The 72089-nt window shown below is 36.5% G+C and overlaps 2 protein-coding genes, 1 non-coding gene and 1 pseudogene across 3 annotated transcripts; 3 read left to right on the forward strand and 1 right to left on the reverse strand.

Moving 5' to 3' along the window:
- Positions 1 to 17920: 17920 nt before the first annotated feature.
- On the reverse strand, positions 17921 to 20739 carry LOC111883496 (protein SAWADEE HOMEODOMAIN HOMOLOG 1-like; annotated as a pseudogene).
- Positions 20740 to 34583: 13844 nt separating this feature from the next.
- LOC111883499 (BTB/POZ and MATH domain-containing protein 4) lies at positions 34584 to 36896 on the forward strand. Its single transcript, XM_023879812.3, has 4 exons — positions 34584 to 35167; positions 35271 to 35613; positions 35725 to 35998; positions 36425 to 36896. The coding sequence occupies exons 1-4, from the start codon at positions 34773 to 34775 to the stop codon at positions 36631 to 36633; spliced, it is 1221 nt and encodes a 406-aa protein (XP_023735580.1). The 5' UTR covers positions 34584 to 34772; the 3' UTR covers positions 36634 to 36896.
- A 980-nt stretch (positions 36897 to 37876) lies between these two features.
- Positions 37877 to 38326, forward strand: LOC128132925 (uncharacterized). The gene has a single exon (XM_052769932.1). The coding sequence runs from the start codon at positions 37877 to 37879 to the stop codon at positions 38324 to 38326; it is 450 nt and encodes a 149-aa protein (XP_052625892.1).
- A 12253-nt stretch (positions 38327 to 50579) lies between these two features.
- Positions 50580 to 50686, forward strand: LOC128133153 (small nucleolar RNA R71). The gene has a single exon (XR_008231331.1). It is a non-coding gene; the product is annotated as a small nucleolar RNA R71 (small nucleolar RNA).
- Positions 50687 to 72089: the final 21403 nt, after the last annotated feature.

Consider the following 72089-nt stretch of genomic DNA (forward strand, 5'->3'; position numbering starts at 1 on the left):
CCAAATCAAAACATTCTTAACAAATTATTAAACCAAAAATACAATTACAAATTCAAATTCTGACAATGTTTATACAATTAATTAATAAACCAAAAGTGCAATTATAGCACCCTAATATTTAAATTATTTAATAGATACGTATTCTTAAAGAATATATTATATTGTATGTTTCATTTGTCAGAAAGTTAGTATTCAGTCATTATATGTTTGTGCATCGTTCCATAAATCTTCAATAGATAAATCTTTTAGATACATCTCTAAGGATTTGTATCATTCCATGTAACTTCATCTTACCTTCTAGTTTTGGTTCCATATGTTTGCAAGTTTGCATCATTCCATTCACATTCATTTTAATTTGTATATAATAAATTGTAATTGTAAACCATTCTATTAGAGCTTTTGAATTCTGTTATAAAATCGAGAAAGAAAGCATAAAGTTATTTTGTAAGTTTTGAAGTAAATCTATTTACTTAACCAACATAAAATTAATATACTATAATATTCAATAAAACTTCCGACATATCCCCGATTTTCAACCAAAAACATCACCCTAATCCGTCAATCCATTAACAATAGCTAAATAATCATCGATTACTAACAATTATTGAATTAATCATGAAATCAATTAAATGAAGAATGAATCTGAGGGCTCGATGAAAAAAATACATTGTGAGAAGGATTTCGAATAAGTCAGATCCAGTCATAATACATGAATCAATTCAGATTTTGAAGGAAACAAATGAATCTCATCAAATAATCGATTATGAGATAATCAAGATTCTACAAGAACGATCGAAAGTATGGATGTAGCGAACAAAATATGTACAAAAGCAAATGACGCAAACGAAAACTTTATGATATGATATTAGATTATTAGGGCTCAAAAAAAAGATCATGAACAGATTGAGTAGAAAAATACATGCGCTTGTATATTTATAAGTTATCCAACCGCTTATCGGTGATTGAAGGTGTTGCCGATTGCTGGTGCAAACCTGATTATCAACGATTGATAGAGAGACGTATGCTATGTGCGAGAGACGAGAGTAAGACAAATTTTTGTGTGCGAGATAAGTACGAGAGCGAGACAGATTATGTTTGTGAATTGTGAATTGTGAATTACTCTAGATATAAACCTGAAGAATTAGGTTAAAAGTCAATACCATGATTATAGAGATTATTTTTGGAAGTTATTAATCAAATTACTAAATTACCCTTATTTATTTATTTAATTATTTAGTTATTTATTTAATTTTGATTGGTCCACATTTATGCATACAATAACACAATAATTACTTTAAACACCTGAACATATATATATATATATATATATATATATATATATATATATATATATATATATATATATATATATATATATATATATATTGTATTTGCAAAAAAATTAGATATATTTAATTATTAATGAAATCTGATTTCCTTCCGTATTTGTAATATTTTCGTATCATTGTATTCCTTCCATATTAATATGTGGCTAGCCTTTGTTTGAGGTGTCCTCATCAAAAAAGAAAAAACACATGTCGTTATTTTTAGATATTCACAAATAACGAACAAAGAACGCATCAATTTTGAATGAATGTTTTCATTCAATTTTATTTGGGTGTTAATGATATTATGAATTTATGTTAAAAACCTCTTTTTTATGTTAATTACTTTAATCACTTTATGATTTTATGTTGAAAAAACTTTATTTTTAAAAGTACATTGCTTATTTATTAAACGGGTTATATGGGTTGATTTTGACCCACTAACTTGTGAGCTCGCAAACTCATATACTTAAACGTGTTCCAACCCACCAGCCCATATATTATATATGGGTTGGGTCGAGTTTAAATTTTTTGACCCGACAATCTGTGACTCGTCAACCCGAACCCAACCCAATCGCCAGGCCTAACAACAATGATAAACGAAATATCAATCGGGTAGAATGGTCCAAGATCATGGCCGACAAAAACACAGGGGGTTGGTTGTTGGCACTTTACTAGCTCAAAACATATCACTCTTAACTAAATGGCAGTGGAGACTTAAAAACGAGCAGGGGTTGTTATGGGTGGAAGTTATTGATTGTATTCATAACCTAAAATCACATCCTTCCGACTATTTAGGTAGCAAAGGGGTATTTAGGTAGCAAAGGGGAATCAAAGGTTTAGGGTAAAATCAATAAGGCGATAAAAACCACAACATTAACCATAATAGTATTTTCTCTCTTACTCCGGGATTCAATATTAGAATACTTTTTTGGAAAGATACTTGGTGTGGCGACATCCCTTTACAATCAAGTTTTCCTTTACTATACCAAATGAAGTCGGCTAAAAGATGCTAGCTATTGGATCGTATAAATGCAAATTGCTTCTCATGGAATTGGCTACAGAGTTATACTCTGATGATGAACTCTTTATTGCAGAACTAAATGACTTTTGAATCACAGGATTTTACGTATTCCTCAAAAATCGGTTTCTATTTTAATATGAACCTGGAAAGAAAGTATATTGTGAAAGTTATGAGACGAATGGTGGATTCTGCATGTTCCTATCACATTGAATCCCCGATATATGTTGGTCGTGTCTCATACTCCTCAAAGTAAGGTGTTTCGTTTGTAGGGCTAATCTAGGGAGAATTCCTGTTTCAGACATACTTAATCACATGGATATTTGGTAATTCATCCGAATTGTCACTTATGTGGTTCACAAGATACTCACTTCAATAGTCTTCGAGAATGCATCAACTTCGCTGTAGCCTGGGGAGGCTGTCCCAAATCACAACAAACACTCAATATGATTTTTTACTCAACTCTTTGGGACATTTGGTTAGTTTGCAATGAGAAACTTTTCAATGAATCATATGTTTCCCACATAAAAACAAGGAACTCTATTATCTTACAGGAATTTGAATGGTGCAAATTCAGGGGCAATCGTGGGAAAAATTAGGCAGAATGGAGTTGTCACCCTCTTGGATAACTATTCCAGATTGTTTCTTTTTTCTTTTTCTTTCTAGATCTTCTCATATGTTGTATTTATGCCTATGTATTATCTTGTTTTGTACCTTCCCATAGTTTCTTGCTATTGGTTCTAGTTATATATATATATATATATATATATATATATATATATATATATATATATATATATATATGTATATATATAAGAGTTCAATCGAGAACATTTCTTATTGCGAGAATATTTGAGAACAAATATCCTTCCTTAATTTACAAGGTGGCATTTTTGTAAATAAATCAAAAACTATCAAATAATATTCATATATATCAAAAAATAATTAAAAACAATTAAAAAATACATTGACCTACACCACTCACCACTCAACCAACACCACCCACGACCATTATCTACCAGCCAACAACCACCCATCACCACCACCTACAACCTTCCAACCATCACTACCAACAACCACCACCCCACCTGCCACCACCACCTCACCCATCACCCATCAAAACTGCCACCACCCACGACCATCACTACCACCCCCACCACACATCACCACCAGCCACCACCATTACAAATACTCGTCACTACTATTAACCATCATCCACCAACACCACTACCCACCCACCACTATCTATCACCACCACCTGCCTCCACCACCCATCACCACCACTCACCGTCACCACCATCACATATCACCCATTAAAATCTCTACCACCATCACCCGCCACCACCACCTGTCACCACCATTCACCACCACCATGCACCACCCATCATTACCACCTACATTCACCACTCATTACCACTACCATCCCACCTACCATCACCACCTATCACCACCACCACCCATCACCACCACTACCCCACCCACCCACCACCACTACCCGCCTCCACCACCCATCACCACCACCTCACCCATCATCCACCACTACCACCACCCACCACCCGTCTCCACTACCTATCATCACCATCCACCACCACGACCTTACCTATCACCACCACCATCTGCTACAACCACTCGTCACCACCATTCCCACCACCCCCAATATTATCACCACCTACCACCATTACCACTAAAACCTCTAACAACCACCTACCACTACCACCACCACCCGACCAACATCATCACCACCTACCACAATCACCATTAAAACTCCCAACCACCACCACCACTACCAAGCATCACCATACGCTGCCACCACCCATCACCACCACATGCCATCACCTACCCATAAACACCACAACCACCCACCACCCCATCTGTCAACCCTCACTCTTCACCACCACCACCACCTACCACCTATAACCACATATAAACACCACAAACCAATTGTCTCCCACGACCCATATCATCCACCACCCATCACTACCACCACCAGCGCCACCACCCACTACTACCACCAACCACCACCCATTAATCACTACCCCACCACCATCAATCACCACCACCACCCATCACCACCATCCATCTCCACCACCCATCACCACAACCCTCCACCATAACCCCCACCATCAACCACCACCGACCAACATCATCACCACTTACCAACATCACCCAAAAAAACATGACTACCACCCACTAACCACTAACACCACCTATCAACACCACTTTACCCACCACCCACCGCTATCACCACCATCACCACCACCCAAAACTACCACAAACCAACCATCACCCAAGACCCTCATCCACCATCACCACCACCACCCTCATCCACCACTATTATCCATCACCACCACCCACCCTACCTCCACCATCACTACTACCTACCACCCATCTCCACTACCACCAACAACTACCTACAACCACCAACACCATATGCGATTAAATACATACAATCATTTAAATCATGTGTGATTATATGTATTTAATCACATAAATCACATGTGATTAAATTCATATAATCATATGTGATTATTTTTTATCTAATCACATATGATTTTTATAAACAATATTTGTTTTCATGTTTTCCTTTCAATAATTTTTCTCATTTATTTAATCATATTTGATTATATTTATTTAATAAGATATGATTAATGCGGGCAAAGATTAGCTTTCGTATTTTTGATTCAATGGTTGTTCACTTGTATATAATCACATATGATTTTATGTATCTAATCACATATGATTTATATGGACAAGATTCTTTATTGTCCATATAAATCATATATGATTAGATACATATGAATTGTATGGATAAGATTTGTTTCACGTCCTTTGATATAATAGTTGTTCTCGTGTATATAATCACATATGATTATGTGTATCTAATCATATATAATTTATACAGATAATATATTTTTTTTCAAATAAAATCATATGTGATTAAATACATATAATAAAAATTAATTAAATTTATTTAATCACATATGATTAAAGTATATAAAGAACAACTATTGAATCGAGAATACGAAAATGAATATTATCCTCATAAATCATATGTGATTGGATACATATAGTTACATATTTTATTTCTTAACTAGTCTCGTGTATTTAATCACATGTGATTATATATATTTAATCACGTATGATTTATGCGGGAAATATTCGTTTTCACGTTTTTTATTCAATAGATGCTCTTGCATATTTAATAACATGTGATTATTTGTATTCAATCGCATATAGTTTTTATGGACAATATTCATTTTCACGTTGTCGATTCAATAAGTTTTTTTTCATGTATTTAATCAAATGTAATTATATTAATTTAAATACAGACGATTAACGTCAACAAAGAATAATTATTGAATCGATAACTTAAAAACAAACTTTTCCACATAAATTATATGTGATTAAATACATATAATCGCATGTGATTGAATACAAGAGAAAAACTATTGAATCGAGAATGTAAAATTAAATCTTGTCTATATAAATCATATGTGATTAGATACATCTAATCACATGTGATTATATGTATTTAATCACATATAGTTAATGTGGGCAAACATTTGTTTTCACGTTCTTGATTCAACAGTTGTTCTTGTGTATATAATCAAATGTGATTATATAAATATATATATATATATATATATATATATATATATATATATATATATATAATCACATATTATTTGTATGAATAATATTTGATTTTTCCATATAAATCATATATGATTAGGTACATATAATCACATATGATTAAATATATATGAGAACAAATATCGAATCGAGAAAATCGAAAATGAATTTATCAACAAAAATTATATGTGATTAGATACATAGAATCACATGTGATTTTATGTATTTACTCACATTTGATTAATGTTATTATATGTATTTAGTCACATATAATTAATGTGGATAACAAACAACCATTAAATCAAACACAATAAAAGAATTTTATGCACATAAACAAAAATATTTTACACGTAAATCATATGTGATTAGATACATCTAATCACATGTGGTTATATGTATTTAATCACATATGATTTATATGTACTAGATTTGATTTTTTCATATAAATCACATGTGGTTATATGTATCTCATCATATATGATTTATAGATAAAAGATTCGTTTTCATGTTTTCCATTCAATAATTTTTCTTATCTATTTATTTATATATGATTAAATGTATTTAATCACATATAATTTATGTGCAAAATATTCATTTTCTCCTTGTTGATTCAGTAGTTGTTCTCATGTACTTAATCACATGTGATTATATGTATTTAATCACCTGTGATTTATGTCGACAAATTTCATTGTTGAGTTTTCATTTCAATAGTTATTCTCATGTATTTAATCATATGTAGTTATATGTATTTGTCATTAAATACAAGATTAATTGGTAAATGTATTTGTCAATTTTTATTTGTAAATTATGATTAATTGGTTAATGTATTTTGTGTATTTAATGACATATGATTTATGTGGACAACATTTGTTTTCACTTTTTTAAATTAACTAATTTTCTCATGTTTTTAGCTACGTATGATTTAGGTCGACAATATTCATTTTCTCATTCTCGATTCAATAGTTATTGTCGTGCACTGAATCGTGTGTGATTATGTTTATCTTATGACATATGATTTATATGGACAATATTTGTTTTCTTGTATTTAATCACATATGATTATATTAATCATGTATGATTATAGAAGTATAAAAAAAACTATTTTAAAATTACGACATATAATTTATATATTTAATCACATATCATATTCTAACAAAAAAATTCGATCTTGCAACATACAAGTTTTAATTTGTATTTTGATTGATACATTAAAATTACGACGCATAATTTGAGTAGTTTAGTTATTAAATTACTAAATGTTTTTATGATAAAAAAACATAGTTTATACCCTTTAGTAAACAAATTAAACTCCACATGGTGATATTTGCTCGATGCATTTATTTAGGCTAGGCGATAATTATGATTAATTGTAAATGTATTTGTCAATTTTTATTTGTCAAACTTTTAAAAAGGTAAATGTATAAAATAACATATGATCGGTCAAGAATTAGCCAATGTAAATGTATTTGTCATTATTAGTAGCGCAATGATAAAAAGACAGACGAAAACAGAGCCCATATGTAGAAGTTATGAATTTTACGCGGTCATTTAACAGTATAATCTCCTCCTACTGTTAAATTTAAGATCGGTCAAGAATTAGCCAATGTAGTCAAAAGGAAAGTTGTAGATCTTGTTTTTACCTACGCGTTGATATAAATAAAGTTGAAAACGGAGCTTGTATGCGAAAGGTACAGGGTTTAGAAGTTGGCAGGGTACAACTGCAAAAGGGGTGACGTGGCACAATCTTGGCCATTGCTTTCTCCCCAAGGCTTGCCACTAGATGGTGACATGTCGAACCAATTTCAGCCCTATTTCACCCTACAAATACAACCCCTTCCACCCTCATTTCTTCATACCTCCACCCTTCTCTACTCTCTCTCTCTCTCTCTCTCTCTCTCTCTCTCTCTCTCTCTCTCTCTCTCTCTCTTTCTAAACCTCCTAAAACTCCCCTAGCGCTAGAAGAAAGCCCAGGAACGCTCGACGGCTCCGAGAAGAAGAGCTTTCGGCTCGGAAGTTCTGCCCCTGCAGAGCCCGACTTCTAGCCAAACCCCCTCGTAGGTAAGATATGTCTACCCTATTTTAAATATAGCTTTTATTTAAATATAGTATTGTTATTAGGAACTTATAATAAATATTTGGGCTATTATTATGAGTTATATAAGTGTCGTTATAATATCTTTTTAACCACTCGCGGTACGGGGAATCTGGTTTGAAGGGTCGCTTGGGTTGTTGGATTTAAGAAGTGCTATATGCCAAAATGGTCCTGCCCTCCGGTGTTTCATGTCTGGCCCCTGTCTGTACATAGTGGGTGAAGAGTATTGTTTTAACGCTTATATAATAGTAATAATAGCAAGACTATTAATTAGTCTCGGTGAACGATAGACTAAACTCTAGTGGTAATGATACTAGGTTTTGTCGAAGGAAAATTGTTTTGAGTAATCGAAGAGCTTTCCGAGTATAGAGTCACCACTTTATCAAGTGAGTGCATAGTTACTTTCATCTTACACATAGATATGAAGTATTTTATATAAATTACATGCTATGTGTGCATATAACCTGTATACTTGCTATCTATGATGGATGAACGATTTTATACATGTTTTAAATGATTTAAACTCTATATGTATTTTATATCTACGAATATGTTGGGTAAAACATGGGTAGATGAATGATGAGAGATGAAAGATGATAGAAGTGAACATAGGCAGCTATAGACTTAGTGCCTAATAAATAACATCGACAGCTATGGACTTAGTGCCTATTAAATAAACGCTAGTAGCTATGGACTTAGTACCCGATAGATAAATGTTGGTAGCTATGGACTTAGTACCTACTAGATAAACACTGGTAGCTATGGATTTAGTACCCGATGAATGAACTATAGCAGCTATGCACTTAGTGCTTTACGAATGAGCATTGGCAGCTATGGACTTAGTGCTTGTCTTATAAACCCTAGAAGCAAGGGACTTCGGAATGAACGAATGCAAGATATATGAATCTTAGGGTAGACCCTTAAGAGTAAGACAATGGGGATGGGTAATTAGGTTGATTGTTTGATGTGTAAACATAATAATTATATTATTGTGGGTTGAAAACCCTATGTACTCACTAGGTTTCCCAACCTGAACCACTCAAGCTTATTTGTATCACAAGTGTCGATACGAAGCTACTTTACACTCAGAGATTTAAAAGAGATGTAGATCACTAGTGTATATGAATGTAAGTTCTGTTGATGCTTATGTTTCTGTATTGACGATGACATCCCAAGGTTTTAAAAGGAATAAAAATACATTTCTTTGGAAATGCTTTGATAACTTATTTATCATGTTTTTCTGGGAACAAATTCCGCAACATTTGTATTAAAAGAGGTACTCTGATTTTTCTAAAGCATAAACAAAAATCGATCTTTTCTAGCCGTGAAAATGGGGATGTCACAGTTGGTATAAGAGCATTAGTTTAAGTGAACTAGGAGTTTGTAGGATTTCTAGACTTAAACTTAGAATGCTAAGCGATGATTGTGAGATGTGAGCACTAGATTATTTAGGGAAGATGCCTAAATTGCTTTTATGTGCTAAATGACTTTCGATGCTTTATGATGCTATCGTTTGATCGGATCTGTGGTCTGTTGCCGACCGGATCTGGAAACTTTATGTGTTCAGATTTCTAAACGTTTAATTACGGTATTAAAACTGCATGTAACTTTTCGGAGTGATAGGGAGAATTACACATCGAATCTTTCCTATATTAATTCTCGTCATTACACACCGAACGTATGATTTGGTGTATAGATCGAAATGGCAAGAACCCGAAGCAGAGTCGGGAATGCGAACGGAAATAGGAATCACCCCCCAGTGATTGAGCAAATACCCGTTGTGGTAGCCGCTCCCGAGCCAATCACTATGGTCGGAGTACAAGCAATGATCCAAATAATGTTGGATCGTCAAATGGAGGATACCAGACGCTTATTTCAACATAATCGAGAGGAAACTACAATACCGATCGTACAACCTGAATTGGTTCCCGAGCAATCGGAGGAAGGAAACTGCACCCGCCCTATGAGTCAAGCTGGGACTCAAGGAGAACGAAGAAATGGCCCGAAGAGGGGAAACGACAAGGATGGGCAGACGTATAAGAACTTCTTGAGGGCAAAACCACCGACTCTCTTAGGAAGCCTGAAGCTTGTTGATATTATGGACTGGATCTCTAAAATGGAGATGGTGTTTGAAAGTTGAGACTGTAGCAACAAGCAGAAAATCGTCTTTGCGGTCAGACAACTGAAGATCAGAATCTTGAGCTGGTGGAAGTTATTGGCAGATATGATGCCCAAAGGAGAAGCAAGCAAGATGTCTTGGGAAGATTTCCTGGTGCAACTAAAAATGCAGTACTGCTCTGAGCAGGATCTAATAGAGATCAATAACGAGTGTCAGAACCTAAAGAAAGGAAAAATGAGCGTCACCGAGTACGCTGCAAGTTTTACAGAGAAGATGAAGCTTGTTCCTTACCTAGTTCCAACCGAAATCTCCAAGGTCAACAAGTTTGCCCATGGATTACCAACGGACTTTGGTCCAATGGTCAAGCAAGCAACCACTTTAAAAGCCGCCATTTGGGCAGCCAAGAATGTTGAGGCCCAAATAAGGGAAAAGGGTCTGGAGAAAGCTGAAATTGACAAAAAGATGAAGCTTGAAGAATCCTCAAGACCTGATAAGAAAGGAAAGTTCCCGAAGTCTAACCCGGATAACCAAAGTTATGGAGCCAAGTGGTGTGAAAAGTGTAAGAAGAAGCACTTTGGAAGATGCAATGAAGAAGTAACAAGTTACAAGTGTGGGAGGATCGGTCACTATTCCAAGGATTGTACACAAAATGATAAGGTATGCTACAAATGTGGAGGCAAGGGGCACATGTCTAGAGACTACCCAAAGAAAAATGAAGTAGCAAGGCCAGAGGCACCGCCAAATCCAAGGGCATTCCACATGATCCTCGACGAAGCAGATAACAACGCGAGGAATCAACGATGAGGACTTCATATCCGAAGATCGAGTTATGTAGTAGCCATGCAGATAGTATCATATGATATAGCCTATTAGAGGCATAGTCTAGGGTGAACTTGAACACCTATGTAATTGTTTCAAGGTATAATATAAAACCTTCATTTTGCTATCTGGTGTGTTAAGTTGTTATGTGATTTTCATGAATGGTGACTTGGAAAACTACGAGAAAATACTTGGGACGAGTATGAGTAGGTGTGAATGGTAGTAGAGGCCTATACTACCGGAAGCACAAGACTCACACTTGGATCAGGGAAAGTCATAAGGTTACAAAGAAGCTAGTAATTGATGCCGTTTTATTCAAGTATGTTGTCACCATCGTTTTGGTAATGACTAAGAAGATGATAATTATTTCGACTCTAGTGGTCATATCAAATCGAGTCCGACAAAGATGAGTATGTTATGTGGTTTAGAGAACCAAGTTCGATGTAGCATCTGACTTAAACCAGAAGAATGAAATCAAAGCGATCAATAGAAGTATCGCGTCCGTTGTTAAAGAAGTTGGTAGCTATAAATGATACATGTTAAAATGTGATTATATCACATTAGAACATGAAGGAAGTATATTCCATTCCACAATTTGACTCTAAGAGACCTGAGTCTAAGCATTGCAACATACGATGAGAGGTCATTAGAACGTGACGCATCGGTCAATTGTGGAAATCAAACAACTTATCTTAAGTTTGTTAAGAAGAAGAAGGAGTCTATGATAAAGATCGATATTGTGACATGAAGCTCATGATTTAAAATCTAACATGAGATAGATCGAGCACCGCCTGCAGTCAAGAAGTCCAAGAGTTAGATACTCATTCAAAGGAACATAAAAGTTACGATTAGTACCTAATATGAAGAGACAACGTATGGAGTCATTATACAACCCTGTTTCGTTGATGACCCCAGGACGTAATCATCCTAAGGGGGAGATAATTGTAACGTCCGCAGATTTGAGCTAGTCAATTTATAGACAATAAGTGTCGAAAATAAATTTTTGATAGAAGATTATTTAGAAGGAACAGTCTTAATAAAAGTTGTAGCATATGCTACAAGGATTCCGTACATATAAAGAACGCCGAAATCTGAGTTATAACGAAGAAGTTATGGCCCGTCGAAGTTTTGCGACGGAACCAGCACGTCACTGGGCGACCTAAATAGTGAATTTACGATAGAGTGCTTTTTATCCTTAGTGATCTAAAAATAAGTTGTAGTATACGTTAAACCGAGAGCGTGCATAAAAAGAACGCCTAAATCTAACTTCGTATGAGGAAGTTATGATTTTTCTAAAATTTTGGCCTAGCAGTGCACATCCCGGAATTCGAATTTTAGATCGAGCGGTTTTTTGCCAATGCGACCTAAATTTGAGTTAAGAATCTCATTATTAGTAGCGAAAATATAAAAGACGGACGAAAATGGAGCTCATATGTAGAAGTTATGAATTTTACGCGGTCATTTAACAGTATAATCTCCTCCTACTGTTAAATTTAAGATCGGCCAAGAATTAGCCGATGGAGTCAAAAGGAAAGTTGTAGATCTTGTTTTTACCTACGCGTGGATATAAAGAAAGATGAAAACGGAGCTTGTATGTGAAAGGTACGGGGTTTAGAAGTCGGCAGGGTGCTGCTGCAAAAGGGGTGACGTGGCACAATCTTGGCCATTGCTTTCTCCCCAAGGCTTGCCACTAGATGGTGACATGTGGCACCAATTTCAGCCATATTTCACCCTATAAATACAACCCCTTCCACCCTCATTTCTTCACACCTCCACCCTTCTCTCTCTACTCTCTCTCTCTAAACCTCCCAAAACTCCCCTAGAGCTAGAAGAAAGCCCCAGAGCGCTCGACGGCTCCGTGAAGAAGAGCTTTCGGCTTGGAAGTTCTGCCCCTGCAGAGCCCGACTTCTAGCCAAACCCCTTCGTAGGTAAGATACGCATACCCTATTTTAAATATAGCTTTTATTTAAATATAGTATTGTTATTAGGAACTTATAATAAATATTTGGGCTATTATTATGAGTTATATAAGTGTCGTTATAATATCTTTTTAACCACTCGCGGTACGGGGAATCTGGTTTGAAGGGTTGCTTGGGTTGTTGGATTTCAGAAGTGCTATATGTCAAAATGGTCCTGCCCTCCGGTGTTTTATGTCTGGCCCCTGTCTGTACATAGTGCGTGAAGAGTATTGTTTTAACGCTTATATAAGAGTAATAATAGCAAGACTATTAATTAGTTTCGGTGAACGATAGACTAAACTCTAGTGGTAATGATAGTACGTTTTATCGAAGGAAAATTGTTTTGAGTGAACAAAGAGCTATCCGAGTATATAGTCACCACCTTATCAAGTGAGTGCTTAGTTACTTTCATCTTACACATAGATATGAAGTGTTTTATATAAATTACGTGCTATGTGTGCATATAACATGTATACTTGCTATCTATGATGGATGAACGATTTTATACATGTTTTAAATGATTTAAACTGTATATGTATTTTATATCTACGAATATGTTGGGTAAAACATGGGTAGATGAATGATGAGAGATGAAAGATGATAGAAGTGAACATAGGCAGCTATAGACTTAGTACCTGATAGATAAATGTTGGTAGCTATGGACTTAGTACCTACTTGATAAACACTGGTAGCTATGGATTTAGTACCAGATGAATGAACTATTATGGACTTAGTGCTTTACGAATTAGCATTGGCAGCTATGGACTTAGTGTCTGTCTTATAAACCCTGGAAGCAAGGGACTTCAGAATGAACGAATGCAGGATAGATGACTCTTAGGGTAGACCCTTAAGAGTAAGATAATGGAGATGGGTAATTAGGTTGATTGTTTGATGTGTAAACATAATAATTATATTATTGTGGGTTGAAAACCCTATGTACTCACTAGGTTTCCCAACCTGAACCACTCAAGCTTATTTGTATCACAAGTGTCGATACGAAGCTACTTTACACTCAGAGATTTAAAAGAGATGTAGATCACTAGTGTAAATGAATGTAAGTTATGTTTATGCTTATGTTTCTGTATTGGCGATGACATCCCAAGGTTTTAAAAGGAATAAAAATACATTTCTTTGGAAATCCTTTGATAACTTATTTATCATGTTTTTCTGGGAAAAAATAATGCAACATTTTTATTAAAAAAGGTACTCTGATTTTTCTAAAGCATAAACAAAAATCGGTCTTTTCTAGCCGTGAAAATGGGGATGTCACATACCAAATAGGAAGATATTTTAATTTTACTTTAAAAATGACTTTTGAAATCTCAAGAACGGAAAGAGTACCTTTATTGGTAAAGATGACTCTGCCAATTTTGAGTTCCCAATACCATATCCCCCTTTTTGGCTTGATTAGAAGCCATATCCGTTTCTGATTTCTGCATTGATCCTCACTCACCTTCCTCCACGTTCATTTTATCTTTATTCCATTTCTCTATCTTGTTGGAAAAACAAAACATAATCCTTTGGCAAGAAATATGATTTCAAGATAGAGAAGCTAGGGTTTTGGGTGTAATTGGTGATGGAAAAGAAAGTAAGTGCGATTCATTGCCTCACTCAGAAATTGATGTTTGAGGGGTTTAGTTCAACAAGTGTGTTTATATGTATATGATACGTAAGTCAAGAGGTCATCTGATTATCGTTAGTGATTCTAATCACAAAATGCTTTTACTTCATCCTCTCTCAGGTGGATCCCTCCGATGAAGCTTTCTTCTCTGGCGAATCTGGAGATTCAAGTCTTCTACATCACGCTCTTCGATCTTGTATATATACCTTTGACATTCCTACAATTGACGAAAACCCTAGGTAGGTAGTTTCGTCTTTTCAATCTCGTCATCTATATATATCAATCTTGTCGATCGGGACACAAACCCTCCTAAGATCTATTATACGATCCAACAAGCCTCGAATTTCGACTGTATCAAACGGAGGATCATCAGTTATACCACCACTTACTTCTCGGCTCCTAGAATCGAAATGAGGCTATCAAATTTCCTCCATTATACGTACAACGCGACTGCCTATGGAGATTTCTTCGCATTCTTGATTTATTTTGTGGAGATCAGGAACAAGATCTGACGATATGGGAGTAGTTTAGAGGATAAAAAGATGTCAAGCAGATTTGCAATGAACCGAGTAATAGCGTTTTGGCTTTGGTCCGACGTTCGACGGCCAGTGGCGGCATGGCGGCCGGCGGGTGTCTGGTAGCTTTAGGTTAACAACTTAAGTGGAGTGTGATAACTACATAAATTAATTTAGTGAATGGGTGGAGTATTTTTTTTTCTAAATAATAATATTATAGAATATTAAATTTTTTTAATAAAGTTATAAATAGTAAATTTCTATTTTTAAACGATATATATATATATATATATATATATATATATATATATATATATATATATATATATATATATATATATATATATATATATATATATATATATATATATATATATATATATAGGGTTAAGTTCATATGAGACGTGTTAATTTTGTAAGATCATGAGACGCAATCCTAGGCACTCATTTTGTAGATAAAAAAACATTTTTAAAATGCAAAATAATTGAAAATTTTCAAAAACTTTTTTAAATATTATTTTCGTCATTTATATTTTCCACAAAAAATATAATAATAATAATAAACAAACTACTGTTTTTTTACATATTCTAGTAGAATATTAGAATATTTTATATATCTGACAATTTTAGTAGAATACTAGAATATTCTAACATTCTAAAAATCATATTAAAATACTTACAATGTAAACTTCTATTAGAATATTTCACGTATTAAAAAAAACGGTAATTTATATTTATTTTTTATTGTTTTATGTAAATAAAATGCCGAAAATAATAATTAATAAAAGAATTTTCGGAAATTTTCTTTTATTTTTCATTTTAAAATTATTTTTTGATTGTCTCTCACGGTGTCACAAAATTAGCATGGTCTTAATTGAACCTGAACATATATATATATATATATATATATATATATATATATATATATATATATATATATATATATATATATATATATATATATATATATATATATATATATATATATATATATATATATATATATATATGGGTGAGATGGGTTGGGAACTCATGGTTTTCTGAGAACCCGAGAATTAAAGGTGGAACATTAGATCAAAATAACTTATTAAGGATGTCATCGTCATCTTATCGATCTCATTTAATGTTTAAATTTTTTAATTATGTGAAATATTAATAAAATGTTTTAAAAATTAACATAATAAATTAAATTTCAGATTTTTTTAAAATAAATTTTGATTTTTTTTTTAAAATGAAGATTTTTACTTTTTTTCGGAAAACATGAATGTTTAAAAAAATTTGAAATTTTTTTTTAAAAAATATAATTTTTTAAAAAAAGTTGCATTTTTTTCCAAAAAAAAAAAACTGCAACTTTTTTCAGAAAAACTGCATTTTAGAAAAAATTGCATTTTTTAAAAAAGTAAATATTTAAAAATCAGTCAATTAAAAAAAAACTGGAATATTAAAAAAAAAAAAAAACTCTAATTTTTTAACCAAAAAAAAATCAACGTTTTAGGTGGATATATGCATATTTTTTCAAATGCACATATGCATATTTCTTATAGTATAATATTCGTAAGTAAATCATAACAAATCTCATTTTTATTAATCAATCTATAAACATAATAATACAAGAATTTTATTTGATACAAAATAAAATATAAAAAATAAAAAATGTTACAAAGATTCATAGTGTTGCCATTTCTTCATATCAAAATTTCCATATTTTCTTCAATTTCTCACTTTTTACCTCTTCAATATTTTCCACAAATTCTTCAAAATCTACAATAAAATTAAAAAAAAATTGATTAATGCAAGAACACTCACAAAAATGCACACACACACACACACACACACATATATATATATATATATATATATATATATATATATATATATATATATATATATATATATATCATGTAAGATTCACATGTGATTATATCATTTAAGATTCACATATGATTATATAATGTGATATTCACATGTGATTGTATATTTTAGGATTCAAATGTGAAATCGACAACAAAATTTTAAAAAAATAATTAACTAAGAACACACACACATACACACAAAATGCATGTGTGCATATAAACGTAATTCATATGTGATTCAATGGTTATTTACATGTGAATCATATGTAATTCATATGTTATTCACTTGTGATTTACATGTGAATCACATGTAATTGATATGTGATTCATTTTTGATTTACATGTGAATTACATGTGATTCATAGGTGATTTACATGTGAATCACATGTACTTCATATGTGATTCACTTATGATTTACATGTGAATTACATGTGATTCATATGTGAATTACATGTGAATCACAGTAATTCATATGTGATTCACTTGTGATTTACATGTGAATTACATGTTATTCACATGTGATTTATATGTGAATTACATGTGAATCACATGTAATTCATATATGATTCATTTGTGATTTACATGTGATTCATATGTGGATTACATGTGAATCACATGTAATTCACTTGTGATTTACATGTGAATTACATGTGATTCAAATGTGAATTACATGTGATTTACATGTGAATCACATGTAATTCACATGTGATTCTTTTATGATTTACATGTGATTCATATGTGAATTACATGTGATTTACATGTGAATCACATGTAATTAATATGTGATTAATTTGTGATTTACATGTGATTCATATGTGAATTATATAATTCATATGTGATTCAATTGTGAGTTACTTGTGATTAATATGTGAATTATATATGATTTACATGTGAATTATATATAATTTATATCTATCTTCATCAAATTGCCATGATAATATTGTGTACCAAGTAAGAAATAAAATTAATGTGCCTTAAAATGTCTTTGCTACAATAAGTGAAATTTATAGTATTTTCAAATAACATTTATTTTATTTACCTCGACATTATCGTAATCAAATTGAACCACAAAGGTACACGTGCAAGTATCTGTATCATGCAGCTGCCTTTCAACACAGGGGAGTTGTGCATCAGAATAAAGTGCATGATCTTTATTTGCCTGTAAATCAACACCAACAAATAATATTATCATATTTTATTGATATAAAACTTTGAAAATAAGTTAAATAAAAAGCGGGCTTAATGTATAAACTAGTTACAATCTCCCAATTCCCAAATCGCTCTATTTAAAAGAAAACATATCTTTACCTTAACACTAAGATTTTGTACTTGTATTTTGTAAATAATAAGCAACCATCTTGCACATTTCTACCAATAAGCAATAAAAGGAAAAGAGAAAGGTAAAAAAAGCATACCCTGTAGCACAGCAAAAGATCACCAACTTTGACTTTGTGACAATCTGAAGGCACCAAGGGTATTGACCTCTTACGAAGTCCTTTTCTTACATTCAACCATTCATCTTGATCATGACTAAAACCAGAAAATATCACACAAACTTCTTGCACATTTCAAACAAAAAAAAAAGACAAGAATGACCCTGATTCATCATTACATAATCGTATGGTCAATTTATGAGTGTGATAACAAAGGCTTATAAGCTCGCCATGGTAAAGAACTCTGAAATTAGTGAAAGCATCAACATCATACTTGAAAAGTTAGTTAGGAAATTATTACATGATTTACCTTATTACCTATAAAAAGGATATATCAGAATCATCAAATATATTTATAGTTACTCACCAAGCACAATTCTTTGTTGACAAGGCTTCAAAAATCAAATCTAAAAGTTCTGCCACTCTTTATGCTGTAGAAGAAACATAATAATGAAGCATAATTCTTTTCCATAAGCAAAAAGCATCATACATATTAATGAAATCTGTAACAATTAATTAATAGATATTTTCTTTTTTTTGTTTCATGCTCGATGAGAAAGAAATATAAAATGAGCCTTTGGGCGTTTTAGGTTTTTTAGATGCAACTTATGCTTTTGGCAAGGCCATAAGATTTTTTAGAGCATTTGGAGAAGAGTTTATGATTGCAGGCTGCTTTGTCACTTCATTTGAATCAACCATTGGATTTTTACTCTTAACAGCTGAAAATAATTGTCTATCAAGGAACCACGTGTGTACCTATGCAAGGAAAACAAAACATGGCCATTTATATGTGTGTGTGTAGAAATAAAAAGGATCAGATACAATAGGGAAGGGAAATTAGGTTGATTGTTTGATTATTTAACCTAATAATTATATTATTATGGGATGAAACCCCTATGTACTCACCAAGTTTCCCAACCTCACCCACTCAGTTTATTGTATCACAGGTGACTATATGAAAGATACATTCTGTTGAGAGATTCAAGGAGTATTAGGCCATTAGTTTAATTACTGTAAGACTTGTAATATTTCATTATGCTTATGTTTTTCTGTATTGACGATGACATCCCAATGTTTTAATATAAATAAAATACATTTCTTCATAAATGCTTTGATAATATCATTATCATGTTTTCTAGGAACAAATTCTACAATATTATTCTTCAAAAAAGGATACAACACAACTTAATTAGGGATGTCATAGATATGGCATGAGCACTAATGGGGAATTCATGATTCGAAAGGTAGCTTATGTTGAAGGTTTACAACACAACTTAATTAGTGTTTCTCAATTGGTTGTAGGTACATGTCTCAAAGTATCTTTTGATGAAGAAGGTTAAAAAATCATACAAAAGGAATCTAAAATAGTTTTTCTAAAGTCAAAAAGGAAAGGAGAAATGCATCCTCTCAATCTAAATCTGATTCAAGGGAAACCGTCTGTCTGCTTGCTTACAAAAGCTTCTTCTGATGACAGTTGGTTGTGGCATCAGAGGCTTTCTCACCTGAACTTCAAAGATAGTAACAAGATCATAATTGGTGATCGAGTTCGGGGACTTCCTTTTCTGAAATTTGAAAAGGAAAACTTATGTGTTGCACAGGCCCGGCCCTGAGATATTGGAGGCCCTGTGCAAAAATTAAATTAAGGCCCCATACCTTTTTTGTAAAATATTATTAAGGAAATTTTTTACCGCTAAAGACAAAAAGAGTCCGCTATTTTATCAAACATAATTTTTATTGTTTATAATATAAATGATATTTGTAACATGAAATTCTATTTAATTAACTTATTATTATTATTTTCTTCTAATTATTTTTAGTAATATAATATTAAAGAAAATTCTCAATCAGAGGCCCCTTACGATTGGAGGTCTGGTGCGATTGCACACTCGCACCACCCCCAGGGCCGCCACTGGTGTTGCATGTGAACTTAAAAAACAAGGCAGAACGAGTCATTCATCCATAATCAATTCCAAGATCATTGAACCACTGGAATTAATGCATATTGATCTTTATGGTCCATCAACTATTGAAAGCATTGGCGGTAACAAATACATTTTGGTTATTGTTGATATGTTTTCTCGATTTACTTGGGTATTCTTTATTAAGTAGAAATTCAAAGTGACTTAGAAGCTAATTGATTTCATCAAGCAAGTTGAGCTACAATTGCGAAAGCTAGTTCGAAAAACTCGAAGTGATAACGGTTTAGAATTCAAAAATCATGCATTTGAAGAATTCTTGACAAGCAAAGGAATTTCTCACAATTTCTTTTTGCCTTACACTCTATAGCAGAATGGTGTAGTTGAAAGACGAATTTGTTCTCTCTGTGAAGCTGCAAGGATAATACTCTCATTTGCGAATCTTCCTTTATATTTATGGGCTGATGCTATTGTCATTGCTTGTTTTACTCAGAATTGCTCATACATTAAAAAAATGTTTTTTGATTATTCCTGATGAAATTCTGAACAATCGAAAGCCTAACGTTAAATTCTTTCATGTGTTTGGATCCAGGTGCTTTTTATTCAATTCCAGATAACATCGAAACAAATTTGATGTGAAAGATGGTGAAGGAATATTTTTAGGATACTCATTAACATGAAAGGTGTATCGTGTTTTGAACAAAAGATCAAAGAAGATATAATAAAGCTATTATGTTACATTTGATCACAATTACATAAAGAAATATCAATAGGAAGATTATCATACTGAACAAATTTTTCCAACAACAAATTCTAAGATTATTCCTCTTATGAATCCATATGAGGATTTTCTAAATTTGTTTGATGAACTTGAAAGGGCAATTTCTAAGAAATCAAATGCTAAGGATAATCATGAGGATGAATTACTAAAGATTGTTGATGGATCTTTTGACGAAATAGTGACTCAAAATGAGCAACCTGTTCAGAATACAATTGAATTACTAACTCCATCGGAACCTCATGACGCTTTAATCCATGGGGAGAGTTCAGCTCCAAATATTGATTCAGATGCTCAACTCTAGGGGGAGAGTTCTAATCTGAATGATGGTACAAGTGTAAATTTTCAGGGGGAGAATAATGAAAATAATGATTCAGATGCTCAATCAGAATTTGAAGAAACCGTTCCTAAGATTGATCCGGTTTACGATCAAAATTTCCACCACCGACAAAATGGACTAAAGATCATCTGCAATCTCAAGTGACCGGAGATACTTTTTTAGGGGTTCTCACATGTGCTCAACAAAAAGAGAAGCAAACTGCTTTATTTTCTAAATTGGAATTTTTCATGTTTAATTCCTTTATTTCAAAAATATAACCAAAAACCATGAAGATTGGGTTCATGCAATGCAAGAAGAACTTAATGACTTTGATTGGAACAAAGTTTGGAGATTGATTCCTACTCCAGAAAATGCAGTTGTGGTTGGTCTGAAATGGGATTCAGAAACAAGATGGACAAAGAAGGGAATGTTATTCAAAATAAAGCACGCCTAGTTTTCAAAGGGTATTTTCAAGAATAAAGTATCAATTACGAAGAGAAGTTTTCTCATATAACTCGAATTGAATCAGTTCGCATATTTCTAGCTTATGTTGCTTATAAAAACTTTCAAATATATCAAATAGATGTGAAGTGTGCATTTATAAGTAGAGACTTAAAGAAACAGTCTATGTTAAACAACCATCAAGTTTTGTGAATGACAAATTTCCAAATCACTTCTGGACAATGTTGTATATGGTCTTAAACAAGCTCCACGGGCATGGTATGAAACTCTAACTCATTTTCTAAAATAGTCTAAATTCAAACAAGGTTTTGTTGATCCTACCTACCTTCTTTCGAAAGAAAGATGGTGACCATTTAATGATAGTTTAAATTTTTGTTGATGATATTATTTTCGGAACCACTAATCCCAGCTTAACTGCTAAATTCCAAATACTAATGGAGGCAAATTTTGAAATGAGTTTTATGGGTCCAATTAACTTTTTCCTTGGTTTAAATATAAGACAGAGTTCGGAGGGAATATTCATCAATCAAGAAGCCATCACAAAGACATTATTGGCCAAATTCGTAACGATGGATGATTCGAAGGTGAAAGTTCCAATGGCGTTCGGAATAAAACTCTCTCCTTCACTTGACAAAGCTTCAGCGGATATTACATTGTTTCGTCAGATGATCGGATCTTTATTGTATCTAACATCTAGTCGTCCAAACATAATGTTTGTTGTTTGTTACTGTACTTGGTTTCAAGCAAATCCTCGAGAACCTCATATGATGGTTGTCAAGAACAAATTTTGATTATGAAACAAGCAACTTCACTAGGCTTATGGTATCCATCAAATTCAAGATTCTTTGTGTAAACCTATTATGATGTTGACTTAGGTGGTTATGGCCTTGATCGAAAAAGTACATCGGGTGGATGTCAATTTCTGGATGGAAAGCTTGTTAGCTGGCAGTCCAAGAAGCCAACTTGTGTTTCGTTATCCATAGCTGGAGCAGAATATATTGCAGCGGCATCATGGACATCACAAGTGGTATGGATTCATAAATTAACTAAGAGAATACATAATCAATATGAAACGAATTCCTTTGTATTGTGATTCCAAAAGTTCAATTTGATTCTATCACAATCCAGTAAAACATTCGAAAACCAAACATATTGTGCTTCGATACCACTTTATCAAGGACCACATTAAAAATGGGAATATGGAAGTTCACTTTGTCCAATCCTAAGATCAGCTAGCGGATATCTTCACAAAAGCCTTACTAGAAGTATCATTCAATAAGACCCTACAAGGAATTAGAATGACTGAAGCTGACTCTGTTCTGAAATCAACACTGTAATCATCCATCTTACTATACACTTTTGAATGGTTCCGATCCTCGAAAGTTGTCGGATTCAACTGTTCACTTCTGACTTGTTCCGATCTTCGGAGTAGGTCTGAAGTAACTATTCATTCACATTTTAGAATCAATTATCTTTGTACATCTATTGTCATTAATTTCTAAAATCAAAAATCCAAAAATATTTTTTTAATTCTGTCTCAATTTTTTCAGAAAATCAAAATTCCAAAAATATTTTATTCATTTCTTCATTTCCTTTTCAGAAATTCAAAAATCTCATAAATATTTTCTTTATTTAAGTATTCTGAAAATCAAAAACAACAAAAATAATTTATTTTCAAGGAATTGATGGTAAATTCATTCGTGAATTTAGTCTACAACAAGGAATTGACAGTTGGCATCATAACTTCTTTCCACCATATCTTATCACGACTTCCATGTAGTCCCTTGACTATCGGAACAAAAACATTTTTGGTATAGGGCTACAAACATTTATGTTAATGATCATAAAATCATTGCTAACATGATTTTCGTGAAACTCCCAGCCATGCAACTCCCAATCTATTATTCTCCATCTATTTCATGTTCATAATCGCAACCCTTCAGATTCTCAGGTTTTACCACTGAGGTTTAGGTTACACAACATTTGTGTTTATGATCTTGAGATCTTTATTACCATGGTTTCGAGTGAAACCCAAAATACGATTCCCTTTTTTCTGAATTAACGGTGAATAATTTATTGTTCAAGATATTTTAACCACTGAACTGAAGGTGAACAATTTATCATTCTAGATATTTTTTACAACTGAATTGACAGATAAAACCGTTTTGGTTTGTACCTTTGAATGTTCAAAATCTAATTTTTTTCTTGAGTGGTCTTAATGAAATGTTCTTGCCCCAAGTCATTTCTTCCCATAAGATGCAGTTTATATGTATGTGTGTGTGTGTGTGTGTGTGTATATATATATATATATATATATATATATATATATATATATATATATATATATAGGTTCAAATGTTTCTTACAACTATTGTGTGCATGTATGCACCAATCACAAATTAACAAAATATTAAATAATTTTTTAAATCAATAAGGGTAATTTTGTAAATGGCTTATAAAATCAATTAATTGAATTTAATATACAATCCTATAATCTTGGTAACTTTGTTTGATTTTGAACCTATATTTATGTTAATATATTTATTAAACTCTTCATCTTTAATGTCCATTTAAATTTGTGAAATCAGTTTTAAAACCTACATACCATCGACGCCTTTCAGTATCTCGTCACTACATCTTCTTCCTCCTCCCCCTCAACTATCGGCTTGATCAACGATTGTCGAAATAGCTCCACAATTTGGGTGGACCCTCCGGTCCTAACTCTGTAAGCTCGGAATAATACACAACACAAATCGCAAAGATATAATGCAGGATATCACAATACTCAATATAAGCACATAAGACCCTCCGGTCACACAAATATTACCACTCTAGATAAGTATAGTGAGAAGACTCATCTCGTAAGTAAGCTAGGAAAACGTGTACCCATCGAACCATCTAATCCCTGCCTACATGTAACAAGCATCTCTAATTACTACTTAAAATCAAAACTCTAAATAAACTCATGTTGGCTCCTCTCTAAATCTTGGGAAGGGTAAAAGACCATTTTACCCCTCCATGGTCCTAATAATCCCCGCCTTAACCAAACCTTAAAGTCAACACTCGAGTTAACTGTCCATGTTGAACTGACTCGTCGAGTGCATCAATGTGACTCGTCGAGTCCCTATTATTCCTCAGAACATCGCGAAAACCCAACTTAACTCATTGAGTTCTCTCATCAACTCGCCGAGTTATCCTTGTCTAGACTCGTCGGGGGAACCCTAGCTGACTCGTCGAGTCATCTTATTGACTCGGCGAGTCCATTCATTATGTATTCTCATTCAAATGTTTTAAGGCAGATCCACCACTCCAAACTCTGGATCTAGTGCCCTAAGGCTCGAATGTCACGTAAAGCTTTGATCTTTACGTTCATGCATGGCATGTTTGCTCCATAATGCCAATACAAGCTCCAATAAGGGTTAGATCCGTAAGATCTTATCTCTAGCTCAATAAATTTTGGGTCTTTGGACTCACAAGACCTCCTACAATCTAGATATGAGGTTTCAACCTCAAATCATGCTCAAAGGACTCAAATGACACAAAAGGATGGGAGAAAACCCTAGAAACTCCCTAAACCAAGATCTCATAAGGAAATGATAAAGTTAGCATCTTTTTACCTCCAACTGAAGCAAAACCCTGATGAACCTCTAGATCCAAAGCCTCCTCTTGATCCAATCTTTGATGCTCCCCTCTTCTCCTTCAAAAGTGCACTGATAATCACAAGATTAGCTTCTCTGTCACTCTCTAGCTCAAGTGGACGATTACGGTTTCTCTAAAGGATGAGTTGCTGGTGAGGCGGAAATAAGCGCTTAAGGCCCCTTAAATAGGTCACAAACCCAGGGATTTAGGGTTTCCTCAAACAGCTCCAACTCGCCGATTTGGTCTCTCGACTTGTCGAGTTGGTCGCTTAACCCACGTGGCCAAAACCCATCTCCGCTCGCCGAGTTGGGCACCCAACTCGTGAGTTCCTCTGTCATCATGAATATAAATTGCTTAATTATGATGTATGAAATTTCAGGATGTTACAGAACTTTTCAAATTTTGCAACTTTGCAAATTTGTAACCATTGTTTCCTATAACTAGTATTGGTAACTGCCAACACTTCACATAATAATCATGCTCCCACTCATGATAATTATATTCTTACTAACGTAACACTTATGCTCTCACTAGCTTTTACATATACTCATAAATCAACTGAACTTCTAGATATCAACACTTATTGACTTTTTTTTACCAAAGTTCAGATTTCCGATGCGAGATGCTTTGACAAGCCTTTATCTAAGCTCATATACCTTTTATAAGAAAGCTCATATATGTGTCTAAACTATTCAAAACTTACAAAAATAATTTTCGAATGTTCAAACTATTTTCCATTTCTCATAATTCGAACTAGGAAGAGGGATGTCGTAATCATAATTGAATTTGAGAACGCAATTAACACAACTTCTATCTCCTTAAAATCTACATAATGAAAGTGTTTCCCCACAATCATTTTTATGAATTGGAGAGAAACCTTATGTCACTTAGATTTAATAGTGTATGTGTTCCTATCCATGTGAATTTTTCATTATCATAAGACAAGGTCTATGATAAATTTAAACTCATGTGGATAGAACCTGTTTAATTTTAATTTCCTGCCACTTGGCAGCACAAGGGCCTACCATGTCTTCCAAGTTGTTGAGTAGCTCACCCATACTGATCAATGAACTTTCATTGATCAGAGTTCTTTTCCTTATTCAAACAATTGAGAACTCATAGAACTCACATGCATAGTCAACTTTAACTGGAATTGGCACAAAAACAAGAATTTGTCAACATGATAGGTAACGAACCTCAAGTCGTGTGCTAGTGATAAATGATAGGTGTTTGCTTGATTAGTTCTTGAAACTTTTCAAGATCTTTAAGACTCCCACTGACCTCTTGACATATAAGATTCTATGTCAAGAAACTTTTCTTGACAAACAAATATCCAAGAGTGCGGATTCTTATCAAGAATAACACTTCATAAAATTGGTCTTAGTTGGTCTTTGTTTTATCCAAAACATCACAACTACAAATTTCAAATGTGAATGAGCAAGAACCATTTCTTACTCCAAATTTCATAATGTGTTCTAAACCTACTTCAGATATGTCACTCAAGGCACAATCTTGGAGTCTGACTCTAAGACTCGATTTTGGAACGAAGTATGACTCACCTTAATTGATTCAACCATTTCAACAATTCACGACTCTTCTTCTTAGCCTACAAATGCACTAAGATGTCATTAGAGGATCAATTGTGATATGGTTTCATAATCACTAAGATAATCATAAAACACGATACTCAAGTACTCTCCCTTCTTCTCAGATTGGAGAAACTTTTATCTTTCTGCCTAATTTGATTCTTCTTATTTGTTCTGCCATACATTGAAACTTTTTCAATGATTCAGAATTAAACTTAATCTTGTAAGCATAACCATATTTACTAAACTTTAGTAAATCATAATGAATAGTCTTATCGTTCATTGTGGTGGACCTGACCAGTGCACAACCAAGTGTAGCCGATCCCTTAGTCCTTCACTTGACTCACATATACATGTGAACAAGAAATTAGTCTAAATTTCCCAAAGATGAAGGTTCTCATTCATCACACAATACAAGTTGCATGATTCCAAGTTTCTATCCAATTGAAACTTGGCTGATGAGAATCTTTCTTTATTTGGTAAATTTTGACACTACCACAAACGAAAGTATCAAATCCATTTTCAACATTGCTAACACTTGAAACATACAAACATCAATTTTCACAAATGTCATTGCAATGAGATATAAGATAAGATAAAATCAAATTTTTATTTATTTATAAAATGCAGAAACACCTTTCCTTACAATGCAATTACATATGAAAACTATGTTGCTAAATACTTCTAAGCAATCTATCATAACTCCTAAGCAACAGCTCAAAAATCCGATCATTGAATCAGGTGATCAAAATCCATCTTTTCGTGATCAGATTCAGCTTACTCTTCCTTTAAGCTTCCTTTGATTCTACAAAACATCAAAATGTAATATCATCACATCATGTATTAAGAATCTACAAATAGGTACTTAATAGAGTTAGATAGTGAACTTACTTGAAGTAGAGTCAAACTTTTGAGTTTACCATCCTTGTGGTCCTTCAGGTAGATACGGCAACTTTTAACCAATACCCCTTTTCTTGGCAGTAGAAACATATGGACTCTTTGGGAATGGTACACGGGACAATCTCAGACTTTTTCTTTCCCTTTCCCTGGGAAAGAAAAACCTTTTTTGGACTTCTAATGTTTCCATTGTCAATGTCCATGGAAGTTTGGGGAGTAGATCTTCCAATCAAATTTGCTTTTCCATTGCGCCAAATCATTGTTGATTCAGCCGCAATTAGCAAATAGGTAAAATCGATAAGGGTCATGTTGCGGTCTGTCATATAGTAATCTCTAATGAACTCATTATATGACTCAGGAAGTGATTGAAGAACCTAGTCAACAACCAACGTCCTCGAGACAATGACACCCAATAATCTCAGCCTGTCAATATGTGACTTCATCTCCAAGACGTGAGTACACACAGACCTTCCATCTTGATGTTTTATTGCAAGTAGGGCTTGAGTGACGTTGAACTTTTCAAGTCTTTGAACTTATGGGTTAGGGAGAATTATTGGAGGAGGTGGAGGAAGTGAAGTATGATTTCTGGGAACATCATCTTCATGTGGAAAGCTTTTTCCATAAGATTTGGGAAGACCATAGTTTTCTGACCTAGACATCTATAATGGGAGAAATTCAAGTTAGTTGATTAAGTCCTTAATATAACACCCAAATGAAATATTAAGGCTAGGACCCAACACAATATTTTACAATTCGGAAGAGGGATGCCGTAATCCAATTGAAAAATATTTGAAGGTAGGTAAATGATGATTTACCAATTTCCACCATGAAAAACAAAAATGAATTTTAAGTTTTATATGAATTGAAATTCCTAGATCTTTTGAGATCTATTGAACTTTTCAATGACATGTTTAAATCTTGATTATGCCCTTCAAGTTTGTGACTGGGATGTCGAGGATCACAAACAAAGTATGAATAACCATGCAAATTAGCTTGGTACACTTAATGTTACAAATCACCTAATCAATGTGACGGTTAACCACACATGCTCCATTGATCTATAATTAACATCGAGCTACCCATTGTCATCCTTCATTAGTCCCAAATTAGTGTGTCGGTTAACCACACACGCTCCACTAACGACTAATAAGGTGCAATGTGCAATTTCATGGGTTAGCATCAAATTCACATTTTTCCTAAAGTAACTAAAATTAGGAATTTATAAAATGTTTAGTTACTTGGTATTTTTCATTATACTTTTAATGAGAATTAATGTCCTATCCTACCTGTTCGGCTAACGACCCTTCACCAGTCAAGGAAACGATGGGTGAGAGTGGACACCCATTAAACCACCATTTTATAGGCAGTAACCTTATACCCCCTTTATAGACCGACTTCATGAATGAAGCCTACTAACGGTAAGACTGACTTTTAACTTATACATATATAGTATATTAGACTTTTAATTTTATATAGTATAAGGGTGTATTTTAAACTTTTAAAATGCTAGGTGGTTTAATATTTTAATCAAACTAGACTTTTAATTTAATTAAGCTTAAATCATGTTATTATGGATTTATTAAACTTCTATTTTAATTAAACACTTTAATTAATTTAATAAAGTCCATAAGGTGTAATCGAACTATTCAAAGCATCTAGGTTATTAAAAAAATTCAAAATTAAAACTTTTTAATTAACTTTTAAGTTATGAACCTAAGAGTTGCATCTTTTGAAACCTTTCAATTACAAGAGTTAATGTTTTCATAATTTGAGACTTTTCAAATACCAAAACTTGAGTGTAAGTTTTGTAACTCTTGAAAACTTTTTGTTTTCCATAACTTATGAGTTAATGTGGTTTTTATGGAAAACTTTTCATGTTCCATAACTCGAGGACAAGTTATGGAAGACTTTAAAAACATTTAAGATCAAATTTTTAACAAACAAAATTATCATATAATTTTTTTATAATCTAGTTATACTCATAAGTCAAAACAATTCATATCAACAATTTACAAGAAATTAACTAATACAAATCTTGAATTTTTTTTGACAATTGTCTTTGAATTGGCTGAGGATCATCATTATAAAATCAGAAAATACAATTTTTTATGATTACAAAATAGTTTGCGGTAATGATCTTAGTCCAATTCTTGGCTAAAAACATGAAATTCTGCAACCAGAAGAACCTACTCGATGAGTGCATGAACCTGACTCATCAAGTTTCCCTTTTACTGAGTGGACTCGTCGAGTTAGTTCATAGACTCGGCGAGTCACCAGTCAAAGGCCAGAAAATCAATTTTTTTTCAACTTTGAAAATTAACAAGCATCAAATATAACAGAAAACAATCATTGGCTCTGATACCACTGTTGGGTTTTTGTATACTACAACATCCTATGGTGCACATACAACCCTAATGCTTTGGATCTATGTTTTCTCTAATTATACATGAATTCAAATATTCAAAGCACAAAGCTACAAATAGTATATGATTTGACACTTGAATCATAAAATATAGTAATAATAATTACCTTTTTGTTGTACATTGATGTATTTGGCCTTTAAGAACTTAGCACCTCAAGTGTGATGCCTCAAACGGTTCACAACACACCCTTAAACAATTGGATGACTTAAGAGAGATTTCTAGGCACACAAATCGGCTATGATTCTCCAAGAACGCATCATCTCACCGATTTTAGCCATGAGGTCTTGTATATATATGTAGGCATCCAAGATTCATGGGTTAAATCCTAATCCATACTCTTGGGTTAAGATCCATGTTTCATGTAGGCTAACTTTTCATGGAAACTTACATAAACTTAGCCCATCACGGATCAATAGCCCAAACCATATATATCATTGATTTACATAATCAGTCCCCGTAATTTAATTAGTCTCTTTTGATCACTAAATTAATTCCAAATTAATTCTTGATCAATACTAATTAAATAATATGATTTCATATTAATATATTAGAACTTATAATATATTAATAAATCATAATAACCTCTTACTCAAATATCCATCCACAAATTGTCCCCGTGATATGCAACCCAAATGAACCATGCTACTCTCGGGTCAAGTACATACCAATTATAGATATGAGCTTAGACACCTAATACAATAGTAAGACTGTCATGAATCCGTCTATAGATTGTCTAAGTGCTTAGACGTAGCACAAGTTTGATGCAGTGTTCATGAGTACTTCTGAAATAAGATTTGATTATTGGATCAAACCCACGCTCATTTGAATCACTTCATGGATTTTATCACGAGTGGTTGTGAGACGGTAATATCTTATATTTTTAAAACGGAGACATATAGTTGTTGTTTTACAAATCGATTGTGCATTGATAATACATAAACGCATCAGTAACTTGATGTTATAAAACGTATTGTTATGTGTGATTTGCTGAGTAAATAGTACAAGCATACGAGTTGAAGTTTATTCGTTCCTTTTACCCTTAATTGGATAAAAGCGATATCTATGGGCCCTTAGATGATTTAGTGATGACACCCTAAGCACTTGGCCAAGCCTGGACTAAGTTGATGTGTTCGATTGTAGTCTATTATCAGTCGTCATGAATCGGAAGTCGGGAAACAAACCTTGGGCTGAGAGAATGATTATAATCCATGTCTTATGTCCATACGATATCATATAGAATGGAGGAATATTTGATCCCTTATCTAAAGGGCATGTTACTGATAAGATCAGAGTTCGACAGCGGATTTTGAAAGCTACAATTGTTGATTAGATTCTGAAGTCGTACTTACAATAATAGTTATTAGACTTATCCAAGTGAGAGACTATTGGATTAGGTGTCTAAGACCATAACTATATTTGGTATATACTTGATTTGATTATGAGCATGGTCCTTTTAGGTTGCCTTCACTCATGCAACTTGACAGGATGACAAGTGGAGAGAGAGAGTAGGATTTATTATATAAATAATAAATTGGTACTCAAAATGATCTTATTAATATATTATATGGAAATCATATTATTAATTGGTAATTAATCAGAAATTAATCTAGTATTAGTTTTGGGATTAAAGGAACCGATTATTAATTGAGGGACTGTTTTGCAAATCATTGATAGTTGCAAAATTGGGTTGATGGACTCCATAGAGTGGAGTGGACGAAATCTTATTGGGAAGCCTAATATATTTCGTCTAAGGGCTCTAAAGAGGGAATCGATGGGCTGCTTGTTGCCTAAGCAAGGTATTAGGGTTTTCACCTGAAAACCCTAGTAGCCACAACTATTTAAAGACCCTTTTGGTTAGTATTTTCGGCCCTATGCATTCCAAGAAGAACCTTGGCCGATTTTCCTTACCTCTCCAAGTCATGCTTTGCATTGGGTGTTTGTGACTCTATTAGAGGTGTAACACTTGGGGCACTAAGCTTTCAAGATTCAAGGTGTTCTTGTTATTACTACATAACAAGTAAGGCAATGATCAAACCCTATTTTACATGTCAATTTCAAAATTGAGTATACAAGATCTAGGGTTATTGCTTTGAGTTTGTATTTCCATGTTCAATAGAGAAAAGCTTAGATCTAAAACAATTAGGGTTATATGTACACCATAAGATTGTTGTAATGTTCATAACCCAACAGATATAACCTAATATCGAGAAATATTAGAGAAATATGAGATTTTGAGTTAAACCGAGAACTCAACCCATAATTATATGGTAACTGTTTATCTTCATTTACCGTTAAGTGTTTATCTTTATTTATGGTAAGTGTTTAACTTCATTTACTTATAAAACCGATCCATCAACAATTTTAAATAATTTCCACAATAAATCCGAACTCAATGATAACAATATATACAATTAAACTGAGAGATCCAAAAAATTTATAAAAATATTTATATATACTTAAGTAAATCATTGGTGTATCTAACAATATAAAATAATGGCCTTGGGCTACGATAATGGAGTCCAAAGAGGAGACTGCAAACCAAACATGCTCTAAAAATCGGACTTACCACCCTATCGTATTCAACTTTGTAATTAGTGCTAGAAATAACACACACCGACACTTAGATGGACAAGAGACGAGGTTGTCTCCCATAAAGATTAAGTAACTCCCATATGGAGTGACAAGTTACTAGGTACCCCTTGAGCCAACACCAAAATAAATAGTGAGACTAACTGAGGAAGATATATGAAGCCTGAGACCATGATCAATCGTAAATTCTATGTAACACAGGATGTATCTCATTGAATGAAAGTGAGGCTCATTCATAGCAAACTCAAAAGAGAGAGAGAGAGAGAGAGAGAGAGAGAGAGAGAGAGAGAGAGTAAATATTTTATGAAAGGAAATAGTTACATTTGATATCATCATAATTGGTAAATTTTCCATTGATTCCTACACAAGGTACAAACTATAAATAATACATCATTATAATAAATATAACCATATAAAGTTATCCAAAACAGATTCAAAGAATAAATCTCATAACATTACAAAGCCAGAATAATACATTGGCCAATATATGATTATTGTGTTTTATTTATGAAATCAGCGAGAAATTTTCCGGGTAGGGATGTCAACGAGGGCAAAGGGGACGGGGAGTGCATCCCCCACCCCCGCCCCCGGAATGTTCAGCCTTTCTACCCCTGTCCCCGCCCCCGAATCCCCTTTATTACCCCCGCCCCCGTCCCCGTTCCTCCGCCCCCGATTGATTTTGGGCTACCTTTTTTTGGGCTAAAAGAAGTTGTTATTTAGGCTAAAAGAAGCTATTTTTTAGGTAAAAAATAATTATTTATAGTAGAATTTTACATGTTAAAAATAAAAAAGTTATAGCATTTTAAAAAATTATACTAACAACTTAAAAACATGTTTTTTTGATGAATTTTGGAAGCTCAAAATCATATTATTGTTTATTATATTTATATAATTAATATATGTAAATATATGTGTAATTTATTAACGGGATTCCCATGGGGGTTTCAGGACGGGATTGCCTACCCCCGCCCCCGATTTTTTTTTAAAAAAAATCCCCCAAACGGGACAGGGCCCCACGAGACTTTTTGACATCCCTATTACCGCGTGGTAAGTCTGATTTTTGTGCTAAGTCACAACCTAAAATGGTTTAAGTGGTTTAATTGTAAAAAATAATAATATAAAATGTTTTTTTTTTCACATTTCAAGGATAATAAATTAAATTTTTTTTGAAGTCATAAATGTCAGGAAACCAATTACTGAGAATTAAATATTATTTTAGACTTGATCATAAATTAAAATTGTTTATTATATCAAATAATAAAATAATAATTTTTTGGAGTATTATTGGATAGCCGGAAGGTTTTTTTTTTTTTCAATAAATAAAGTTAGCATTTAAAACTTAACTTTTCTTTTGGAAAAATAAATAAATAATAATAATAATAAAGAAATAATTATTAAAAATATCAGCCGTGTTGTAATATTTTCAATCAGATAATCCATAAAAAAAAATGGATAGTGAGATAGATTAATAGATGCATTTAATATTGAAGGGGGTTATATTTTTGACAATTATCATTTTAGAATCTAACGTGGTGTAAATATCTTTACTGGTGAGATATATAGCCGGTTGAGTGAAATTTCGACATTTCAAAGAGCGTTTGCGCACTACAGAGAGAGAGAGAGAGAGAGAGAGAGAGAGAGAGAAGCAAAACCCTCGAATTCCCCCTCTCATCATCTCGATTTCCAAATCCGTTCCTGAAAAATCTTTTTTCGAATCCATTTGTGTACGATTTGGGTCAATATTCCTGGTTGATCAACTCGAAAAGATATTCTAATGTCAGACAATGACAAGATCGCCGTCGCCATGGCGGATTCATCGACGAGCTCTCGGTCGGTGACGCAGACAGTGAACGGCTCTCACCAGTTCGTAATTCAGGGCTATTCGTTAGCGAAGGGTATGGGAATCGGAAAACACATCGCCAGTGATAATTTCACGGTGGGAGGTTTCCAATGGGCTGTATACTTCTACCCCGATGGAAAAAACCCCGAAGATAATTCCACTTATGTTTCGCTTTTCATTGCGCTTACCAGTGAAGGTTCCGATGTAAGGGCTTTGTTCGAGTTAACTCTTGTAGATCAGAGTGGGAAAGAGAAGCACAAGGTTCATAGCCATTTTGATCGCTCTTTGGAAAGTGGTCCTTATACATTAAAGTACAGAGGCAGCATGTGGTAGGTTTTTTCTAACATTCTATTTACTGTTATTCCCAAGCAACTTTGTAATCGCCACTCAACTTTTCTTGTTCTATGTTGATTGTTGGGTGTTCTTGATTAGGGGATACAAGCGTTTCTACAGGCGACAATTGCTTGAAACATCAGATTATCTCAAGGACGATTGTTTGAAAATCAATTGCACTGTGGGAGTGGTGGTTTCTGCAACAGATTGCCCTAGGTTACATTCAATCAAGGTCCCAGACTCTGATATCGGATCAAATTTCGGTATGTTGCTTGAAAATATGGAAGGTTGTGATGTTATCTTCAAAGTGGGTGATGAAAAATTTCATGCTCATAAATTGGTGTTGGCTGCTAGATCCCCTGTGTTCCGGTCTCAATTCTATCAACAAGAGAGAGATCATGATGACATTATTATTACTGATATGGAGCCTAAGGTTTTTGAGGTAATTGCACTATATCATTGCTAACACTTTTTTTTTGGGATTTAATAATTTAATCTATCACACAAATAACGAAAGTTGAATTATTAATTACACTTTTCTATTGTGCAACAGGCGATGCTACACTTCATTTACAGAGATGAACTTACAGATGAATTGGTGGCTTCAAGTTCATCCAGTGAACAAAATGTATCCGATTCAGTAGTAGCCAAATTATTAGCTGCTGCTGATCGATACGATTTGACTAGACTCAGAAGGATATGTGAGTCGCGTCTCTGCAAGGGTATATCCGTAATTTCAGTTGGTAGAATTTTAGCATTGGCAGATAATCATCATGCTATGGAGCTTAAAGCTGTTTGCCTAAGATTTGCTTCTGAAAATCTTGCAGGTATATCTATCTATCTCTTCTTTAATATGGGCAATGTACTTTAATTTCTTCCCATAATAGCAACATATTTACAATTTTGTGTTTTTTTTTTAAGTTTTTTTTGCTGATGTGGCATTACAAATGGCAAATCAGTATAAAAGGAAGTGTTGCCATGTCAGCATGTTTTTACTTAATGTGCAAATTAAAGATTAAATCTCTTGACTTGTTAATTGTTATAACACTTAAACATGGTATCTTTTTCAAGTTAAAGTTTGAGTAAATTACATGAATTGTCCCTGTGGTTTGGACCAATTTGCACGTTTCGTCCCTGTGTTTTGTTTTTCACTCGGACCATTAGTTAGTTTTAAACTTGCAGACCTAAAAAGACTATAATGCCCTTATGTATTTTCTTTTGTAAAATTTTTGTTTTTTGTTGTTGAAATGCAGCTGTAATGAGATCAGATGGGTTTCAGTATCTGAAAAGCAACCACCCAGCATTACAATCAGAGATTCTGAAGACGGTGGCTGGTTGTGAAGATGGGTATAACAGTGGCGGCAGTGGTGGTGGTGATGGTGGTTGTAAATCCCGGAGTGTTTGTGCTCAGCTTTCAGATGGCGGAGATACTAGCGGCAGGAGGGTAAGGTCCAGGAGTTGATGGGTTTTGTTTAGTGTAATGAGGTGGTTGTAATTGTATTACAAGGAAATATAGAAAAGACAAGGCGGTGATGGTGGCGGTGGTTGGTGGTGGTGGTGGTGGTGGTGGCTGATCGGAAAGTTGTATGACATGCAGGTTGTGTTGTGAAGTTTATGCTGAATCTGTGTATAATTTTCATTCTCACTTGTTTCTTGAAAGAACTTTGTCAAAATTGTACACATGAAAAAAGTTGTAGTGGAAAGTAAATCTTAATCGTCTAATAATCTACATGATGATTAATTTAAACTGAATTATTTTGTGAATAAATGGATTTAGGTTATGTGTTAGTGCTAAGAGTTAAATGATTAGCATAAAATATACAGCTAAAAGTGGAAAGGTCAGATCGAAAGTTGTTTTAGATGTAATTTTTAGCATATACAACTTATAAAAAAATGTTATTGTTTAGAATAGTATAATTATTATATATAACTAGATAAGGAATCCTACTTTGTGGGGTTGGATTTACCACATGAAACACACAGAGAGCAAGATCAAGTCTACATGTAATATTTCCATAATCTTGTCTTTCAAACTGCCTTGTAGATTCTCAATTTGGCACGTCATTGTTTGTGTTAACATGGCTTTGATCTTCCCGTTGAAATCAAACCAACCCAAAATCTCAAAATCTAAAGCACTTATTAGCCAGAAAACAAATATTTTGATGACTCCAACAATTTGGTTTGAGGAAGATTGATTTACCCATTTGATCGTTCATCTTTTTATCAAGAATTCAACTCCATGATTCACCAACACCAAATAAATCACTAGTAAGTTTCATAGCACATTTGCAATCTGTAAAGAAAACCAATCAACCAATCAAGAATTAGAAAGCAACTAATCACATACACCACTCAATATTGAGTTAAGTCAACTATGAGTTAGATTTGGGTTTGGAAAAGTTGAATAAGGCCTTATGGTATACATACCACGAATGGATTCGTGGTCTAGTTGGCCACGAGAAAAGCTCGTACACACCACCCCGACATTCCGTGGTCGGGCATGGTCGGGATTCTTTGTGTTCCCGACGACGAATTCAAACAAAGAAGGTGATTGGTGGTTGGTTTTTTTGGCCGTTGAACGGCTTTTTTTTTTTTTTTTTTTTTTTTTTTAAACTCAATTCAATAACATAAATGAACCTTCTATTTTCACCAAAACTTACACCACATTCTAACATTCATTCTCTATAACCACAAAACACATATACATGGATTCCACAAAACATATGGAATTTTTAAAAACTTTTGACTCGGATGACGACGTAGAATTCTTCGAAACATTCTTTAACGTTGTGCAACACATTCACAACGAAGAAAGTTCGAATGCTGCTCATACAAGGGCGGTTGTCAATCGTGATCGCCAAGCCGCATACGACTTATTGGTACGTGAGTACTTTGCCGATAATTTTCTTTATAACAACGACTCGTTCGAACGTCGTTTCCGTCTGAATAAGGCTATATTTTTACGTATTAGTAATGCTTTAGAATCTCGTAATGATTTTTTCAAACAAAAACCCGACGCTAGAGGAAGAATGAGTTTTAGTAGTATACAAAAATATGCGGCTGCTCTTAGGTATTTGGGATATGGTATAACATTTGATGCATCTGACGAATACTTGAAAGTATCCGAGAGGACCGCAGTTGAATGTGTAGATTGATTTTCTGCATGTGTTTACGAGGTTTTTCACGAAGAATATTTGCGCAAACCTACTTAACGTGATATTGAGAGATTATATTCGGCTCATGAAGAGAGGCATGGATTTCCGGGTATGCTTAGCAGTCTAGATTGTACGCATGTGGCTTGGGAAAAATGTCCCAATGCATGGCGTTGTCAGTTCACTCAAGGAGATATAGGTGAACCAACTATCATCCTAGAAGCTGTTGCATCTCAAGATTTGTGGATTTGACATGCCTTTTTTTTGGAGTAGCGAGGTCTAACAACGACCTTAATGTACTTGGCCAGTCTCCACTTTTCAACGATATTTTGATCGACAAAGCACCTGATATGACGTTCACGGTGAATGGGTACGCGTACAAATACGGTTACTACCTTGGTGATGAGATATACCCAGATTATTCTACATTGATGAAGGCATACTCAGTTCCTCGAAGTGAAAAGACAAAGTTGTTTACAAAAAAACAGGAATCGGCGAGAAAGAATATCAAGAGGGCATTTGGAGTCCTTAAGCAGACATGACATGTAGTGAAATATGCTACACGACTCTGGGATAAAAAAGAATTAAACGAATGGTTCTAGCATGTATTATAATGCATAATATGATTATTGAATATGAAGGTCGAGCGATTTGCACGTATGATCCGAACGACGTTGTCGTTCAAATTGAGGAGTTCGTACCCGGAACGAACGCGTTTTTAGAGCGAGTTGTTGTAATTCATAACAATGAAACATGTTTCAATCTTCGAGAAGACGCCGCGGAACATTTGTACCAACATAGCATGAATGATGATTAGGTTTTTTAAATGTATGTTTGTTTGTTTTTTAATTAATATAATGTTTTTTTTTTCTAGATTAACTAAGTAATGTAGTTTGAAGTTGTATTTTTATTTTTATAATTAATGAAAAACTAGTTTAAAAAATGAATGCATTTTAATTATAAAAAATGTAATTTTATTATATTTTTGAATTTAAAAAAATAAAAATAATGATGTGGAGTGGTTTATTAGTGGTAGGTATTCCATGTTAGTGGTAGATGAATGTGGTGCTAATGTGACATCCACCACATATGTGGTATGTAGTGGATATAAGGAATGACCTAAGGTAAATGCAAAATAAGAAGGGGGAAATCTAATCAATTTCTACTAGTTATATATAATAAAAAGAAACCTATGTATGAATAGTATATTTTTGCAACAATAGTTCTTACTTTTAGATTTTTACATAATTTTACATTATTGTTATGAATATTTTATTGGTCTTTTGAGTTTTGACCATTGCTAAAATAGTTTGGTTTTTAGGCTTTTGCTACCATAGCTTATTTGATATTTTACTTATGTGTATGAAAAATAAATTATAAAAGTTGTATTTGTAATTTAATTACAAAAAAAGTGTTATTTTTATTTTGTTTTATTTTATTTTTTTGTTTTTGTATGTTGGCAAATCTAGTTAGTAATATTTAATAAGTTGATTATTTATTAACAATTTAAAAGACATCTTCATAGTTGGTCCCACCCAAGTGGATTCCTAGAATACAAAATTCAGACCCCAAAATAGGATTGGGTGAGGGTTCAAAATTCGGTGAGGACACAAATATGGACTTTTAATATAAAAAAAAATGTGGCCAAGATAATTTCACATTTTTCTTTTTTTAATTAATAGAGGATGTGGCGCGACTTTCCTTCTTTTCCTCTAAAAGGGCAAAGTATCCAATGATATAATAGTCAATTTTCGTTTCTAAAGCCCTAGATGAACTGTGAAGCGCGGCTTTTTTTTCATCTTATTTCCTCAAGAACATCTTTGTTAACTCAAAATCCTTCATGTAATCCCTCGTCTGATCTCATAATCGTTTTTGAATGTTCGTGTTCTATCCTTGTTTTTGTTCGATTTGAAGTTATTGAAGCAGGTAAGCATTCTTTTTTAATTTGCATTGTTGTTGTTAGAAAAGTTTATACATGTATATTGAATATAATATGTAAATGATATGTGATTTGTTATGATAAACCCTAAGTATAGTTACGATTTGTGATTTTGAAACCCTAGTTTTCATCTCCCTGTCAATTTGAGCTTTAATATAAATGAAATTGAATATTGAGATTAGTTATTTTACTTTTTTTTTTAGTTTGAAAAGATTTATGGATTAAGAAGTTAGATAAAAGTATCGAAGTGAAACTTAATACAATGATCTTCACAACATGTTTGATCTAATGTCTCAAAGAAGCATCTTGGAAAATTTGAATTTTTAAATATTTTATTACTTTTTTCATTTGTTTATATATATATATATATATATATATATATATATATATATATATATTGATGTGTGTAAAACCAACTAGTTTTATCCCTACTTTTTATTAGTAATTTGAGCACACAAAGGCAGTGAACCTGTCTTTAAGTGGTATAGATTGATAAGTAAGGTATCGAACTCAGGGAACGGACAATTAAACTAATAGCTAATTTTAACTAAAACAAATAATAAAAGTAAAGGGTTTTTCTCTAGTTTTGCAAGACTAGAAACTTAAACAAACTAAATTAACTAATTAACTAAAGCAACAACTATTCACCAAATTTGATAAAGATGTTTCTATTTAGGTTTAGCCAATTCACTCCTATGGTTATTTAAGTTAAGGTGGATTAATTGCTATTGGTTACCAATGATAATAGTTAGGTTCATGTTCATTACTCCTAACCCTTAGACAATTAACTAATTTAAGCATTGATCAAGTGTTTAAACTAATTAATTCCCTAGATTAATTATTTGGATTAAATAAGATTTGTAATGGTCAATTAAGTTATTAATTCAATTAACCTCTTGTTGATGGTTTCTCAAACAAGATCACACATTAATCTTCCTATTTTCTTATTAATCTTAGTTTCATACTCATTACTTCCAAGCATATGTTTTAGCATTCACATAGACATATGAGGTTAACAATTAAGTGATGTTCATGCAACCTAATTGCCTTCCAATTAACAGAAAATAGTAGTGATTAATACATAAGGTTCTTTAACAAACTTAATTTAATAAATCACCAATAGACAATTAAACAAGAATCAATAATTAAACCATGGGAGTTCTTTGGTATTCCCCAAACAGAAACAAAAACGAGTTTAGCTCATAGTTGCAGTAGAAACAAGCATAAAAACAAAGTTTATGAAAGCAAACATGTTTAATTCCTAAGTCTAAGTGGTAGAATTAACCTAATTGCTTGAATTCTTCCAACTCTTGAAGCCTAGGGTTCCTTAGCGCCTTCTAAACCTTTTAGTCGCAGCTGATCCTTCAAAAATCGCCAGGAATGCCTTCTTATGGAATAAGGATTCGTCTTTTATAGATATCCTCAAACAGAGGGTACTCGGCGAGTAGCAGAATCAACTCGCCGAGTAGGTCCATACTTATCCATCTTGAATTTGCAATTGTAGTTATCTTCTGGCATATCGTCGGGCACTCGCCGAGTAGGGTCGATCTACTCGCCGAGTAGGACTCCTTCTTTCACTCTTTTATCTTCATTTGCTTTCCTTTTCTCCTTTTTGCCTCCAAACATATCTTTTGGACTGAAAACACAATTCACAACATTTTAAGCACCTTTTGTCCACATTATTCTCATAATCAATCAAAAATAACTAAGAATATACGTTAAATAATTAACTAATTATGCACATATCAAAATACCCCACACTTGACTTTTGCTTGCCCCCAAGCAAAACTGAATTTTAAACATATTAAAATCACATTAATAACTCCAATCCAACCCAGCCATTATACCAAGACCGCAACGCATGTATTTGTGTCTAAAATTCCTAAAAACCCCCATACTTCAAATACTCACAATCCTCATAAACATTCGCCCACTCACCCCGAACTATGCTCATTTTATGCAACCCTCCGAATCCATCCTCAGAAAATCTCTTTATCCTCAAGGTATTTTTAATTGAGCAACCCAAGCATACATATTCTAAAATTACAACTTTTCGATACCACTATGGAATTTTTTTTCTTTTGAATTCTTCACTTCTTTGTACATTTCATCTTTGATATCTTTGAATTCAACAACTTGTATTGACTTTCGGTATCTTCAACTTTTCTGGATTTCTTGGAATATTTGATCTTCATTTGCTCCAAAATTCTTACAACTTTTCTGTAATTTTTTTTCTTTTGTTTTTTTTTTCATGTATTTCTCAATATATTTTTCCTTCTAAAATCCCTACATGCTTAAGCAGGGGCGCTCAATCTCAACCTTTATTAGCTAATGATAAAAACTTTCCTGGATACATTTCAGGTTTAGGTTGCTAAACATATTGCATCCCTCAGGCTGAGCAAGGTCGTGTTTTTGTCTCATGATTTCACTGAAATAAGGAAGCCACAAATGCACTAAAACGTGTATAGGCTCAACTAAACATTTGGGTTCTCATGCAATTATTAACATAATTCTAATATGGAATCCTAATTTTTACCAAAATTTTCTAATTTAAGACCTAAGCATTAAAAGTTAGCCTAAATTAAGATTCTAAGTGTTCTAAGATGTGACTAACCCCCTATCCCACACTTATTTTATGCAATGCCCTCATTGCATATTATAACAACTAAAAATGCAAATAGAGAGAAAGTTGGAACAAACTCCCCTGGGGTAGCAGTCGCTAGGTTGACACTCTCCTCTTCAACTCCTTCTTCTAGTGACTTTAACCATGGGAACAGCTCATCCATGGCACGGGTGTCATACGTCTCGTGTGGTTGATAGCTCGAAAACTCCAAGGAAAAAAGGTTGTTGCACAATCTTCAGTAGTAACTCATAAGGAATGTATGAATGGCGTAGAAAAACTAGCCAGAACAAATCAGAAATTCCTCTCGTAGCAGGCTACTCGGCGAGTAGGCGATTAAACTCGGCGAGTAGAAGTTGACTGGCAACGTATTTCGGGTAGAAGCAGATGTACTCGCCGAGTAGTATTAGTGCACTCGGCGAGTATATCGTGTATTTCCAGAATTTTTAACCGCTGTCTCTCTTTACTCTAGTGTTGATATAAATGCACTCTCCAGTAAACTTCCTAAACAGCAACACTTTAATAAACTCTCGATTCGTACAGACTCGATCCTAGGAACAAGACTCCACAAGCACTCATAAAGACTCTCATTCCTCTCTTGACCATTCCTAAATAGCATGCTTCCTAGCTTCAATACCTGAAAAGAAAACTAAAAGTAACACTAATATTCAAACCACATAGCCAAGTTCAACATATCCACAATTGTCTTAAAACAAACATCATAATCAAACAAAACAAAAACAAATAAAATCTTCATTCTTCCTCGTCCATTCTTGCTCCTCCAGCTCCACTACCTCCTTCTCCACCCCTTCTTTGCATCCTTTCGTCCCAATTCATGATGTAAGGATAGTCGGGTCCCGGTCGCGGGGCAATATGCATTTGTTGGAAAAGATAGTCGAAGGATTGATTGGTGTAATTAACCCCTCGCCCTATATCATCCAAGTATCATCGATACTCCACTTGATTCCATCCCTCGTTATCCTCCACCGGAATCACCGGTGGGTCTTCTCGTACCCGGTCGTTTCTCGGCCTCACCCGCCTTCCCGGCTCCTCGGGGACCGCTGGCTCGTCCTCATTCGGAATAGTAAAAGAATCACCAAATTTTTCCACTATCCGAGCCCTCCTATAAAGTGCAGTGTTGAACGGAGGAGGGTGGATAATCGTCAACATTTGAGCTTGCGGTAATTCCAAAATTCCAAATGATCGCGTAAGCCGAGTAATGAACATACCCCCATTGATCTTCGAGTTGATTTTTTCCTTAACCGCTCCCTCCGCAAGAAATTTAGCAATGCAATATGGGAGGTTGCAGAAGACATTGGGGGTGATGATACTCCACATATAAAAGATATCAAGGGTGGGAACTTTATCCCCATCCTTTCGCATGTTGATCGTGCTTGCAACGAATCGGTGAATGAGTCGATGGATTGGAGAACGAATATGCCCTTCTTGAGCAGTGGAAGGTATATAGACCCGGTTAGCAATTGTACTCCACCATGTTGACGCCACCACCCCCTCGGGAAGTTCTTTGTAGGTATTTTCCAAGAAGGCTTCAAAGTAGTCCGTCATCGACATATCTTGATCGTAGATGCCCAACCGCCAAGAGAACTCAACCATGCTGCATTGTCACAGCTCTCCTCCCAAAGAAAACGAGATCGTGTTTGGATTGTAATATTCACTACCACCTCGGAATGAAATGGTAGCAAAGAATTCCCAGCACAACTCCGCGTATACTGGCTCTTGTATTTTAAACAATTGCAACCAACCATCACAAGTGATGTTGGCATAACCCAAGTTACAATCTTTCACCAAATATGGAGTAAGTTCCTCTTCCAAGCCGACATTACCCATCCATCCCCAATCCACTGCAGTGGGCAAGTGAATTTCTTTCTGTCGCAGCGCTTCCAACCTGTTTAGGGCTCGAGTTTTGGAGGATTTAGAGGTGATTTGTTGAAAGGCTAACCATGGCATATCACCATGGCCTCCTCCACGTGATGACTGTCCTCTCCTTGCCATGATATCTGCATAATCATACCAAAAAAACAGCAACAAACAACACCCCATAGTTAAAACAGGAAAAAATTTTGATCTGATTGGGTCCTACTCGCCGAGTACACGAACATACTCGCCGAGTAGTATGAACTTTGTGACAGATTGAGATCGGATCTGTGTAATCTGTGTAATAGTCCAATTTGTTCATAGGGTTTTGTTGTAATTACTTATCTAACCATAGTTCTTGAAGAAATTACTCCAAACAAGCTCTAATTCATGAGTAAATCAAAGCCCTAAAAATTGGGAAAAACTCCCCAAATCCGGAATCATACCAAATATGGGGAGATATGTGATAAAGATTGGACCTTTCATAAAGTTAAAGGGTAAAGATGTCACCTTGTTGCTTGAATGAAGAGAAAGAGGAAGAAAATTGAATAGATCTTGAAGAACCCTTGAGAGGCGGCTGAGGGAAGATGCTCAGCGAGTGTGGAGATGAAATGTTGAATAATAGTAATTTTTACAGGTTTCAATTTACTGAGTTTAAACCGGCTACTCGCCGAGTAGAATGGATCTACTCGCCGAGTAGATACGCGTGTTATGGACATTTGGCTGTAAGCGAACATTTACTCGCCGAGTATAATCGATATACTCGCCGAGTATATGTCTCAGGTTGAATTTTTTTTTTTGTAAATTTGCCAATTTTACTATATTAATTCCTTTGTTTAGCCTTTCCACCCCACACTTCCAGTAGAGCTTGTCCACAAGCACTTAGAGAAGTAGAATAAATTAAGAAGAATGAACAAAACAATATGAAAAATAAAGAGAAGGAAAGAAAATGCAAACGTGAAACTCGGGTTGCCTCCCGAGAAGCGCTTCTTTTGATGGAGTCATTAGCTAGACTCCGCCCCTTCTACGTGTTTGCGATTCCGCACAGCAGCAGCTCCTCCAATCCTTCATTTCGGGGGACTCCTTCTTCATATTTCTTCACTCTATGGCCATTGACTTTAAATGGTGTGCCATCTTTTGAGATCAATTCTATAGCCCCGTGAGGAAACACCGTCTTGACCAAAAAGGGACCATCCCACCTTGATTTGAGTTTGCCCGAGAAAAGTTTTAATCGGGAATTGAAGAGTAGTACTTTTTGGCCTTCATGGATGTCTTTGCTTTTGATTCGTTGGTCATGCCATCTCTTGGTTTTTTCTTTATAGAGCCACGAACTAGAATAATCCTCATTTCGGAGTTCTTCAAGGGCATTCATTTGCATTAGACGGTTGGTCTTCAATTCTTCCATGTCAAAGTTGCACCTCTTTAGCGCCCAATATGCCTTGTGCTCGATTTCAACCGGTAAATGGCATTGCTTTCCATAAACTAACCTATATGGTGTAGTACCAATAGGTGTTTTGAAAGCGGTACGAAATGCCCATAGCACGTCATCCAATTTATCCGACCATTCCTTGCGGTTGCTTCCCACCGACTTCTCTAAGATACGCTTCAAGGCTCGATTGGTCACTTCCGTTTGTCCACTCGTTTGTGGGTGGTATGATGTGGAGAACTTATGGGTCACCCCATATTTCTTGAGCACCTTGTCCAATTGATCATTGGCAAAGTGTGTGCCACGGTCACTAATTAGGGCCTTTGGAACACCAAACCGGGAGAATAGTTTTTTTAAGAATCGTACCACTACCCGTCCGTCATTTGTAGGTAAAGCCTGCGCCTCCGCCCATTTCGAAACATAATCTACCGCTACTAGGATGTACTTGTTTCCTTTGGATGTGGGAAATGGTCCCATGAAGTCAATGCCCCACACGTCGAACACCTCACACACTTGAATGCTATGTTGTGGCATTTCATTACGGGATGAAATGTTTCCCACCCTTTGACAAGCATCGCATTCTTTGACATATTGGGCTGCATCTTTGAAGATCGTAGGCCAATAGAACCCAATGTCAAAGATCTTCTTCGCGGTATAGTGTGCTCCATGATGTCCTCCCGTGGGCCCGCTATGGCAATGTTCTAGTATTCGTCGACTCTCCTTTCCGAACACACATCTTCGTATAATTCCATCCGCACAGCTTCGAAAGAGGTATGGATCGTCCCAAAAATAATATTTGATCTCCCCAAAGAATTTCTTCTTTTGCTGACTACTATAATCCTTCGGGATGTAATTGGTAGCTAAATAGTTAGCTATGTCTGCGAACCATGGCTCCTCTCCCACGAACACCATAATGTATTCATCCGGAAAGTCGTCTCCATCCTTATCTTCTTGCAATGTCGGGTTCTCGAGCCTAGATAAATGATCGGCCGCTACGTTCTCCATTCCTTTCTTGTCTCGTATCTCTATATCGAATTCTTGAAGAAGCAGCACCCATCGTATTAGTCTTGGCTTGGCATCCTGTTTAGAAAACAAATACTTGATAGCCGAGTGGTCAGTAAAAACAGTGGTTTTAGATAAAACTAAGTAAGGGCGAAACTTGTCAAAAGCGTAAACCACGGCTAACAGTTCTTTTTCAGTAGTAGTATAATTCTCTTGGGCGGGATTTAAGGTCTTGCTTGCATAATAGATGGGTTGAAAGTGCTTATCAACCCTTTGTCCAAGGACCGCTCCTAGTGCATAGTCACTAGCATCACACATGATCTCGAAGGGTAAGTTCCAATTTGTTGCTATAATGATCGGGGCATTAGTTAATTTTTCCTTTAGAAAGTCAAATGCCTCTAAACACTCTTTAGTAAAATTAAAGGGTGCATCTTTTAGTAATAATTGTGTTAGAGGTTTCGTGATTTTGGAAAAATCTTTTATAAAACGCCGGTAAAAACCTGCGTGTCCCAAAAAACTTCTAATACCCTTCACATTAGTTGGTGGGGGTAATTTTGCAATGGTGTCTATCTTTGCCCGATCCACCTCTATTCCCTTTTTAGAGACTTTATGTCCCAAAACTATACCCTCCTTGACCATGAAGTGACACTTTTCCCAATTTAGGACCAAGTCGGTTTTCTCACATCTAGCAAGCATTGAGTCAAGATTTGTTAGGCAATTATTGAAAGAAGATCCGAATACAGAAAAATCATCCATAAAGACCTCCATGAATTTTTCCACCATATCATGGAATATGGCGGTCATGCACCTTTGAAATGTCGCAGGTGCATTGCATAGTCCAAATGGCATGCGTCTATAGGCGAAAGTTCCACTGGGGCATGTAAAGGTGGTCTTTTCTTGGTCCATTGGGTCTATAGGTATTTGAAAATACCCTGAAAACCCATCTAAAAAGCAATAGTAGCTATGGCCCGATAGTCTCTCTAACATTTGATCTATGAAAGGAAGGGGGAAATGGTCTTTGCGAGTGGCATCGTTTAGCTTTCGATAATCGATGCACACTCGCCAACCGGTTACCGTTCGCGATGGAATTAACTCGTTCTTTTTGTTGGTAATGACCGTCATTCCTCCTTTCTTGGGCACCACTTGGACCGGACTCACCTATGGACTATCGGAGATGGAGTAGATGATTCCTGCATCCAAAAGCTTGACCACCTCCTTCTTGACGACTTCTTGCATGTTCGGGTTTAATCGTCTTTGATGTTGCACCACCGGCCTTGCTCCTTCTTCTAAATTGATTTTGTGAGAGCAGTAGGATGGACTTATTCCTTTGATGTCGGAGATGCTCCATGCGATGGCTCTTTTCCTTTTCTTCAACACGCGTACAAGCTCCTCTTTTTCTGTTTTGGATAGGTCCGAGGCTATGATCACAGGCTTCTGATTTCCTTCTTCCAGAAAGGCATACTCTAGATGATCAGGTAGTGTTTTGAGCTCCAATTTGTTTTGCATAGTGACGGACTCGCCGAGTGCAGGTTTGGTACTCGGCGAGTTGGTGGCTGTATTCACGACTTCTGGCTTTTCTTCGGATGTACTCGGCGAGTAGATCGGGTCTACTCGGCGAGTAGTTCTTTCAGCTTGCTTCTTTATTTCTTCATACTCTGCTTCTTCCAACAGTCTTTCAATCTCTAGTAAGTCCTTTTCTGGATCAAATTCTTCATCCAAAGCTGCAAATTTGCCGGAATCTTTAGGTATGTCTTCTTTCAATATTTCGTCGAGCATGTCGATTGAGAAAGCCGTGTCGTCACTATTCCTTGAGTACTTCATGGCTTGGTCTACCCCGAATGTCACTGAATCGTCCCCAACTCGCAATGTGAGCTTAGAATCTCTCATGTCTACGATAACGCTAGCGGTGTTGAGGAAGGGCCTTCCAAGGATGATTGGCACTTGCGGGTCCGCCTCCATGTCGAGAATGATGAAATCAGCCAGGAAGACAAATTTGTCTACTTTTACTAGCAAATCTTCACAAATGCCTCTTGGAAAAGTAACCGTCTTGTTTGCCAAATGAATTGCCATTCGAATTGGCCTTGGCTCTGGGAGGTCCAGCTTTTTAAAGAACGAGTATGGCATAAGGTTCACACTTGCTCCAGAATCAGCTAAGGCATGAATTGCAGCCAAGTTGCCAAATTGGCAAGGCAAAGTTAAGCTCCCCGGATCACCCTTCTTCTTTGGTAATTTGTTTAGCATTGCGGCGGAGCAATTCTCATTAAGCACTACCTTCTGCACTTCCTCCATCTTTCTTCTGTTAGTGAGGAGTTCCTTAAGGAACTTTGCATACTTGGGCATTTGCATGACGGCTTCAATGAAAGGAATGTTTATTTGAAGAGTTTTAATATGATCAAGAAACTTCTGATATTCCTCTTCCTGCTTCTCCTTCTTGGCTCGGGCTGGGTACGACATTGGAGGCTGGTATGGTTTCAAGGGTGGCTGATCACTTGTTTTAGCAGAGGTACTCGCCGAGTCCATCGGTCCTACTCGGCGAGTAGGACTCTCAGATTGTGCGTGTTGGTTTTCTGTTCCTTCCTTCTGTGAGTCCTTGGTTGCTTCAGTTCGAATGGGGGCCAGGGGAGTAATGATCTTCCCACTTCTTGTGGTAACAATATTTACTTGTGCGCCTCGTGGGTTGTTCTCGGTTTTGCTAGGAAGCTCACCTGGTGGCCTTTGGTTTAGTTGTTGAGCAAGTTGCCCAAGCTGCATTTCTATGTTGTGGATGGATGCTTGCTGGTTCCTGAGCATTGTTCTTGTTTCTTGGATAGCAGCATCATGGTCATTATGTCTTTTCTCGGAAGCGGCCACAAATTTAGTTAGCATATCTTCCAAGCTTGGCTTCCTTTCTTGCACCGGCTCCTCCTTTTGGTAAAAGCCTCTTCCTTTTTGTCTGTACTTATCCTCCTTGGCCTTCTTATACTCTTCGTAAGGCAGCCACTCCTTCTTTTGTTTGCGCCAGTCTTCATCATACCGGTCACCACTCGAATAACATACTTGTGCCTTTTTGTTGCCGTGCTCATCCAAATCGCAATCTCTAGTGAGGTGGGGTCCATTGCAGTTTTCACAACCCACCCGTATGGCATGAATAGTTTGATCCATTTTGTCCATTCTCCTATCCATGGTTTTTAACATGGCCATGACCGCGGATAAATCTTCAGTAGCAGCGTACGCGGCTCCCCTCGTGACATCATTCCTAGGGTTGTGGTATTCTCTAGAGTGTTTAGAGAATTCTTCAATCAATTCTTTAATCACCGGGGGTGGCTTCTTTGTAAGTGGGCCTTGTGAGTCTAGCAACTGTCGGGTTGTGACATTGACTCCATCATAAAAGATGGAAACTTCTTGCTGGCTGTTTAGATCATGGTGTGGGCAATTTCGTAGCAGACTTTTGTACCTCTCCCATGCTTCATATAAAGATTCTCCAGCTTGTTGTTCAAAGTTTGCAATGGCCTTCTTGAGTTTGGCTATTTTGGATGGTGGGCAAAAGTGATCTATAAACTCTTCCTTCATTTTGGCCCAAGTAGTGACTGACCCGGGGGGAAGTGATTTGAGCCAGTCTTTAGCAGCACCCTTGAAGGTTACCGGAAGCATCCGAAGTAGTTGAGTTTCGCGGGTTACATTTGGAATGTTGAAATAATCAGCAACATCATTTACTTCATCCAAATGTTTGTAGGCATCTTCATGATCTTTCCCATAGAAAGGTATTTCCTTAAGCGCAGCTAGGATATGACCTTTTAGCTCGAAGGTAGCAGTTGCGGGAATTGCGGGCTGCACAAGTCCCGGGCCATGGTCGTCGCGCATCCTCTTCTTCCATTCCCCCATGGGAATTTCATCAATGTTAGCCATAGTGAATGCTAACTCTTCCTCCGATTCGGTTTCTTGTTCGTACGTTGCCTCCTCTTCTTCCTCGGTCTCGTATCCAATATCTTCTTGAATTGGCTCCTCAATTGTCAAGGAAGCGCTAGAAGCTCCTGATTTACTGCTCTTCTTTTTCCCAAAAACAGTCTTCAAGTTGGACAATGGTGATTTCTTTGGTGTGCTTGAACTCTCCACGTCCTTCCCTTTGTTTCTTTTTAATTCGGATTCGGGATCTCCAAACGGGGGTACCAGTGGTGTGTTTGCTCCTCTGGTCATGAGAGTCCTGAAATTAATCAAATAAAAAAAACGTAAAAAGAACAAAAAGAGTGTAAAAAAAAAAAATTTAAGTTTTAACTTAACTAAAACAGATACTAAAACCTAATTACTAGTTACTAAATTGCAATAAATGAACTTTATGCAAGTAAACTCACACAAAGGATCGAAAAAATTAGGAATTAGCTTAATTATTTAGAACCGTTCCCCGGCAACGGCGCCAAAAACTTGATGTGTGTAAAACCAACTAGTTTTATCCCTACTTTTTATTAGTAATTTGAGCACACAAAGGCAGTGAACCTGTCTTTAAGTGGTATAGATTGATAAGTAAGGTATCGAACTCAGGGAACGGACAATTAAACTAATAGCTAATTTTAACTAAAACAAATAATAAAAGTAAAGGGTTTTTCTCTAGTTTTGCAAGACTAGAAACTTAAACAAACTAAATTAACTAATTAACTAAAGCAACAACTATTCACCAAATTTGATAAAGATGTTTCTATTTAGGTTCAGCCAATTCACTCCTATGGTTATTTAAGTTAAGGTGGATTAATTGCTATTGGTTACCAATGATAATAGTTAGGTTCATGTTCATTACTCCTAACCCTTAGACAATTAACTAATTTAAGCATTGATCAAGTGTTTAAACTAATTAATTCCCTAGATTAATTATTTGGATTAAATAAGATTTGTAATGGTCAATTAAGTTATTAATTCAATTAACCTCTTGTTGATGGTTTCTCAAACAAGCTCACACATTAATCTTCCTATTTTCTTATTAATCTTAGTTTCATACTCATTACTTCCAAGCATATGTTTTAGCATTCACATAGACATATGAGGTTAACAATTAAGTGATGTTCATGCAACCTAATTGCCTTCCAATTAACAAAAAATAGTAGTGATTAATACATAAGGTTCTTTAACAAACTTAATTTAATAAATCACCAATAGACAATTAAACAAGAATCAATAATTAAACCATGGGAGTTCTTTGGTATTCCCCAAACAGAAACAAAAACGAGTTTAGCTCATAGTTGCAGTAGAAACAAGCATAAAAACAAAGTTTATGAAAGCAAACATGTTTAATTCCTAAGTCTAAGTGGTAGAATTAACCTAATTGCTTGAATTCTTCCAACTCTTGAAGCCTAGGGTTCCTTAGCGCCTTCTAAACCTTTTAGTCGCAGCTGATCCTTCAAAAATCGCCAGGAATGCCTTCTTATGGAATAAGGATTCGTCTTTTATAGATATCCTCAAACAGAGGGTACTCGGCGAGTAGTAGAATCAACTCGCCGAGTAGGTCCATACTTATCCGTCTTGAATTTGCAATTGTAGTTATCTTCTGGCATATCGTCGGGCACTCGCCGAGTAGGGTCGATCTACTCGCCGAGTAGGACTCCTTCTTTCACTCTTTTATCTTCACTTGCTTTCCTTTTCTCCTTTTTGCCTCCAAACATATCTTTTGGACTGAAAACACAATTCACAACATTTTGAGCACCTTTTGTCCACATTATTCTCATAATCAATCAAAAATAACTAAGAATATACGTTAAATAATTAACTAATTATGCACATATCATATATATATATATATATATATATATATATATATATATATATATATATATATATGTATGATAAGTACTTATGTAGTTTCTTATGACAATTATCTTTGGTTTTTCTTGAAATTAACTTGTTAGACATAGTTACAAATACATTTAAAATGTAAAACATCAACAATATTGTTGTCCAAATCAATATAGAATTTGTATCAAAACTTTATGTATGACATAGATCTATGATTTTAAGTTCAATGAGTGATATATATATATATATATATATATATATATATATATATGATTTTAGATCTATGATTTTAAGTTCAATGATATATATATATATATATATATATATATATATATATATATATATATAAAGTAGAAAATCATTATGTTATGATTATATCTTATGAGAACATCATAACATAAAAATTGTCGGTGAGGTTACTACTAGCTGCTATATTATTGGGATAGGAATAACTAAGACTTTTAATAACATTGAAAAGTCATTGCATCTTAATTTTCATTATCTAAACTGCCTTTCATACAAATTTTAGGGCCACTAAAAAGGGTAAAGTGTCAAAACAAAACTTTACTTTCATTTATCTGTTTATTGTAGTATACTACTTTCAACTCTGGATGATTTTGATTTGTTGACAACTTGTAAGAAGAAAAAAAAACTTATATTAAAGGTCATTTCCATAATTTTGAAGTAATAGTAATATTGTTTCAGATACTCATTGTTGTTGTGTTATGGTTAAGTAACATTGTTACTTGGATATGTATTTTTTGTTATTAATTGTAGGATTTTCATTGTTGTTTGGTAATGTAGTTAAGAAACAATGTTACACGGATATGTTTGTTTGGTTGTTAGGAAGTTGGTTCATATACATTGTTAGTTTTTAGTAATTGTATGACTTGGATAGTAAAAATAGTAGATTTGGGTATATGATAGAATTTTCTGGATTGTGTTTAATATGCATTGTGTTGTAGAATTTTATTTTGTATTTTTTGGTACTTTGTTACTCTTTTACTATAAAGTTGGATCATATATTGTTAGATCCTAAAACTTTATGAGGTAAAATCATATATTTAATAAGATTAGTGATGCAAATTTTATGATCTATAATTGTAAGATCCAAATTTTCAAACCAAATTTTTCATTTTAATTTCATATAAAAACCATCTCAAGAAAAACCATAATGTCAAATACAAATCCACATCAAAATATCAGAGTGTCCCAAATTATCCAGTAGCATAATCTTTAGGCGAATGTGTACAATCAAGCCTTCGCTTTCCCGTGATCCTCAGAAGTATCTGAAAACACATTTAATCAACAAATGTAAGCACAAAGCTTAGTGAGTTCCCCAAAATATCACAAACATCACAATACATATAACAACTATGGTTTATCAGCAACCCTAGAGACTACCCAAAGTCTCAGTGGGAAAATAGCACACCCTGTGGGTTATCAGCAACCATGGAGACTACCTGAAGTGTCAGCACATATAAAGCAACATAAACATAGTAATAGCACTCAGACCCAACTGGTCATCATATATATATATATATATATATATATATATATATATATATATATATATATATATAACTATTCTATGAGAAAGATAAGAATAAGTGAGGAGACTCACGTGATACTGATGACTGATAGAACTCACACCTAAACTGTCGAAACTAGACGCTGCCTAATTAAATACACCAATTAACCTTAATTAATAATTAAGGTATTTCCCACACACACTACTAAGCCCAAGACAAGTCTAGTCCACACTTAGAGTAAAAGACCGTTTTGCCCCTAAAAAATCTCTCACAATCCACCTAAGACACAAGTGGTCAAAGTCAACAAAAGTCAACGGTCAAACCATGAATAGTACGCCCGACGTACTCACTCTACATGGGGCGTAGAATGCAATACGAGAGGGACATGCTCGAATTTGCTTACGCTGGGCGTAGCTAGGCGTACGTAAGTAAATCTCAACACTTCCTTATTAACGTCTTAATCATTAAGACATTCATTGCAAACTCATATCTGGCCCTTAAAGAACGTCCTAATCCATAAAGTCCCTGACTTAAAGCCTTTGCATGGCTAAAGAGAGCTTAACCTTAGAAACCCTAACTTTAACATCACCAAAATCTCCAAAACACTTACATGAGAGAAAGAAGAAGGTTAAGCTAGCATTTTTATGAATCAAAACACTCTAAGACCTCTGAAAGGATAGCTCAATAGCCCTGGAGTACTCCATACTCACAAAGATCCAAGTCTTGGGACTAAAGAAACATAAAACCATGCAAAACAAGATCTAACAACATAAGTACCAAGGTTTGAACTTTATACCTTGAAAAGGTGCACAAGAAGATGAAGATTCTGGATCTACAAGATAAAATTCACCACCACCTCTTGAATGATCTTCCTTATAACACAAAACACTCAAGAATCACTTTTCAAGCTTCGAATCTCTCATACACAAGATAGGGTTCGATTTTAGGGTTTGGAGGATATGGAGGTTGTTCATAAGAAGGTCTGTGAGGGTTATGATGCTAAAATAGTGTCCACAACCCAAAAGATTAGGGTTTTGGTGAACACACGAGTACGCCCGATGTACACGTATGTACACCCGTCGTACTCAACTCTTGAACTGCCCAAAGATGTTAACTTACGCCTGACGTATAGATTTGTATGCCCCCGCATAAGGGCCTTTTAAGCAAAATTTTAAAACACAAGGACTGAAAAAGGATATTACTTGGCAACGGGAGTTACAATTCTCCCCCACTAGAATCAGACTTCGCCATCAAAGTCAGCCTCAACGAACAAATCAGGGTAATGCTTAAGCATTTCAGCCTCGGGCTCCCAAGTCCACTCTGAGCCCTTCCAATGTTGCCACTGAACCTTGACCAGGTTCACTATATTGTTCCTCAAGGTCTTCACATTCCTATCAAAAATCGACATCGATCTCTTGATGTAATTCATGCGATCATCGACCTGAATGTCTGTGACATCCCTATTTTCACAGAAAGAAAAGACCGATTTTGTTTATGCTTTATATAAATCAGAGTACCTCTTTTAATAAAAATGTTGTGGAATTTGTTCCCAGTAAAACATGATAAATATGTTATCAAAACATTTCTGAAGAAAGTATTTTTACTCATTTTAAAACAATTGGGATGCGATCGTCAATAAAGAAACATAAGCATAAACAACACTTACATTCATTATCACTAGTGATTTATATCTCCTTAATCTCTCAGTGTAATGTGACTTCATATCAACACTTGTGATATAAATAAACTGAGTGGGTCAGGCTGGGAAACCTAGTGAGTACATAGGGTTTTCAACCCACAATAATATAATTATTATGTTTAATCATCAAGCAATTAACCCAATTACCCATCCCCATTATCTTCTTTATTCTTAAGGATCTACTCTAAGAATCAACTATTTCTCGTTCACTCATTCCTAAGGATTATCCTAAGGAATAGGCACAAAATCCATCGTTGCCAGGGTTTACTCAGCGGGCACTAAATCCTTAGTTACCGAGGTTTTCTCAACATGCGCTAAATCCATAGTCATCGGGGTTTATCTCGTTTATTGATAGTATCGTTTTCGAGATTCCACTCGCAATACATGTCAATGGGTTTTTAGAGTACACCGGTGAACAAATCGTTCACAACACCTACAGGTTGCGAGCCTGCTAGTGTTCCACTGGACTGTCTTGAATAGTCCGTGGTTGTCATCCTTACTCTGCTAGATGATGGGGCCATCACTTGGGTCATCGTTTGGCTCATCGTTTTGGCTCATCGTTTTGGCTCATCGCTTTGGCTCATCGCTTGGGCTCATCGTTTTGGCTCATCGCTTTGGCTCACCGCTTAGGTCATCGCTTCGCACCATATTTTATCACTCATATATCATCGCTCATCTTTCATCGCTCATCATTTATCTCACCTCTAATCTACCCATTTTTACCCAACACATTTTGTAGTTATAAAATACATATACAGTTTAAATTATTTAAAACGTGTAACATAGCATGTAATTTATAGACAACAAGTATTTAGACAATATGCACACATAGCATGTAATTTATATTAAATACTTCATATCTATGTGTAAGATGAAAGTAACTATGCACTCACCTGGGAAGGTGGTGACTTGGCACTCGAACACCACTTCGTTACTCTCAACACAATTTTCCTCAGACAAAACCTAGTATCATTACCACTAGAGTTTAGTCTAATATTTGCCGAGACTAATTAATAGTCTGGTTATTATTACTATTATATAAGTGTTAAAAAATAATTATATAATCCATAATAATAGCCCAAATACTCCTTATAAGGTCCTAATAACATTACTATATTGAAACATAAGCTATATTAAAGATAGGGTAGGCATAGCTCACTTACAGCGGGTTTTCTCGAAAACCGGGCTTCGCTGGAGCAGCGTTTCCGAGCCGAAAAGCTCTTTTCTTGAGGCTTCGGGAGCCTCAGGGCTTCCTTCGGGTGCTAGGGGGTTTACCTAGACTTTAGGGGGGGGGGGTTAGGGAGGTTAGAGAGAGAAAGTGGAAGAGGAAAGGTGTGAGAATGAATGGAACCCGACACCTCTATTTATAGGCTGAATTCTTGATGGACTCGCCGATTCGGTGCCATGTGTCATCACCTGAAGGCTTTTCTTGGGGAGAAAGCCTTGACCCATATTCAACCACGTCACCCTTTTTGCAGCAGCACCCTGCCGACTTCTAAACCCCGTAACCTTCGCATACGACCTCCATTTTCTACGTTCTTCTTTTCCACGCGTAGCTAAAAATAAGATATACAACTTTCATTTAGACTCCATTGGCTAATTCTCGACCGATCTTAAATTTAACTGTAGGAGGAGATTATATTGTTAAATGTCCGCGTAAAATTCATAACTTCTACATCCGGACTCCTTTTTCGTCTGTCTTTTTATCGTTGAGTCCCTATTAATGAGATCTTCAACTCTCATTTAGGTCGCGTAGGCCAAAAACCGCTCGAACTAAAATTTGAGTTTCGGGTCGTGCATTGTTATGCCAAATCTTAGAAAATTCATAACTTCCTCATACGAATTCAGATTTGGGCGTACCTTTTTTGTATGTTATGGGTTTAACTTATACTACAAATTTTGTTTAAATCACTAAGGCTAATAAGTCCTCTATCGTAAATTCACTATTTACGTCTCCCGGTGTCGTGCCATATTTGCTGTAAAACTTCGACGGGCCATAACTTTCGTTATAACTTGGATTTCGGCATTCTTTATATGTATGGAACCCTTGAGACATATTCTACAAATTATTTAATATTATTTATTCTAAATAATCTTTTGTCCTAAAGTCGTTTTCGACCCCTATTATCTCTAAATTGACTAGCCCAGATCTACAGGCGTTACAATTATCTCCCCATTAGGATGATTATGTACCAGAATCATCAACAAAACATGACAGTATAATGACTCCATACGTTATCTCTTCATCCTAGGTACTAATCGTAAATTCCTCGTTTCTTCGAATGAGTATCTAACTCTTGGACTCCTTGACTGTAGGCGGTGCTCGATCTTGCACTTGCTCGCTATCACATGTTAGACTCCAAATTATGACCTTCAGGTCACAATCTTGATCCTCTCTGGATTCGAACATAAGATAAGTTCTTTTATTACTACAATGGAATGATGTGTCATATTCTAATGACCTATCATCGTAGAGTCTTCCAGAATAATTTCCTTTATGTTCTAATCTCATCTTAAAAGGTAGCATTTCTAGCTACAAGCAACCGTCGTGATACGTCTACTGATTGCTTTGATTAATTCTTCAGGCTTAAGTCAGGTGCTACATTGAACTTGGTTCTCGGAACCACGTAATAGACTCCTCGTAGTCGGACACAATTTGGTATGACCGCTAGGTTCGGAATAACAACAATCTTCTTAGTCATTACCGAAACAATGATAACGACATACTTGAATAAAATGGTATCAATTACTAGCTTCTTGGTAACCTTGTGACTTTCCCTGATCCAAGTGCGAGTCCTGTGCTTCCGGTAGTATAGGCCTCTACTACTGTAACAACTGAAAAATACAACCAATTTTAAATTTTTCAAAAACATCTAGATTCCAATAATTCTTTACAAAAAGGTTTGCAATACAAAACATTTATCGTATCCCCAGAATCATAACACCACGAAATCATGAGGAGCGGTACGATCACGCCTTCGCCTTGCCACGATCTCCTGAAGAACCTGAAAAACATGAAACCACCACTTTAAGCCCGAAAGCTTAGTGAGATACCCCCAAAATACCAACCACAAATACCATACACGCATAACATGCCATAACATAACCGATCATAGAACAGCCATGCTCTCTGGGTCTACTGTGTGACTGGTCCGCCGCACCGGCCAACAGTCCACTTGGTCCACCCTCTGAGTCTATCCGCATACATCGAGTCTACAGTGTGATTGGTCCGCCCGTTCCCGGGCCTTCAATCCACCTGGTCCACTCTCTGAGTCTACAGTATGACTGGTCCGCCCGCACCGGGCCTTCAGTCTGTCTGGTCCACTCTCCGAGCCTTCGGCACGTCTGGTCCGCCCCTATCGGGACCTACAGCCTATCCGGGCCGCTCGCTGGGCCTACGGGACAACCGGTCCGCCCTGGGTATCTTGGCCTACTGCACATAGCAGGACCCGCCTCAACCTAATTCCAGTCCAAACATCCATGTGCACATATGCATACAATCATCTAACAATTCACAATCAATAAGCAGATCAACAGATCACATAACATACCACCATCCTAACCAGGATACCGACCCAACAGGTCACTAACATAGCATCTCCCTATCTCTCAGGATACCGATCTCAATCAGGTCTCTAGCATATACCATCCTAACTCACAGGATGCAAACATGTCAAAGCAGTAACATAATAACAACTACCCGGATCTCAATCCGATAAGGGTCGGTCTTGGTGCCTTAGACTCCGTTGATATAGTGAGGATAACTCACCTCGAAACTGCCGACTGAACAGATAATCCAAGCTACTCCGATCACTGATATGACCTCCACCACTAGCCAACCACCAATGCACTGAACTCAAAACAATAATCAACAATTACTAAAATACCCCTGGAAACCACTGATCAACCCTTGGACAAAGACAAGGTCAAAGTCAACCCTTGACTGACCCTACTCGCCGAGTCAACCCTATGACTCGCCGAGTTCCCATACTTAGAACTTCTCTTAACCCGCGACCTAACTCGCCAAGTCACCCCGAGACTCGCCGAGTCCAACAACTCAAAGTCCACTCGCACACAACTCACCGAGTCATCCCTTGACTCACCGATTCTCGACTCATCCAGAGAATATCGGAACTCTTCGACAAGACTCGCCGAGTCCAAGAACAGACTCGCCGAGTCTAAGGCTATCATCAACCTACTCGCCGAGTTGTTCATACAACTCGCCGAGTTCCAGGCTATCTTCATCCGACTCGCCGAGTTGTTCTTCCAACTCGTCGAGTCCCAGCTCATCTTCAAGCAGCTCGCCGAGTCCACCCATGTGACTCACCGAGTACCACCGATCTGAATCCACTCAGAAGCATTCCAGGCCATGCAAATGATCCAAAACATAGATCTAGCCTTATACAACTCATCCATCACGTAAAGTGGCAAACTTTACGTGAATCAAAAGAGATCTAGGCCTTATTCACTTATAACTAGGGTTTGGGACATGCAAGCTTCACTAAACAGTCCAACACAGGGACTTTCATGCTCTTTGATTCTCCTCCCATCCAGATCTGAGGTAGCAACCTCAGATCTAACCTCTAGACTTCCATTTACATCCTTAGACAAGATCCCACAACCCCAAAATGAAGAAACAACATACAATCAGTCCAAGAACGAGATATTACCTCCAATGGACGCCCCAACTGCAATGTAAGTCGAATCCAAGGAAAGCCCCTTGCCCCAAACCTTCAATCTCACAAAATTCCTTCAACAAACTCCTCTAATGCTCCAAACACACTCCAATCTCCTTCAATCGCACTTTCTAGGGTTTCTGGACTTCAAAGGGAAATAAAGAGGCTGGGGGAAGGGTATAATGTTCTTTAAATAGGGCTCAACCCCGAGAATTAGGGTTTTCTCCACTCAGCGCCTACTCGTCGAGTCCATCTCATCGACTCGCCGAGTCGGCTATTTAACACGCGACCAAGTTGCGACTCTACTCGCCGAGTCCATCCATGGACTCGCAGAGTCACTCTTTCCTCAAATAACACTTTTAGCCCTTCAACTCTACTCTTGCTATTTCGGGATGTTACAATTCTCCCCCACTTATATTAGGCTTCGCCCTCGAAGCCTACAGCAACTCAATTCCAAAGATACTTCCACAACGCGCCACTTAGCCTCAACCAGACCAGGTCCTCAAGGCATACCTAAACGAAACTCGAACGCACTTTCCCTTACTCACGGTGTCCTGACCACCGTCTCAACTCGGGCACCGGATTCACCCTCTGATAACTTCACTTAATCACTGAGTACTACTCACAAAGCAACACTGCTCCAACTCACAGCCATCACTCGACTCATAAGGGCTAGAAAACCATGAGCCATCGGATCCCCGGTCCGAATCTCACTCTATCCATTCCGTGACGACGGAAGGACCCATTCTCTATCTCAGAGCAACTCCCATGAGTCCTCCTCTTACAAACACATACACATGCTGAACTAGCTCCAACATCCTCAGGTTTGGAAAACCCGACACACTGATGACACCCTCAAACATCCCCCAGGATGAATCACTAATACATACCCAATGCCCTGATCAGAATCACACTGAGAGTCCAGGACTCTCTCCCTGCATCCTTTCCAAGCCTCTGGGCTCTACACCTACGGAATTCCTTCCGCAACCTCAGCAGACATCCCAAACCGGATGGGCTCCTACTTCACTGCCGCGAACATGATGCTCAAAACCATACTCGAAATACTCTAATCATAACTCTGCTCTGCAGCTTTCACTTTCGTGAACTTGCACTCCCTTTCGGAGTTACACACCTTTCTCTCTTCCTTTTCCAAGGAATCCACTTGGCCACATTGCCACTCCAACGCATGCCACGGTGCTCGCCCAATGCGACACCACCCTTTTTGCGTACCTACTATCGATCCGACACACATGCTCTGGCTCTCATCACAGGGGCTCTCAAACCCATGCACTATCTCAACTCATCAAGATCACAACCCGGGGCCAGACCTTCCAATGCAAGACACTGCGACATTCCCCATACCATAACCTCAACAGATCCATCAATACCTACAGAGTCTTCAGCATGACTGGACTGCCTCACCAGGCCTTCAGTTCATCTGGACCACTCTCTCAGAACCTTCAGCCAATATGGACCGCTCTCAGTGCCTTCAGTTTGGCTGGACCATTCTCCGAGCCTTCGGTCTGACTGGTACGCCTTCCGGCCTTCAGTCTATCCGGACCGCTCAACTATCAACCAACATTCCAAGCTATCCCCCCTCGGGATTCCTCCCATGCATACCGTTCTAGCCCTCTAGGGGTTCCAAACTCTATATCCATCGCACATGCTAGATCCCGGCCGGCTCCCAGGCCCTCCACAATATTATGCCCTAGGTCTGTATCCCGCCCCGCATGCCTGACACTCGCTCCTATCAGCCTATACTCTGGGCTGACAGAACACTGCTGGATTCCAACAACTAAGCACCCTCAAATACTCATCGATCTCCCGGAGAATTTTCCAATTCTCCCCCACTTAAAGCACTGACCAACAACCACCGGTCGCCATTAACGACCTTCCAGAACAATCCACACAAAGAAAACACTTATACACTGACTGCTTATCACAATCATAAACAACCCTCAGCAAAACACATCTCCTCACTGATCAATCCGCTCAAAAGAATCCGATCTCCAATTACCCTCTCCACGACTGCAGATGCCACCCGACATTCAACCCGATGCCGCATCTCCACTAATAATCCTCACGAAAGATGACCAATAACAGCACAAACACCAAACTATAACCATACCAACCCTCAGGGAACAACAGATACGAAAACGAAAACCCGAAACCCAAACCAAACCAAAACTCCTACCCGCAAAACGACACTTACATTCATTATCACTAGTGATTATCACTAGTGATTTACATCTCCTTAATCTCTCAGTGTAATGTGACTTCATATCGACACCTGTGATATAAATAAACTGAGTGGGTCAGGTTGGGAAACCTGGTGAGTACATAGGGGTTTCAACCCACAATAATATAATTATTATGTTTAATCATCAAACAGTTAACCCAATTACCCATCCCCATTATCGTCTTTATTCTTAAGGATCTACCCTAAGAATCAACTATTTCTCGTTCATTGATTCCTAAGGAATAGGTACGAAATCCATCGTTGCTAGGGTTTACTCAATGAGTACTAAATCCTTAGTTACCAAGGTTTTCTCAACAGGCGCTAACTCCATAGTCTTCCGGGTTTATCTCGTTTATTGATAGTATCGTTTTCGAGATTCCACTCGCAATACATATCAATGGGTTTTTAGAGTACACCGGTGAACACATCGTTCACAACGCCTATAGGTTGCGAGCCTGCTAGTGTTCCACTGGACTGTCTTGAATAGTCCGTGGTTGTCATCCATACTCTACTAGATGACGGTGCCATCGCTTGGGTCATCGTTTGGCTCATCGTTTTGGCTCATTGCTTGGGCTCATCGTTTTGGATCATCGCTGTGCACCATATTTTATCACTCATATATCATCGCTCATCATTCATCTCATCTTCCATCGCTCATCATTTATCTCACCTCTAATCTACCCATGTTTTACCCAACACATTTTGTAGATATAAAATACATATATAGTTTAAATCATTTAAAACATGTATAAAATTGCTCATCCAACATAGACAACAAGTATTCAGACAATATGCACACATAGCATATAATTTATATTAAATACTTCATATCTATGTGTAAGATGAAAGTAACTATGCACTCACCTGGGAAGGTGGTGACTCGGCACTCGAACAACACTTCGTTACTCTCAACACGATTTTCCTCGGACAAAACCTAGTATCATTACCACTAGAGTTTAGTCTAATATTCGTCGAGACTAATTAATAGTCTGGTTATTATTACTATTATATAAGAGTTAAAAAATAATTATATAACCCATAATAATAGCGCAAATACTCCTTATAAGGTCCTAATAACATTACTATATTGAAACATAAGCTATATTAAAGATAGGGTAGGCATAGCTCACTTACAGCGGGTTTTCTCGAAAACCGGGCTTCGCTGGAGCAGCATTTCCGAGCCGAAAAGCTCTTTTCTCTAGGCTTCGGGAGCCTTAGGGCTTCCTTCGGGTGCTAGCGGTTTACCTATACTTTAGGGGGGGGGGGTTAGAGAGGTTAGAGAGAGAAAGTAGAGAGAGAAAATGGAAGAAGAAAGGTGTGAGAATGAATGGAACCCGACACCTCTATTTATAGGCTGAATTCCTGATGGATTTGTCGAGTTGGTTCACAGAATCGCCGAGTCGGTGCCACGTGTCATCACCTGATGGCTTTTCTTGGGGAGAAAGCCTTGGCCCATATTCAGCCACGTCACCCCTTTTGCAGCAGCACCCTGCCGACTTCTAAACCCCGTAACTTTTGCATACGACCTCCGTTTTCTACATTCTTCATTTCCGCGCGTAGCTAAAAACAAGATCTACAACTTTCATTTAGACTCCATCGGCTAATTCTCGACCGATCTTAAATTTAACTGTATGAGGAGATTATATTGTTAAATGTCCGCGTAAAATTCACAACTTCTACATATGGACTCTGTTTTCGTCTGTCTTTTTATTGTTGAGTTCCTATTAATGAGATCTTCAACTCTCATTTAGGTCGCGTAGGCTAAAAACCGCTCGAACTAAAATTCGAGTTTCGGGTCGTGCACTGCTATGCCAAATCTTAGAAAATTCAAAACTTCCTCATACAAAGTTAGATTTGGGCGTTCTTTTGTTGTATGTTATCGATTTAACGTATACTACAACTTTTTTTTAGATCACGAAGGCAAAAAAATTCCTCTATCGTAAATTCACTATTTATGTCTCCCGATGTCGTGCAGGTTTTGTTGTAAAACTTCGACGGGCTATAACTTCTTCGTTATAACTTGGATTTCGGCGTTCTTTATATGTACAGAACCCTTGAGACATATTCTACAACTTATTTAAGATTATTGATTCTAAATAATCTTTTGTCGAAAAGTCGTTTTCGACCCCTATTATCTCTAAATTGACTAGCCCGGATCTACGGGCGTTACAATGTCCTTCAAGGGAATCACAACTGTCTCATCAACTACACATTTCCTTAATTGGGAAACATGGAAGGTGTCATGAATCTAAATTAAATCTTCAGGTAGCTCCAACCGGTACGCCACCTTTCCTATTCATCTAGGTGTTGATAGAGGAGGGCCATAAGCGGATAACACCCTTATAGGGTGATACCTTCAAGAGCACCAAATCTCGAACCTGAAACTCCAACTTAGAGCGTCGATGATCCGCATAAGTCTTCTGGAAACTATGGGCCATCAAAAATCTCTATCTGATTTGCTAATAAGCTCGGTCGTCTTGAGCACTATCTCAGTGCTCCCTATGACTCTCTGCCTTACCTTGCCCCATCAAATAGGATTCTGACACCTCCTCCCATATAAAAGATCAAAGGGAGGCATGCCAATGCTGGCATGATGGATTTTGTTGTAAGAAAACTTAGTCAAAGGGAGGTAGGAGCCCCAGCTCCCAACGAAATCAATGATGCAAGCTCATAACATATCCTCAAGCATCTGGATAGTCCGCTCACTCTGCCTGTTATTCTGCGGATGATAGACGGTACTAAAATGCATCGGGTGCCTAGTTCTTCGTGAAGCCTCTTCCAAAATCTAGAAGTAAAATGAACATCCCGATCCGGCACAATAGAAGTCGGTACCCCATACCGATCCACCACTTCTCGAACATAAATTTTGGCCAATTCTCGGCAGAAGAGTGCTCACTTATGGCTAAGAAGTGAGCACTCTTTGTTAAGCAATCAACTATCACCCAGATAACATCAGAAACCTTTGCAGTCTTTGACAATTTTATAACGAAATCCATCGTGATCTGCTCCCACTTCCACAGTGGAACCTCCAAAGGCTACAACTTGTCGTGAGGGCGCTGGTGCTTGGCCTTGACCTTTTGGTGGGTCAAGCATCACTCTACAAACCATGCTACATCCCTCTTCATACATGGCCACCAATAACTATAATTCAGGTGAAGATACATCTTGGTAGCCCCCAGATGAATGGGAAATCTCGACTTATGGCCCTCCTCTATCAACACCCGTCGAGCCCCACTCGGATACGGTACCCAAAATCTTCCATGAAGAGTCAATAGCCCCTAATGTCGATATCAAAGGCTGAAACCCGACCGACCACATGTTCAGTCTTCCGATTCTCTTCCTTTATGGCCTCAGACGATGCATCTTTGATCATTTCAAAGACTAGAGTCATCACAATCATCCTCAAACACACATCCAGAATCGGGGTACCAAACGTCCTCCAGCTTAAGGTGTCGACCACCAAATTAGCTTTTCCTGGGTGATATAAAATCTCATAATCATAGTCATTTACTACATCAAGCCATCTCCTCCCCCTCATGTTCAGGTTAGGATGATCTATAAGATATCTCAGGCTCTTATGGTCCGTGTAGATGGTACACCGAACTCCATAAAGATAGTGGTGCCAAATCTTGAGAGCGAAAACCACCGCCCCCAATTCCAACTCATGGTTGGGATACTTCGCCTCATGAGGCTTCAGCTCCCTTGAAGCGTATGCAATCACATGTCCCCTCTGTATCAACACAACACCCAATCCCAAAATGGATGCATCACAATAAACCATAAAGTCCATAATTCCCTCGGGGAGGGCAAGTACTGGTGCCTCGCAATGCCTCTGCCAAAGAGTATCAAATGACGCATGTTACTCAGGCCCCCATCTAAACACCTTATCCTTCCTTGTCAACTTAGTGAGAGGAACTGCAATCTTGGAGAAATCTCGAATGAATCTCCGATAATATCCTACCAAATCAAGGAAACTCCGAATCTCAGATTGAGACTTCGGCAGTTCCCACCGCATCACCGCCTCTATCTTGGCTGGGTGAACCAACACACCGTTCTAATTGATACGGTGTCCTAAAAACTAAACATCGCATAACTAGAACTCACACTTAGAGAACTTGGCGTATAGCCTCTCCATCCTCAAAATCCCAAGAACCTTATGCAAATGTTCCTCATGCTACTCTCTGGTCTTCAAATAGACCAAAATGTCATCAATAAAGGCAATCACTCGGATTAATGGAGTATGGACTCGGCGAGTTGGCGACGAGTCAGGTCAACTGGATGTTGACTTTGAATGGTTAAGGTATTGACCCTTGTTAGGGTTGCATGTTCTGTTTGATGACTTGAGAATTGTCGTGTAGGGATTGAGGAGTCGAGGAGAGTCGATCTTCGCGTAGCGGATGGTTCAGACACTACACGACATCGAGGTGAGTTACCTTGCTGTATGGGTGGGTCTAAGGCCACAATGCCGACCCACCATGTCACACCCCAAAACCAAAAAGGCGGAAACGTTCTGGGATGGAGGACATCATGTCAAGTATCACAACATATGCAGTATAGTAATCAAAGTACAACAACCATTGCATTAATAGTAATAATTTTTACATAGGTTACATTTTATAGCAACATCAAAGTAAATACAGAACATAACATAGATGCAGCTCGGTTCTAGGCTGACTTCGCAAAAGCTCTCGGGATGTACTTGTCTATCGATGACCTGAGAATACAAGTTATTTTGAAAGCGAGTATCAGCATTTTTATAATGCTGGTGAATTCATAAGTACTTAGTGTCATTTGTATAAATACACATTTTTATTCGAAATAACTTTATGACAGATAGTAGTTTAGAGTCTACGGTGTATTAGTGTTCTTTCCAGAAAATCCTATATTTTCTAATTAAAAGCAGTCTTCTACCAAGACTCGACAGATTTATGTTTTAAGGAGTAATTTTCCCCAACATACTATCATTACCAAAATATAGTTTTGACTTTAATGGAATTATAAGAAAATCACATGTAAAAATACTAGGGGAAAATAACATATTCCTCAGCAGTAATACTGCTGACTAAAGCAAAGGAAAACATAGACTCTAGGAGAGTATCGAATGAATGATACACCTGGCTCAGTCTAACACAAGGAAATACAAACTCCAGACAGTATCGAATGAACGATACAGCTAGAAAAGTCTAAAACAAGGAAATACAAACTCCAGACAGTATCGAATGAACAATACAGCTAGCAAAGTCTAAAACAAGGAAATACAAACTCCAGACAGTATCGAATGAACAATACAGCTAGCAAAGTCTAAAACAAGGAAATACAGACTCCAGATAGTATCGAATGAACGATACAGCTAGCAAAGTCTAAAATAAGGAAATACAGACTCCAGACAATATCGAATGAACGATACAGCTAGCAAAGTCTAAAACAAGGAAATACAGACTCCAGACAGTATCGAATGAACGATATAGCTAGCAAAGTCTAAAACAAGGGGTGAATGTGAACTCGTATGTAACCATGCTGATCGACGATAGAGTATCCGATAACCCTCCAGGTCACCCGTAGAGTTAGTGGCATTATGTCACCTATGGGCCTTACCGGCACGGACTGTAGCTACTAGTCAGGATGCGGGAGTGTCAGTCCCGTATAGATCTATACGCATGAAGTTTACTCTCCCTCCAGGAGACTCTGGTTACACGGAGTTGGCACGATGAAGCGTCGTAAAAGGAAATAGGGTGTCACATTCTAAAGTATTATCGTAATAGTATAGACTCGCAGATGAACTGACTCCTGAGTAAATCTTCGTACTAGAGAGAGAGAGAGATGGAATCTCCTAACTATTCCTATAATAGTTACTAATGTTTCAGGTATATCAATGATGAATGGAAGGATTCCCTTGCTACCCAAGGGAAATGAACTAGTTGATGGAAACCTTTATGTCTATACATGTATACATGATATATAACTAATATTTAAACGACCGTCGGACGGATAACCGATACCCACCAGACCACATCCCAACGAGGAAAAGGAAATAGGGCGAACTAGCCGTTCTAAGTCCTTTAAACATTATTTATATAACTATACAAATATAGGCATGCATTTAACGAAATAAAAGCATAGAAGAAAACTTTAGTAAAACCTTTGGAAAATCTTTACGATTAAGAATTTTACAACTTGATGTCATTTTATAAAACAAATTTTGAAATCCTTTGGAAAACCTTTGAAAAACCTTTGGAATACTTTTGATAATCTAAAAGAGAAATTCATACTTTAACAAGATTTGAAAAATGAGATTCGAAAACCTCTTGTTGAATGAAGCAGTTTAACATGCAAAAATCCATTTGCTATACAGTTATTAATCACATGTGATTTATCCAATAACTGTATAGTTCAACTTGTATTCCCCCCCATAAAAATAGTTAAAATCATTTAAAAGGTTGATTTAGGGGTATGAACTCACCTACAGCGAGTGGATCGGATGGAAGTGTCGGTTGAGTGCTCGGTGTCAAGTGAAGACTTGAACACACTTAATGACCCTAGTAACATATGAAGACATATGTTTACATATAATTAGTGATTATAACACTAATTAAACACATATAAACATCCTAATGTGAAGAAAACACTTTGGTCAAGTGCTAGGAGGCTATTGGGTTGCAATAAAGGAGTGTATGGCTTTATACGGAAATGTAAGATCAAATGACCATGTTTGTTGGAGTTTATGGCCCAGGGGAGTTTACTCCTAGCCGTAAACTCTCAAATGGGTCTCCAAACAAGTCTTAAAACTACTATAACTTAAGTGGTTAAGTGCTCCAAGGCCTAAACAAGAGATTGGGTGAGTTTAAGGTCCAATAATGGTCTTGTGTGGAGTTTACGGCCTAGGGACCACTTCCCCATGAGTTTACGGCCATAAACTCATGGCATGAAGTGTCAAATCGTTGATTCAAGTCCCTAACTCATTGAGGTATAATTCTAGGTTAATGTCCAAGGCTAGGTGAGGTGATTAGGGCACATTTTGCACCATTTGAGGGAGTTTACGGCCTAAGAAGATCCTGGGCCATAAACCCTCATTCAACCCTCCAAAACCTAATGTTTAAGGTCCATAACACTTCAAGGGTATGATCTAAGCTAGTCTCTAAGAACAAGGAAAGAGTTAGGGGCATTTTGGCACCCTTTTTAAGGGTCTACGGCCTAAGAAGTTCGTGGGCCGTAAACACCTTGTTCATGACATTTTTGGGTGATTTCAATGATATTTGGACATTTAATAAGCTTTAATAGAGAACTTACAGTTTAGGGATGAAAACTTGAAGATTCTTGGGAGAAATCGGGTCTTGAAGATAGAGGGTAGAGAGAGAGTGGAAAGAGTGTAAATGAGGTTCACTCAACCCTTATCTAGGGTGAGTTTACTGCCCCGAAGTTTACCGCCTGGAGTTTACCACCCAAGTTTACCGCCCGAAAACTCCATCTTATGAGGTTTATGGCATGATTTTTGGTGTTAGGGCTTTAGTGGTTACTTTCTAAGTCTTGATCGTTAAGTGTGAAAAGCTCAGAATACTAAAACAAATTTTAATGGCGGAAATGAATTTGACTTCCAAATGAAGTGTTTGATTGTAGAAATTATATATATGAAATATTTGGGTTGTCACACACCAACAGGGGTATTTAGTAGATAATTGTCTTTGTGATAATTATTTTAGTTTGGTTATCTGATTTGGTCATGAGATATGCCTGCGTAATATGATAACTGTGTCAGTGGTAGTGACAGGGAATAGTCTTTCCCTTGCATAGGTCGTTAGGACCAAGGGGTAGGTCAGTACCCCGATATGCCTGACTGTATGTTTATATCTTGCTACTGTATGCTAGTGGTAGGGGTGAAATAGTCCCCAGCTACCGGTTGAAAGATACCGGTGGCAGTTACCGGTTGCAAGATACCGATAGCGGTTACCGGTTGAAAGATACCGATGATAGTTACAGGCTGAAAGATACCGATGGCAGTTACCGGTTAAAAGATACCGACGGTATTATATGGTATGCAGTATGATGGGGGAACTCACTCAGCTTTGTGCTTACAGTTTTTGGTTTGGTTTCAAGTACCTCTTCGTCGAAGGGGAAGGAGTCGGCGGTGTAGCAGCACATCACACACACATGGTTTCTGCATTGTGTTTCTGGGATTGAACTCTGATTTTCATTACTTTTGATGTTATGGGCTGAGACACAACATTATGATTTTGTAATGTGTTGTTTTATTGACAATGTTCTGGTAAAATGCTTCATAAAATATTAATTCAAAAATGAAATTTTTGGTCTCGAAATTTGGGATGTCACAAGTTGGTATCAGAGCCCTGGTTTGAGGGATTCGGACACATCCTGGGGGTGTCTGGACTCAAACCCTGGGACTAAAAGATTTTTCAAGGAAAAAGGTTCTAAACTTTTAAGTTAAGGAATTTTGAGAAAAGACAAAGTGTGTGATGCGTGCGACCGGCCGAGCTCAAGTAAGTTTTCCACAAGATACCCATACTTGTTATGTTATGTGTATGATTCATGATTCTGAGAACTGCATGCTAGAGTAGGGCTAAGGATCTAGAGGATGCCTTGAATTCCTGTTGTAATAGCTGTAAGCTAGGACTATTTAGTCAGCAGTAGGATAGCCTGATTAGGTTATGCCTGATGTGGTTACTCGATGCACGAATGTTGCTTACTTTGTGCTTAAGGGGTCCTGGCTAACTTTAACTAACTAGTGAGCGGATATGTAACAGTATTCGCAAGCTATTTAGGGAAGGGAAGTAGGGACTCCTAGTGCAGTTGATGGCAAAGATTAGGCCGGAGAGTACTCTAGGAAAGCCTAAGAGGAGATTAGTAGAAAGGGTATCAGTAGAGGGACTTGGCGAAGTCTAATCAACCTTTGAGGAAAGTACGGATAAATGTGGAAGGTAGTATGGGCCCATACTACTGGAAGCAGAGGATCCGTAGTCGAGTCAAGCAGGGCCGAGATGGAACCAGG

The sequence above is a fragment of the Lactuca sativa genome, chromosome 3 (genome assembly GCF_002870075.4).
Source record: "Lactuca sativa cultivar Salinas chromosome 3, Lsat_Salinas_v11, whole genome shotgun sequence".
NCBI lineage: Eukaryota > Viridiplantae > Streptophyta > Magnoliopsida > Asterales > Asteraceae > Lactuca > Lactuca sativa.

Bases quoted from the DNA above. Each gene is read 5' to 3' on its own strand.
- LOC111883499 (XM_023879812.3), top strand. From the start codon at position 34,773: ATGTCAGACAATGACAAGATCGCCGTCGCCATGGCGGATTCATCGACG. The intron at 35,614-35,724 runs GTAATTGCACTA...ATTGTGCAACAG, and splicing joins TGGAGCCTAAGGTTTTTGAG to GCGATGCTACACTTCATTTA. The intron at 35,999-36,424 runs GTATATCTATCT...GTTGAAATGCAG, and splicing joins TGCTTCTGAAAATCTTGCAG to CTGTAATGAGATCAGATGGG.
- LOC128132925 (XM_052769932.1), top strand. From the start codon at position 37,877: ATGGATTCCACAAAACATATGGAATTTTTAAAAACTTTTGACTCGGAT.